The sequence below is a fragment of the Phocoena sinus genome, chromosome 18 (assembly GCF_008692025.1).
Source record: "Phocoena sinus isolate mPhoSin1 chromosome 18, mPhoSin1.pri, whole genome shotgun sequence".
NCBI lineage: Eukaryota > Metazoa > Chordata > Mammalia > Artiodactyla > Phocoenidae > Phocoena > Phocoena sinus.
The window spans coordinates 31461629-31533717 of record NC_045780.1 but is presented as its reverse complement, the minus strand read 5'-3'; positions in this window follow the sequence as shown (position 1 = coordinate 31533717).

Here is a 72089-nt window from a genome sequence, read left to right as displayed (position 1 = left end):
TACATGGCAGCAACTTGGTCAAACAAGAAATACAGGAGGCAGAGGGAAAATTAACAAGAAATATGACGCTTTAATAAATCTCTCTAATTTCAAAATAAATTATGTGAGACAAAATAAACCAGAATATATAAAACCTTAGTACTATAATTTATAAAGGTATCTGGTTAATCTTTATTTAACTTCAGTATCCTATAAATCAGGAACACACTTTTTTTGAATTCCATGGGATATGTATATAAAATAGATAATATATTGTGTGTGTGCGTGTGCGTGTGTGTGTGTGGAGAGAGATAGAGAGATTTTAAAGAATTTTCTCATGTGATTGTGGAGGCTGACATGAGCAAAATCTGCAGTAAATACAGGCAGGCTGCAGACCCAAGATGAGCAGATCTTGCAGCTTGAGTCCAAAGGCATCGAAGGCAGAATTATCTCTCCCTCAGGGGATTCAGTCTGTTTTCACTTAAAGTCTTCAACTGATTGGATGAAGCACACACATATTATGAAGGGAGATCTCAAAGTCTAGTTATTTAAATGCTAATCTCATCTAAAAAAAAAACCTCACAGCAAAACCTAGACTAGCGTTTGACCAAATATCTGAGGACTGTGGCCTAGCCAAGTTGACACATAAAATTAACCATTAAATTTAGATGTGTGTGTGTGTGTGTGTGTGTGTGTGTGTGTGTGTGTGTGTGTGTATGTGAAGTATGACATAAATGTTTTTTAATGCTACAAATTTTTTGGTAAAATCATTTGCTGATGTTACACCATTCCATAAAAATAGGTACTTCAAAATATATTGACAGGTTTCTCTGTTGTTAGACTTGGTGGCATCTGTTCCTATCATCCCAGTATATTTTCCCTTCTTCTTCCTTTCAATATTAGAACCATTGTACCACCAAGTTTAAATGGGTACATGGCTACTTACTTTAAAAACTAAATTTTACAGTAACCCTTGTAGCTAGTTATCTCGAGGACATTTAGTTTTGCCAATTAGATACAAATGGAAAGAGTGTATGCACCTTCCAATCTGCATCTTTAAAAATGCAGTTACTCACTGTTCCTGCTTTTTCTTCCCACTTTCCTCAGGCTGGATTCCAGAAGTGGGAGTGACTCAACTAGAAACAGAAATTCCATGTGGAGATGGAAGCAAAATAAAATGGAAAGAACCAATGTCTCAGAATAACTTCATGGTACAGAGCTATCCCACTCACTCCTAGATCAGCCAGATGCTTATGCAGAATATGAGTAAACTTTCTTGTCTAAACTATATCTGGAGTTTCTTTACTATTGTAGCGTAGTCTTTATTCCAGTAATAAACAGTACACTTTTTACCAAAATTTCCATTTTACAAGTAACACTGTGATGCATATGTCATAATTTTTTTCTGTATTTTTGATATTTAAGAACTTCTATTTATAAATTGCTTTATGAAAAGATTGGATCCACTTGTACTGCCACCTTCTGTTTCTAATAATAGTGATATCATTGAAACCTAATTCCATGAGACTCCTTTATGACCTGAGAGAGATCAAAGCTATCTTCTCTTTGTGTTTAATCAGACTTTTTACATATTCTGTTCACTCTGCTTCTTTCCCTTAACTCTTAGAATTATTTAAGTATAGAAAATACCACTGAAGTTGAAAGGGCTGGGAAAGAAAAACTGCATTTGCTTTTCCTGCAGGGCTTAGAGGAAGAAAATAATCATCTTCATTACATGGTATTTTTCATCTTTAACCTGACTTTCAGTAATTAAAACCTCTAATTACATTAATTAAAAGGCTACTCTAAGATTAATTGTATTTGGAGGGGAAAGTATTAAGGAAAATTTCTTTTGGATTTTCCTTTGACTTCAAATGTTTCTTACTGTCGATTCAGTTCAAATGGCCCTCCATGTGCTTCTCTGATTACTGTTCTTTCCATTTCAGATAAAGGGAAGCTCAAAGCCCACCTGGAGCTTTTATCTTTAAGCCCTCCACCCACCTCCTTCACCCTGTGTTGCTTTGACCTATAGTCAATTGGACAATTCCATTATTGTGAAAATGCCCTGTTGAGAATTTGTAATTTAACCCTATTTTAATTTTGTTTATATGAATATTTTTCATAAGTTTTTAGAGACCAAGATTTCTGACAGCAGCCACGCTCCCACAAATGTAACAGTGACTCAAGTGGTGAAGATGAATCCCCGGCAAGTGCTGATCACAGCATCTCTTAGCTGGCGGCTTGGGGAGATCCAAGCCTGCTTTCCCTTGGCCTGTATTGCTCTCAAGGAGCCAGCAGGTTCCCAGACATTTGTTCAGGCCCAAACTGTCATGACTGAGACAATTAATGTGGTAATGAGTGTCTGGCATCCAAAGTATTATTTCCTGCAGGGTTTGTCACATATTTCAGAGAACATTGGGAGCAAGCAAAATTCTGCTTTGTCCGTTTCCATCCCCAAATTGTTGGCCCTTGAAAATCTCATACATTAACTGCATACCAGGGGAACAGACAGACAAAATAGGGGGAGAAGGGAGCACTTGACATTTCCGAGATGGAAGATGAGCTCGTGAAAGTGGGGTGATACCGAGAAAAGAAGTCAAAGAGAATGTTAAAAATAATTGTTTTCTCTACTGCCAACTTTTACAAACTAACATTTCTTTAATTCAGATTAACTCTAAATTTCAACACATATTTATGGGAGACTAACCTTCCTTCTGAGAATCAGAGGGTCTCACCTTTTCTGTACACATGAAACTGCATCATCACGTTGAAGAAAAGTTCACAAGACTGAGAATAGATCTCTGGCAAATTTCTGACACAAACTTACAGTTTTCTAGGCATCTATGTCTCTGTAACTGAACTCGATTTTAAGATAAGGAAGTGTTTCATTTAAATTGTGAGGTGAGAAAAATTACGGAAGGTTCACTGCTATAAAATTTCCTGAAGCAAATCTGCAGAATGTCTTTTCCTCTGATGGGGTTTCAGTGCCATGTGTAATAACTATTCTCTGAAACAAATACAGCAGACTCATCAATGTGATACATCTTTTAATTACTAAATTAACTAAACATTGATGATGGAAATCAGAAAACAATAGATAATGCTTGGGGAAGTGGCATAGTTTGTTAGGGCCATTTTCATCCCTTTTTAGCATTTGGGATATTTTGTAATGAAGCCGAGAGTGTCCATGTCAGGTTTAATATTCTAAGGCTCTATGACCTGCATGATGTAGCAGATTCTCCAAGAGTGGATAACTGTTCTCGTTCATAGGTATCTTCCCATTATGTATGACCCCATGGGACATCTGGGGTATCCACAGGTAACCCACAATCTTTCACTCTCTACATCCCTTAGCCTCTTACACACAGACCTACAAGGAATACAGTATCACCATTTGAAAATAAATTTTTTATACTATTCGTAAAAATATAATTAACTTACTGAGATGGTGAAAGGGAGAGAGAAAAAGAGCAGAAAGATAGAATGGGGCGACATAGTAATAGTGTTTGAGTAATCTACTGCTGCCTAAAAGCTACCTCCCAACTGTGGCTTGAATAATAGCACCATGCTCAGATCTCTCATCACTGACAGTCAGACTGCTGGGGCGGGAATCATCATGTATCTGGTTATGGACTGGAAACATCGAACAGCTAGAGGATGGAGCACCAGCCCTCCGTGGTCTCTCAAGCTCTATGTTATTTCCACAGCATGGTGGCTCAGGGACTTCTTCCATGACTACTCAGAGCTCAAAATGCATGTGTCCCAAAAGAGAGAGAGTCATATATATATAACTGATTCACTTTGTTATAAAGCAGAAACGAACACACCATTGTAAAGCAATTATACCTCAATAAAGATGTTAAAAAAAAAAAGAAAGCACACCACACAGCAGCTTCCAACACGTCTATTTGTTAGAAGTGAGTTATTAAGGCCAATCCATATTGGGGAGAGGATTAAACTCCACAAAAAGTAGGACGGGTTGTCAAAGAATTATCAGATGTATCTAAAAACCACCACAAATAAAAATGTCATTTATTTTCTATTTCTAACATTAATCCTCACAATAACAATACATTAATGATAATATCTATACTTTTTCAGATGCTTAGTATATGCCAGGCATATTAAGAATATCATCTGCAATATATACTCTAAAGTAGCTACATTAAAAAAAACAGTAGCTACATTATTATCCTCAATTTAAAGATGAAGACTGACATTTAGAGAGGTTCATAATGTGCCCACGGTCCTACTGCTGGTAGAGGTGAGAAATAATTTTTACCAGGACCTTCATACCCCAAAGGACTCTCTCTTCAGCAGTACCCTCTACCCACTACACCAACTTACATATCCTTTAACTTGATATTCTACATAATATTGATGCATGGGGCAGGCATTCTACATGATTTTGCTTGTTCTTTGGTTATATCATTTTACATCTTGCTAATCTATAAATAAAATATTTACATTGAATGAAAATGCTATTATGGATATAAGAGATGTCACTGCTGTTCATGAACTCATGACACATTCTCAGAGAAAGCAGTGGATAGTAAAAGAAATTAACTTGTAAAACCACTAATTTATGTTGATACAGAGTGAAACTGAAAATAAGGAGGTATTTGTAGCTGATAGGTAACATCTGGAAAAACTGCTGAGCGGTTCTCTCTTAATGGGAACATTCTGAAGTATTGTATGACAGATGACAGTATTGTTCACTATTATTACCTCTTCTTCAGCAGGAGTTATTAAAAGACCCTCTAAGCCAAGTTGCTTAAATCATCAATAACATTCATGTAAACACCCACCACAGTATAATCAGATACATCACTCTGGGGAAGCTCGACAACTGACTCGGAGCAAACAGTGTGTTAAAACTAGCCATGAATATATCTTGCATAATAATGTAAGAATCAAATATACTATATACCAGTCTTAGAGGTTTGAAATGATGTGTATGTGTATGATGATGACTACATTTTAATGACTTATGCACTAATAAAGGATAATAAGAAAGATCAGTCATGGCACTTAAGCAATTCTTAAGTATTCTTCATTTTACTGTTTCATGATATTTTACCTTCAAGCTATAGAATGTCAACCAAAGTTTGTAAATCTAGTAATAAAGAACTATTCACAGTCAATTTTATACATACTTAAAGGATCTGAGCAGCTGAATATGAAAAACATACACTGCACATTTTAGTCTAATTTTATATTAACTACTTTACATTTCCCACATGTTCTAATCTTTAAGGATTACCACCTTCACACTTAGATTTGAAAATTACCTGTACTTTCAATTCATAGATATTTAAAGATAGAATGTTAGCTTTTGGTTACTAAAACATGAGTTTTGAAAAATTAGATTGACTCGACATGAATGAGGGATTTTAAGCTAAGAATTCAATGGATAAACTGAGTCTTTGTTACTCAGTGGGTAATACTTAGGGCAAGTCTCTAAATCACTTAGTGGTTCGAGTTCACATTTAAAGATTGTACTATTAGAGATTGTATTTCAAATGTACTTTTCTCTAGAATGCCTTATACATGATATGCAAGATTATCTTTGAATCCTGGAGGAAGAAGGAGCATCATCACTCCGTAAATTGGGAAATGAGACATACTCAGTATATATGACTTATCACAGAGTCAGTTAATGAAACATTTCCTGGATGTCATTCTCCTCCCCCACCCCAACAAAAGTACATCTACTGACCCTCAATCTGGATTTCTGTTTATTACATCATTTCCATTAATGGAAATCAGAAACACAATAGCAGGAATTGTTCCTCAGGGCACCAAGATTGACTCTTTTACTGTACCAAATATCCAAAGAGGAAAATTAAGGATCTGTGTATTTTTGGTACCACTTCTAGCAGGGGTGACATGTAAGCCTTCTTTACATTCATCCTTCTTCCACATAAAAAGAGACGAGACAAAAGGAACTCTTTTTTTAGAGGCATTAGGGTTAGAATTAGACTACCAAGTTCTAATCACATGGGAAAAAAATGCCTAAAATTCTTTTTTATTCTTAGATACTCCACCATAAACATTATAAAACCATTTATTGAACATTATAAAATGAAATTAGATACTCCACAAATTCAGGGTGAATACACTATTTCATCTTTTTCTCCCAGTTACCCCCTATACACTGACATGTCTTACTATCACAAACTTAATTTTTTGCAAGTAATACTTCCCACTCCAAAATTATCCATAGACTCAAAGTTCTTGTTTATTCTAACAGAAGTTAGAATTTTGCATCCAAAGTCCAAATGTCTTTTTCTTCAATTTTGCCACTGTGATCTAAACCAACATGATTTTTCTCTTGAAACAGCATCCCAAATTATTTACCTGAAGTCCCTCTTGTCTGTTCAACACAAAGCACCCGCCATGATAGTTGTTTAATGTAAATCAGATCATATATTTCCACTTCTAAAAAAATTCCATGGCTTTCCATTGCACATGCAAGAAAATTCAAACTCTTTAGCATGGGCATAAGAGTCTCATTATATGACCCTTGCCTACCTCTCCAAGTTCATCCCCTACTACTCTTTGCTGATAGACCATGAGTCAACAACATTAAACTTCTTTCTGTTCCTTCAATACCCCAATATTGTTTGTGCCTTTAGAACTTTTGAACTTAGTGCTTATTCTTGATAGAAACCTAGGTCCAAGAATGCTAATTGTGGCTTCTTTATATCACTCAATATAACGTGCACACCTTCCTTCCCCACAAACCCAGCCATTTTCCACAATATCAGTTAATTTTTATATTGTTTTGACAGTTATCATTAAGATAAATTTTTGCTTCTCATTTATTTATTCCCCTATTACCTTTATCCTTATTACTAGAACCTAAGTTCCTGAGAGTCAGTTTTCTAGGTTGCTAGAATATGGAAAAATATCTGGCACATAGTAGGCTTTTGTTAAATGTTTGATGAGTAAATCTTTAGTAAATTTTTAAATAAATTTGAGGCATAAAGTGCCTGATGAAAATCTGCCTCCTTCACCACTGCTGTTGCTTCATGTTGTCACTAAAGTTAGATGCAGGAGACCAGACAGGTAGACCAAGGACTACTGACTAAAACAAATGGCAAGAAAAGACCAATAAGTCCTCAAGAGTCAAGATGCTGGAGGAACAAAGCATAGCTTGGGCTGCTGATGTTATAGGAAGAATAGTCTCCTCAGGACTCACTGAAGATGCTGGAAATTCAGCTAGGCCTGGGCTGTGAACAGTTTTCACTTTTTATCCTGACTAGATAGAACTTTGCCACTCAGGTCTGTTTCTACCAGCTTTCTTAGGTATTGTATTGCTTCACCTTAATTATTCTTTAAGCACTCACAGTGTTTGAGTGTGTGTATTATTTTAAAGGAGGAATTTGATCTTTCTGCTGAGTTTTTGCACCAGATGAGGCTTACTTCTTCAAAAGGACTCTCCTCCCTTCCTGCATGTCCAGCAAACAACTCCCATCATCTGACTTTCTGGACAAACATCTCTGATTTTTGTGAATACAAATGTAGTTCTAAGCCACCAGAAACAACAAACAGCAGTAATAATAACAGCAGTTAATAAGAAATAACAGTTATGGCGTGTTTAATATGTGCTTGACACTATGTTGAACACTTAAGCATTATGAAGTGATATTACTATTCCAATATTATAAATGGAGAAACTCTTTGTGTATCAGCCAAAGTGATTTTTTTAAATTGGAATTCTTACCATGTAACTTTCTAGCTTAGAACACTTAGATAACTTTTCATTGTTCTTGGAATAAAGGGAAAACTCCCTTAATGCAGCTCCAAAAGCCCTACAGGTCCCATCTTTCCCTCTAGTTTCATCTCACATCCCGGCCCTCTTCACTCTCTGTATTCCAGACACATTGGCATCCTTTATAGTTAGCATGTTTCCTCATAACCAAGGGAACTTTGCGCAGGCTATTCTCTTTCCTTGGAACCTGTTTTCTTCCTCGCTTCTCAACTTTACAATTGCTTCTTTGAATATTTGATTAATGTCTGCTCCTCTCCATTTTTTCATCTTCATATGAAATCATTTTTTAAAATACCTGAGAGTTTGGATATTTATATGATAGAAGAGCATGCCAATCTGTTTCATTCCCATTCCCGACCCCTGCCCCAACAGCTCCCAATGAACCATATCTTTTACTAGTCATTGCTAGTCATGATCTTGTGCAATCACTCCCCTTGGGTTTGTAATCAATAAATTATTTCAGAAGTACTACTGTCAAGTTCTGAGCCTAATATGTAAGAATGCCTGTTAACTTTACATTTGTCTTTTTATCCATGGTGGAAGCCATCCACCATGTAAGAAATGCTAGTATCCTGAGACTACACTTTACATATCCAATCTAGACTAATAGAGACACTGCAGGGAGAAAAATCAAGACTCCTGCTTGAACAGCTCCGGCAGAGCTCTCATCTATCAACCAGTACAAACTTGACGCTTGAATGAGGCCATTTTGAAAATGGATCTTCCAGCTCCATTTGAGCTTCCTTTGCTGATGTCACATGCAGCATAGAAAACCTGTCTCTTCCACGTTGTGCCCAAATCAGAGAACTGTGGGCAAATAAGTATCTGTTGTTGCTTTAAGACTAAATTGTGGAGTGGCTTGTTACATAGTAATAGACAAACAAAGTGAAAAGCAAATGTTATTAGTTGACAGCCCAAAAGGCACATGCTAAAGTTGAAGTGGGTAGTGGAGGAATCAGAAGTCATCTTGGCCTACACGGGGACTCATATTTTAGAAGTTTGTTTTGGAATAGGAAGAGACTTTGGAATATCTGCAAAACTTGTAAGAAAAAATTGAGAGTGAAAAGTCTTAAAACAAGTTTGCTAACATTAAACATATATAACCTTTTGAGAAATTTTCTAAAGAAGATGCAATAAAAATTAAGTATTTGAATTGTATTCTTTGGAAATGATTTCAAGCCAAGAATAGACAATGAAGAAAGAGCTTTAGGTTACTCTTAATAGAAATGCCTGTAGAGATGTTCCATTTCTAAAAAAAAAAATTGTTTCTATAAAAAGGATAGGCAGCGTTATAAAATCACCACTTCATGCTGCTTACACACACACTTTATAGTACTTTTAAAATTAATTTATTCAATTTGAATAAATTACATTCTGAAAATATTGGTTTAAATTGACTAGTGAGGTTCAAATAAATAGTTATGAATAGCTACGGATTTCAGATTATAAGCTCAATTGTGCACAAAACATAACTCCATTTTCTGCATCTGAAATTAACTTTCTTTTATGAGCTCTCTTCCTTGGGATGGGAAAATTTGAACACTTTCAGTTCAGGGTCTATTCTACTCTGTATGCTGAGTTATGTCAGGGTTCCTTAGAAGTTCATATAGTGGCATTTTATGGGAATTTCTGGCAGTTACTCTTGCATTCTTCATTTCTACATTTGCTAAGAATGCTTCAAGATGACTCTCAATATTAGGATATAAAGAATCAATCTAGCAAAATCTACCATCTCTGGAATCAATTGTCTTCAGATTCAGATTCTGCCATTTCACTAGCTGTGTAACTTTGAGCACATCAAGTAAACACTTTGAATTCATTGTCTTAAGTGGAAAAAGGGGAATAATTATACAATCCACTTCTTAGGACTGTTGAAGGGATAAATATAAAATACATCTGAGAAATGTATCATACATATATAACCATAGTAAACTCCTAATGCATATTAGCCATTGTGCTTCATGAAGGCGTCTCCTGAAGAGTTTTCATTTCCACGGTATGAATAGTGTCTTCACAGAGCTCCGTTAGGCAGGATGAAGGGAATTAGTCTCCTCCATATTACAGTGTATTGCAACCACTTATGGGTAGAATCATTGTATGCTTCCTCTTTTTTCTTATCCTTCTGTGAGGCAAGAAAAACACATTTCCAATTAAAGCACACCAGAAATGTTATAAACCAAATGTAATCACCAAAGTTGGAACTTTACCAGGAAACCCAGAAAAAAGAAAGAAAAATGGCAAGCTTCCATTGCAGAGGAACTCTAAAAAGGACACTGATTTAGTTTATTTCAGTTCAATTCAAAATAGTCTTTACCTATTGCATATCAACCACCTTGATAGTCTATAATGTATAATGACAGAATAAAACAAAACACAGAGTCCTTGTTGTCTTTGGGGAAATAATGCATATTCATAAAACAAATAATAATGATCTTAAATAGCTGCATGGAGCACTTACTGTGTACAAAATACTATCAATATTTTTGCTTCTTTTCTTGTATTTGAACTTCACAAAACATCTATGAAATGAGAAAACTGGAGCACCAAGTGCTTAAGTGACTAGTTTAGGTTCGTATACCTAGAAAGTGGCAAAACTGAGATTTGGCTGAGGCATCTTAATCCCAGAGCATTCTCACTTCACCAATACACTGTGCTACTAACTTTATAATTGATCTAAACAAAAACTAAAAGCAAACATATAATACATGATATATATCTCTGTGTTAAAGTACAGAGAAGGAAAATTTCCCATCATATAGGAATTGCAAAAAAGGCGTTGAAGTATATTTCCATTTGATGAGGGCTTTGAAAGATGGCTATAAAGAGAGGTTAAAAACATCAGTAAGAGTGGTTTAGGTAGGATAAAGAATAGATGAGCAAAGTTATGGAAGAGGGAAAGTATAAGGTATGTCAGGAGACAAATAAAGTTGCCACTTTAGGAAGAGTCTAAGTTAAACAGGCAACACAGAAGGAGATGATGTTGCAGATAACAATGGGAACCATAAAAGGTCTATGTCTGAAGACTTGTTTTCTGTATCTAATGGGTGGTGGACTGCAAATTGAAACATAGGATCTGTCAAATATAGAATGAAAATAATTGCCTAAATCCTTACCTCCTTACCTATTATTTTCCCCCTAGACAGAAGGAGTATAAAAAAGTAATAATAAAACATTTTTAAAGGTATCCAAACTTTTCTTCACATGAAATATCTTGTAGAAATATTATGGAACTATATATAAAGGTAGAACTACCTTATTTGAAAGAGGAAGCAGGGGAAGGAGGTATAAATCTGCCCATCTGGCTAATCTTCCTCTTTCTCTTTTTTCTCTGAACACAAGGGCTCTGTGGAATGTATCTGAAAAGTACAATGGTTAACCTGTGACCAGGATGCCATGAAAATCATGTAAAAACATAATAGTTTTACTCACTTTATCTATTATCTATTTTTCTCTCATTCCTTCTATTTCATCTACTTTTACATTATTTTCTTGTCTTTGTTTTTTTTTTTTTGTTTTCCTTTTATTTTTCTACTCTTGAACTGGTCACTATAGGCTATTGTCACTTAATTGCAATCATAGGCAAAACTGTTTGGGAAAATTCCTGATCCACTGGCCCCTCAGTGCTGGCTATTGATGCACCATGTTAAATGCTACTGGTACTAAATTAGAAGAGATATTTTTCCTATAATCTGCTCACTTTTTCAATGTAAAGGTGCTATTTCAGCATAAATATGTACTGGCTTACAGAACATGGTGCCAATGATGTCAGTCAAGTCTAAAAATTCTGAATTTCCCTAGATCAGATTTGTATAGACAGGATGGACGTGTCAGATTAAATCAGAGCTTCTGGAACTGATTTTGTTTGGTCATTCCATGTAAAAATGGTCTTAATAACATTTATTCCTTCATTAAACTTACATTTTCTGGGCGCTTACCTTGGGTATGAATTTTGTGCAAGACACTGGAGCACGATGATATATTTTTGTTGTCCCCTGACCTCTAAAATCCCATCTTGGAAACTCTAGCTATATTATATACATAATGGAGGGGAAAAGATCCTAGTGCTTCAAAATCACTCAGTGTTGCTATAACTGCAGCAGTTTTAAAGATCTTTGATGGATTGCATATGCTTGATATGGCAGCAGCAATTCATCTCCATTTTGAAGCTAGACCATGGTAAACTGCCCTGACAGGCTTCCCTCATTTGGTTTATTTTTTCTGAGATGAATAAAATGTGGACTGAATACTGACTTATCTAAGAGTGATGTTGTACAAAAATGCCTGCAATTTCTGAACACTTCATAGTGACTAAAATTCCACATAATCATTAAACACTGTTAATATTAAGTACTTTATGTAGAATCATTCAAAATTACTGTAAATATTTAGACATCAAAGAAAGAGTATAAAGTTAGTAAATTGACTTTTCACATTTTTCAATCAGAAAATAATTTCCCAACCTCTGTATTCTGTAGAAGAATCCAATTTAAAGAATTACAATAGTGTTTGAACCAAGATGAGTGGGTAATTAGAACATTCACATTTTCTAAGACAGAAAAGAACTAGTTCTGAACAATGAATAACATAATCGTGTTATATTTGAGAAGGATAACAGTTTGTTTTTAAATGGATTGTTGTCATTCCAAATTGCTGTTGGGATTGATTCAAATAAGAGCTTCCTAGTGCTATGAAATCAGAATGCAGATTGGAACATATGCTTATAATTGCACCAAGCAAGGTACATCATTGGTCAGTTCAAATACAAGTGCATATGTTTATTATTATGAATAAAGTAAAAATTATAAAGTACCTGATGTATGTTCATAGTAATAACCTTTTCCCTTTTTCCTTATTGTCTTGTATTTATTGACTTTGAATAAAATAAGAGAACAGAGGTTTCTTATTTCTCCATCTTTCTGTTGAACTAAAATATACTGTCACCAGAACTATTCTACAAAAACATTTACTTTTATTTTATTTATTTTTCCATTCAATTACCAAGCAATAGGCTAAATCTTATATTTTAGGAGTGAAAAAAAAAGCACTAGATATTAGTAATACAATCCACTAAGTTAAGAGATTATATGAAATATTTATGAGTCAGCAGATCACTGTGACAAATGAAATTGTTGGATCAACCCACAAATGGGCCATGCCAGTGAGCAGATAGATCTGACGAACATGTAAGAATACTGTTAGATGGTCCTTTCTCTCAGATGGCAGGCATAAACTATGTATTATATTTTGACTTGAATTAAAGATGCCAGTAGCTTCTTCCAGAGTAATTTCGCATAAAAAATGTGCTTCATAAAACAAAATCAGGTGTTGCCCAGAGGGCCTCTCACATATTGCTATTTCCTTCTTGGCTTCATTACTAGAATTCCATACTGGTATTACCTGTTTATTTTTGAAAGTTCTAAAAAATAGTTAATGTTTCATGTGGTGTTTCCAGGAAAGCTATAATGAAGTCTATGGATTTATTTTGCATAAAATGTGTGGATTTTTAGAATAATTGAATTCAAATTCTGACCCTGACTTTTTAAAATTTTGGGTTCTTGGGCAAATGAGTTACAGAGAGTCTTTGTTTTCTTTCTTTTTTTTTTTTCCTCTCCCCTTTGTTTGTTTGTTTATTTATTTATTTACTTACTTATTTATTTATTTATCATCTTTATTGGAGTATAATTGCTTTAAAATGGTGTGTTAGTTTCTGCTTTATAACCAAGTGAATCAGTTATACACATACATATGTCCCCATATCTCTTCCCTCTTACATCTCCCTCCCTCTCACCCTCCCTATCCCACCCCTCTAGGTGGTCACAAAGCCTGGAGCTGATCTCCCTGTGCTAAGCGGCTGCTTCCCACTAGCTATCTATTTTACGTTTGGTAGTGTAGTGTCCATGCCACTCTCTCACTTTGTCCCAGCTTACCCTTCCCCCTCCCGTATCCTCAAGTCCATTCTCTAGTAGGTATGCATCTTTATTCACGTTTTGCCGCTAGGTTCTTAATGACCACTTTTTTTTTTTTTTTTTTTTAGATTCCATCTATGTGTGTTAGCATACAGTATTTGCTTTTCTCTTTCTGACTTACTTCGCCCTGTATGACAGTCTCTAGGTCCATCCACCTCACTACAAATAACTCAGTTTCATTCCTTTTTATGGCTGAGTAATAATCCATTGTATATATGTGCCACATCTTCTTTATCAATTCATCTGCTGACGGACACTTCAGTTGTTTCCATATCCTGGCTATTGTAAATAGAGCTGCTATGAACATTTTGGTACATGACTCTTTTTGAATTATGGTTTTCTCAGGGTATATGCCCAGTGGTGGAATTGCTGGGTCGTATAGTAGTTCTAGTTTTAGTTATTTAAGGAACATCCATACTGTTCTCCATAGTGGCTTTATCAATTTACATTCCAACCAACACTGCAAGAAGGTTCCCTTTTCTCTAGACCCTCTCTAGAATTTATTGTTTGTAGATTGTTTTATTTATTGTTTGTAGATTTTTTTGATGATGGCCATTCTGACCAGTGTGAGATGATATCTCATGGTAGTTTTGATTTGCATTTCTCTAATGATTAATGATGTTGAGCATTCTTTCATGTGTTTGTTGGCAATCTGTACATCCTCTTTCGAGGAATGTCTATTTAGGTCTTCTGCCCATTTTTGGATTGGGTTGTTTGTTTTTTTTTAATATTGAGCTGCATGAGCTGCTTATAAATTTTGGAGATTAATCCTTTGTCAGTTGCTTCATTTGCAAATATGTTCTCCCATTCTAAGGGTTGTCTTTTCATGTTTTTTATGGTTTCCTTTGCTGTGCAAAAGCTTTTAAGTTTCATTAGGTCCCATTTGTTTATTTTTGTTTTTATTTCCATTTCTCTAGGAGGTGGGTCATAAAGGATCTTGCTGTGATTTACGTCATAGAGTGTTCTGACTATGTTTTCCTCTAAGAGTTTGATTGTGTCTGGCCTTACTTTTAGGTCGTTAATCCATTTTGAGTTTATTTTTGTGTATGGTGTTAGGGAGTGTCCTAATTTCATTCTTTTACATGTAGCTGTAGAGATCTATGAGCAACACTTATTGAAGAGGCTATCTTTTCTCCACTGTATATTCTTGCCTCCTTTATCAAACATAAGGTGACCATATGTGCATGTGTTTGTCTCTGGGCTTTCTATCCTGTTCCATGGTTCTATATTTCTGTTTCTGTGCCAGTACCATACTGTCTTGATTACTGTAGCTTTGTAGTATAGTCTGAAGTCAGGGAGCCTGATTCCTCCAGCTCCATTTTTCTTTCTCAAGATAGCTTTGGCTATTCAGGATCTTTTGTGTTTCCATACAAATTTTGATTATTTTTGCTCTAGTTCTGTGAAAGATGTTAGAGGTAGTTTGATAGGGATTGCATTGCATCTGTAGATTGCTTTGGGTAGTATAGTCATTTTCACAATGTTGATTCTTCCCATCCAAGAACATGGTATATCTCTCCAGTTATTTGTATCATCTTTAATTTCTTTCATCAGTGTCATAATTTTCTGCATACAGGTCTTTTGTCTGCTTAGGTAGGTTTATACCTAGATATTTTTTTTTGTTGCAATGGTTAATGGGAGTGTTTTCTTAATTACACTTTCAGATTTTTCATCACTAGTGTGTAGAAATGCAAGAGATTATTATGCATTAATTTTGTATCCTGCTACTTTGCCAAATTCATTGATTAGCTCTAGTAGTTTTGTGGTAGCATCTTTAGGATTCTCTATGTATAGTATCATGTCATCTGCAAAGATTGACAACTTTACTTCTTCTTTTCCAATTTGGATTCCTTTTATTTCTTTTTCTTCTCTGACTGTTGTGGCTAAAACTTCCAAAACTCTTTTGAATAATAGTGGTAAGAGTGGGCAACCTTGTCCTGTTTCTGATCTTAGTGGAAATGGTTTCAGTTTTTCACCATTGAGGATGATGTTGGCTGTGGGTTTGTCATATATGGCCTTTATTATGTTGAGGCAAGTTCCCTCTATGCCTGCTTTCTGGAGTGTTTTTATTATACATGGGTGTTGAATTTTGTCAAAAGCTTTCTCTGAATCTATCGAGATGATCATATGCTTTTTCTCCTTCAATTTGTTATTATTATGTATCACGTTGATTGATTTGAGTATATTGAAGAAGCCTTGCATTCCTGGGATAAACTCCACTTAATCATAGTGTATGATCCTTTTAATGTGCTGTTGGATTCTGTGTGCTAGGATTTGTTGAGGATTTTTGCATCTATGTTCATCACTGATATTGGCCTGTAGTGTTCTTTCTTTGTGACCTCTTTGTCTGGTTTTGGTATCAGGGTGACGGTGGCCTCGTAGAATGAGTTTGGGAGTGTTCCCCCATCTCCTATATTTTGGAAGATTTTGAGAAGGATAGGTGATAGCTCTTCTCTAAATGTTTGATAGAATGCTCCTTTGAAGCCATCTGGTCCTGGGCTTTTGTTTGTTGGAAGATTTTTACTCACAGCTTCAGTTTAAGTGCTTGTGATTGGTCTATTCATATTTTCTATTTCTTCCTGGTTCAGTGTCAGAAGGTTGTGCATTTCTAAGAATTTTCCCATTTCTTCCAGATTGTCCATTTTCTTCTTGATCCTTTGTACTTCTGCAGTGTCAGTTGTTACTTCTCCTTTTTCATTTCTAATTATATTGATTTCAGTCTTCTCCCTTTTTTTCTTGATAAGTCTGGTTAATGGTTTATCAATTTTGTTTACCTTCTCAAAGAACCAGTTTTTAGTTTTATTTATCTTTGTTGTCGTTTCTTTCATTTATTTTTCATGTATTTCTGATCTGATCTTTATGACTTCTTTCCTTCTGCTAACTTTGGGGGTTTTTTGCTCTTTTTTCTCTAATTGCTTTAGGTGTAAGGTTAGGCTGTTTATTTGATATCTTTCTGGTTTCTTAAGGTAGGATTGTATTGCTTTAAATGTCCCTCTTAGAACTACTTTTGCTGCATCCCATAGGTTTTTGATCATCGTGTTTTCCTTTTCATTGGTTTCTAGGTATTTTTTGATTTCCCCTTTGAGTTTTTCAGTGATCTCTTAGTTATTAAGTAATGTGTTGTTTAGCCTCCATGTGTTTGTATTTCTTACAGATTTTTTCCTGTAATTGATATCTAGTCTCATGGCGTTGTGGTCAGAAAAGATACTTGATACAATTTCATTTTTCTTAAATTTACCAAGGCTTGATTTGTGACCCAAGATATGATCTATCCTGGAGAATGTTCCATGAGCACTTGAGAAGAATGTGTATTCTGTTGTTTTTGGATGGAGTGTCTTATAAATATCAATTAAGTACATCTTGTTTAATGTATCATTTAAAGCTTGTGTTTCCTTATTTATTTTCATTTTGGATGATCTGTCCATGGGTGAAAGTGGAGTGTTAAAGTCCCCTACTAAGATTGTGTTACTGTCGATTTCCCCTTTTTTTTTTTTTTTTTGCAGTATGCGGGCCTCTCACTGTTGTGGCCTCTCCCGTTGCGGAGCACAGGCTCCGGACGCGCAGGCTCAGTGGCCATGGCTCACGGGCCCAGCCGCTCCGCGGCATGTGGGATCTTCCCGGACCAGGGCACGAACCTGTGTCCCCTGCATTGGCAGGCGGACTCTCAACCACTGCGCCACCAGGGAAGCCCCGATTTCCCCTTTTATGGCCCTTAGCATTTGCCTTATGTATTGAGGTTCTCCTATGTGGGCTGCATAAATATTTACAATTGTTTTATCTTCTTCTTTTATTGATCCCTTGATCATTATTTAGTGTCCTTCTTTGTCTCTTATAATAGTCATTGTTTTAAAGTCTATTTTGTCTGATATTAGAAGTGGTACTCCAACTCTCTTTTGATTTCCATTTTCATGGAATATCTTTTTCCATCCCCTCCATTTCAGTCTGTAGGTGTCCCTAGGTCTGAAGTGGGTCTGTTGTAGACAGCATATATATACAGGTCTTGTTTTTGTATCCATTCAGGCAATCTGTGTCTTTTCGCTAGAGCATTTAATCCATTTACATTTAAGGTAATTATTGTTATGTATGTTCCTATTACTATTTTCTTCATTGTTTTGGTTTATTATTGTAGGTGTTTTCCTTCTCTTGTGTTTCCTACCTAGAGAAGTTCCTTTCGCATTTGTTGTAAAGCTGGTTTGCTGGTGCTGAATTCTCTTAGTTTTTGCTTGTCTGTAAAGGTTTTAATTTCTTCTTCAAATCTGAATGGGATCCTTGATAGGTAGAGTAATCTTGGTTGTAGGTTTTTCTCCTTCATCACTTTAATTATTTCCTGCCACTCCCTCTGGCTTGCAGAGTTTCTGCTGAAAGATCAACTCTTAACCTTATGGGGAATCCCTCATGTTATTTGTTGTTTTTCCCTTGCTGCTTTTAATATTTGTTCTTTGTATTTAATTTTTGATAGTTTGATTAATATGTGTCTTGGCCTGTTTCTCCTTGGATTTTTCCTGTATGGGACTCTCTGTGCTTCCTGGACTTGATTAACTATTTCCTTTCCCATATTAAGGAAATTTTCAACTATAAAATCTTCAAATATTTTCTCAGTCCCTTTATTTTTCTCTTCTTATTCTGGGACCCCTATAATTCGAATGTTGGTGCATTTAATGTTGTCCCAGAGGTCTCTGAGACTGTCCTCAGTTCTTTTCACTCTTTTTTCTTTATTCTTTTCTGCAGTATCCTCAGCTCTTTTCACTCTTTTTTCTTTATTCTGCTCTGCAGTATTTATTTCCACTATTTTATCTTCCAGGTGACTCATCCATTCCTCTGCCTCTGTTATTCTGCTACTGATCCCTTCTAGAGAATTTTTAATTTCATTTATTGTGCTGCTCATCACTGTTTGTTTGCTCTCTAGTTCTTCTAGGTCCTTGTTAAACTTTTCTTTATTTTCTCCATGCTATTTCCAAGATTTTTGGATCATCTTTACTATCATTATTCTGCATTCCCTTTCAGGGAGACTGCCTATGTCCCCTTCATTTGTTACGTCTGGTGAGTTTTTGCCTTGCTCCTTCATCTGATGTGTGTTCTTCTGTCTTCTCATTTTGCTTAACTTACTGTGTTTGAGTTCTCCTTTTCACAGGCTGCATGTTTGTTGTTCCTGTTATTTTTTCATGTCTGTCCCCAGTGGCTAAGGTTGGTTTCAGTGGGTTGTGCAGGCTTCCTGATGGAGGGGACTAGTGCCTGTGTTTTGGTGGATGAGGTTGGATCTTGTCTTTCTCGTGGGCAGGTCCACGTTTGGGGTGTCTGTGGCCTTATTATGATTTTAGACAGCCTTTGTGCTAATGGATGGAGTTGTGTTCCTGTCATGCTAGTTGTTTGGCATAGGGTGTCCTGTACTGTAGTTTGCTGGTCGTTGGGTGGAGCTGGGTCTTGGCATTGAGATGGAGATCTCTGGGAGATTTTTGCCATTTGATATTACATGGAGCTGGGAGAGCTCTTGTGGACCAGTGTCCTGAATGTGGCTCTCCTACCTCAGTGGCACAGCCCTGAGGCCTGGCTGGAGCACCAAGTGCCTGTCCTACACATGGCTCTGAATAAAAGGGAGGAAAAAGAAAGAAAGAAAGAAAGAAAGAAGAAGATAAAATAAAATAAAGTAAAATGAAATAAAGTTATTAAAATAAAAAAAATTATAAAGAAAAATATTTTTTAATTAATAGAAAAGAAAAAGGGACTGACAGAACTCTAGGACAAATGATAAAAGCAAAGCTATACAGACAAAATCACACAGAGAAGCATACACATACACACTCACAAAAAGAGCAAAAGGGAAAAAAAAACTATATATATATATATATATATATATATATATATATATATACACATACATATATATATATATATATCGTTGCCCCCAAAGTCCACCTCCTCAATTTGGGATGATTAGTTGTCTATTCAGGTATTCCACAGATGAAGGGTATATCAAGTTTATTGTGGAGATTTAGTCTGCTGCTCCTGAGGCTGCTGGGAGAGATTTCCCTTTCTCTTTGTTTGCAGAGGTCTCGGGCTTCAGCTTTAGATTTGGACCTGCCTCTGTGTGTAGGTCGCCTGAGGGCATCTGTTCTTTGCTCAGACAGGACGGGGTTTAAGAAGCAGCTGATTCGGGGGCTCTGGCTCACTCAGGCCGGGGGGAGGGAGATGTACAGTTGCGGGGTGAGCCTGTGGCAGCAGAGGCCACCATGATGTTGTACCAGCCTGAGGCTCACCGTGCATTCTCTCGGGGAAGTTGTCCCTGGGTCACGGGATCCCGGCAGTGGCGGGCTCCACAGGCTCCTGAGAGGGGAGGTGTGGAGAGTGACCTGTGCTCACACAGGCTTCTTGGTGGCAGCAGCAGCAGCCTTAGCATCTCATGCCCATCTCTGGGGTCTGCTCTGATAGCCGCGACTTGCGCCTGTCTCTGGAGCTCCTTTAAGCAGTGCTCTTAATCCCCTCTCCTCACGCACCAGGAAACAAAGAGGGAAGAAAAAGTCTCTTGCCTCTTAGGCAGCTCCAGACTTCTTCCCGGACTCCCTCCCGGCTAGCCGTGGTGCACTAACCCCTTCATGCTGTGTTCATTTCGCCAGTCCCAGTCCTCTCCCTGTGCTCCGACCAAAGCCCGAGCCTCAGCTTCCTGCCCCCACCCGCCCCGGCCGGTGAGCAGACAAGCCTCTCGGGCTGGTGAGTGCTGCTTGGCACCGATCCTCTGTGTGGGAATCTCTCCACTTTGCTCTCCACACCCCTGTTGCTGTGCTCTCCTCCGTGGCTCTAAAGCTTCCTCCCTCCACCACCTGCGAAGGGCCTTCCTAGTGTGTGGAAACCTTTCCTCCACAGCTCCCTCCCACTGGTGCAGGTCCCATCCCTATTCTTCTGTCTCTGTTTTTCCTTTTTTCTTTTGCCCAGGTTCGTGGGGAGTTTCTTACCTTTTGGGAGTGTCTTCTGCCAGTGTTCAGTAGGTGTTCTGTAGGAGTTCTTCCACATGTAGATGTATTTCTGATGTATTTGTGGGGAGGAAGGTGATCTCTGTGTCTTACTCTTCCACCATCTTGCAGCTCTTCCCTTGTTTTCTTTTTGCTTAAAGATTCTAAACAGCAAAGGAAACCACCAATAAGTGAAAAGGCAACCTGGAAATGGGAGAAAATATTTGCATACATCAGTTAAAGGGTTAATTTCTAAAGTATATAAAGAACTTCTACAACTCAGTAGGAAAAAAGCAAACAAAATAAAAAAAACAAAATCTAATAACACCATTTAAAAATGGGCTAAAGACTTGAATAGATATTTCTCTAACCCTTGTGCACTCTTGGTGGGAATGCAAAATAATCAGCTGCTTTGGAAAAGAATATGGATATCCTGCAAAAAACTAAAAATAGAACTACCATATGATCCAGCAATCTCACTCCTTCATACTTTTGCAAAATAGCTAAAATCAGGATCTCAAATTGATATTCGCGTGCCAATGTTTATTTCAGCACAATTCACAGTAGCCAAGACATGGAAATATCCAGCAATGGATGAAACAATAAAGAAAAATGTGGTAGATATATACAGTGGGATACTATTCAGCCTTAATAAAAAAGAAAAGAATATCCTGAAATATGTGAAAATGTGGAAAATCTTGAGGATATTATGCTAAATGAAACAAACCAGTCATAGAAGAATAAATATTGATAATCCACTTATATGCTGTATTTAAAATAGTCATGTTTATAGGATCAGAGATGAAATGTTTGTTGTCAGGGGTTGAGGGGAGGGAGAAATGAAAAGCTACTCTTCAAAGGGCATAAAGTCTCAATTATGTAAGATAATTAAGTCCTAGAGGTCTATTGTAGGAGATTGTGCCTATAGTTACTATACTGTATTATACACTTAAAAATTTGTTGAGAGGGTAGATCTCATGTTAAGTGTTTCATGACAATAAAATAACATTTAAACAAATAAAAAGATTTTAAGTGTCAATAATGCATATATAATTTATTTATGAGATTGCGAGGTGCATTAATGAGAAAAAGATAAATATTTGGTAAATTGTAAAATACTAGGGAAACTTTTCAGCTTATATTTGGCAATGTAGCTCAGTTATCAGAGACATGAGCTTTGGTCTCACACAAAACTAAGTTGGGGTGCCAGGGTCTGTGTATTAATAGAAATGTGACAACTTACTATCACTGAGATTCAGTTTCTTAATCTATAAAATGGGAAAAGTAATACCTACCTCACTGAGCTATTCTGACGGTTTAGTGATAATGCACACAAAGCTTTTAGCAAAAAGATAACAGAGGGCTTCCCTGGTGGCACAGTGGTTAAGAATCTGCCTGCCAATGCAGGGAACACGGGTTTGAGCCGTGGTCTGAGAAGATCCCATATGCCGTGGAGCAACTAGGCCCGTGAGCCACAACTACTGAGCCTGGGCATCTGGAGCCTGTGCTCTGCAACAAGAAAGGCAGTGACAGTGAGAGACCCACACACCGTGATGAAGACTGGCCCCAACTCGCTGCAACTAGAGAATGCCCTCACACAGAAACAAAGACCCAACACACCCAAAAATAAATAAATAAATTTATTTTTTAAAAAATGTAAGAGATGTAAAAGCCCTCAAAAAATGGTAATTTTTGCTTCTCTAATTATATTAGTCTCATCACTGTTATTTTACCGTTAAGGGCAGAATTAACCAAGATGATAATTTTAAAATGTCAAGTGACAAGTTAAAAAAAAAATCCAATTTTATTGAACTTGTGCTTTTCATTAGAGAAAAAGAACATGCTCTATTGTTTAGGGAGATTTAAACATTTTCTCTTCAACTAAAAATCAGTTGAGCCCTGTCAGGCACCCAGCCTGAGAAGCTCAGGTCAGGATTCTATGAATATCTCAAACACATCTTACCTGCATTTTCTCCTTTTTCTTTTCTTTGAATTATGTTTTATTAGCATCCAATGAACTATTTATAAGATTGGAAGTTAGAATAAATTAGTAAAATCCTCACTTTATGCCTGGGACATTATTAGAAAATAAGAACTGACAAAATAAGTGTTGGTGTTCTCCAGATGCTGAATGTTGAGGATGAAGCATCTGTTCCAAGAAGATGGAACACCTGGATTCAGAGCATGGAGGTGGGGGTAATGGTTGGAAACACTGGTGGGAGGATCCCTATCTGTAGCACCCTATGAAAAGTAAAGATCACTTGGTTATACTCCTTTGAGCACAAGTAATTTGAGAATTCAGATGAGGATAATTGCAGGCTTATATTTCTGGTTGCTTATTGAAGAAGGTAAATGGTTTTGCTTGACTGGGAGAAGAAATGGAGGTATGATCTGATGAAAAAAGCAGCTTAACCTCCCTTTATATGTAAATGCAAGAAGGTAAAACATTTTATTTCCTCCTCTTCACACCTTCTCCTACCTCTCTACTCCCCTAATCCTGCTTCAAATTGAAGTTAGGATTACTAAAGGACATCTTTGAAACTCCTTGAAAGAATGTACATAAATATGCAGAGGAAAGGCAAATGGGAGCTTGACCTTGGGTGTGTCTTTTTAGAAATTCATCTCCATTACCAGGGCGGCGGCACTTCATCATTGCTCCCATCCTCTAAATTCAGCCCTCATTGTGCTTCCCATCTCTACCAAGATCCTGAAAAGATGAGCCTGCCCAGGCCTGTGGCCAATCCAAGAAGATGTAGGAACTTGAGTATAAGCAGTGGACATCTCTCTGCTGTCAAAAAGAGGATCTCCACTCACATTAACTAAGAGTGGAAGACCAATCTTCTACACCACTTTGAGGATCCTGGGAGGGTGAGTTGAATTTTAAAAAGCCACTATTGAATTCTGACTCTGTATTTTGGAATATGTCATTTAAACTAGAAGTGTGACTTGCATGTGTTTTGTGGCTTCCAATGGTTCTTGACAGCATAACAATAATAATAATTGGTCATGATAAATGAACGGAATAGAGTTTGTATTTAGCCTCATAAAACTTTCCCTTTGGGAGCTATATTTCATGAACTATACTGCCTGTATTTATGTTCAAGACAGTGAATATTATCTGATTATAGTGCTCCCTTGAATTCTACAAGTCAGGCTAAGTTCCATCATCAGCATTTTCCCCTGAGATTTCAAGAGGCACAGACACTTGTTGCAATTTAGTCCCTGATCAAAAAGGTTATTAGTGAACTTTTATTTATATTCCAACTTTCCCCACAAGATTTAACTTTTTAAAGGAAGGTGTTCTGTAAAAGGAAAATAATTTATGTTAAACTCTGTAGAAAGTATTTCAACTTATAGACCTGATATGGTGGTTACGAGATGCATATTAGAATGAATAAAAATTATATGAGATAAAAGATATTAAACAACATTAATAAGACATTAAAATAAACATTAATACAGCATTAAAAGAAAATGTAGCATACCTTGGATGTTTAATTTGAGCCAGAATTTCCGATATTTACTTTGTGGATGTTTTATCTTAGTCATTTAAGTCTAAACGGTAGAAAATGTTGGAACCATGTTGTAGATATGGAAACAAAAATATGAAATTAAGAGCATAATGAATTATAAAGCTAGAATTCAAACCCCAAAACTGTATGGCTCCAAGTGCATTGCTCTTTGTACCAATATTACTCACTTTTCTAGAAAGTTAGATATGAGCAAGAATACATCTGACACTAAACTCAGTAAACACATTAAAAATTATATCCTGAGGGGATCTTGAAGATGGCGGAAGACTAAGACGCGGAGATCGCCTTCCTCCCCACGGATACACCACAAATACATCCACACGTGGAACAACTCCTACAGAACTCCTACTGAAGGCTGGCAGAAGACCTCAGACCTCCCAAAAGGCAAGAAACTCCCCACGTACCTGGGTAGGGCAAAAGAAAAAACAGAGACAAAAGAATAAGGACGGCACCTGCACCAGTGGGAGGGAGCTGTGAAGGAGGAAAAGTTTCCACACACTAGGAAGACCCTCCGCGGGCGGAGACTGCGGGAGGCGGAGGGGGGAGTTTCGGGACCGCGGAGTAGTGCACAGCTACAGGTGCGGAGGGCAAAGCGGGGAGATTCCTGAACAGACGATCGGTGCCGACCAGCACTCACCAACCCGAGAGGCTTGTCTGCTCACCCGCCGGGGCGGGCGGGACTGCGAGCTGAGGCTCGGGTTTTGGTTTTGGACGGAGCTCAGGGAGAGGACTGGGGTTGGCGGCTTAAACATAGCCTGAAGGGGTTAGTGCACCACGACTAGCCGGGAGGGAGTTCGGGGAAAAGCCTGCACCTGCCGAAGAGGCAAGAGACTTTTTCTTCCCTCTTTGTTTCCTGGTGCGCGAGGAGAGGGCTTTAAGAGCGCTGCTTAAAGGATCTCCAGAGACGGGCGTGAGCCGCGGCTAAAAGCGCGAACCCCAGAGACGGGTGCGAGACGCGGCTAAAACCGCGGACCCCAGAGACGGGCGGGAGACGCTAAGGCTGCTGCTGCCGCCACCAAGGGGCCTGTGTGCGAGCACAGGTAACTCTCCACACCCCTCTTTCGCGGAGCCTGTGCAGCCCGCCACTGCCAGGTTCCCGGGATCCAGGGACAACTTCCCCGGGACAACGCACGGCGGGCCTCAGGCTGGTGCAACGTCACGCCGGCCTCTGCCACAACGTCACAGTGCCTCTGCCGCCGCAGGCCCGCCCCGCACGCAGTGCCCCTCCTTCCCCCATCCCCCAACCCCCGGCCTGAGTGAGCCGGAGACCCCGAATCAGCGGCTCCTTTAACCCCGTCCTGTCTGAGCGAAAAAACAGACGCCCTCCAGCGACCTACACGCAGAGGCAGGGCCAAATCCAAAGCTGAGCTCCTGTGAGCTGTGAGAACAAAGAAGACAAAGCGAAATCTCTCCCAGCAGCCACAGAAGCAGCGGATTAAAGCTCCACAATCAACTTGATATACCCTGCATCTGTGGAATACCTGAATAGACAAGGAATGATCCCAAATTGAAGAGGGGGAATTTAGGAGCGAGATCTATGATTCTTTTCCCTTTTCCTCTTTATGTGAATGTGTACGTGTATGCTTCTGTGTGAGATCTTGTCTGTATACTCTTGCTTCCACCATTTGTCCTAGGGCTCTATCCGTCCATGATTTTTTTAAAAAAATTCTTTTTCTTAATAATTAAGTTTAATTGTAATAACTTTATTATACTTTACCTTCGTTCTTTCTTTCTTTCCTTCCTTCCTTCCCTCCTTTAGACAACGAATCACCCCAAATTGAGGAGGTGGTCTCTGGGAGCAGGATTTATGATTTTTCCCCCTTTACCTCTTTTTGTGAAGGTGTATGTGTATGCTTCTGTGAAAGATTTTCTCTGTATAACTTTGCTTCCAACATTTGTCCTAAGGTTCTATCCGTCCCTTTTTTTTTTTCTAAATATTTTTTAATTCAATAACTATATTATACTTTATTTTACTTTTACTGTATCATCTTTCTGTCTTTTTTCCTTCTTTCCCTCCTTCCTTCCTTCCTCCCTCCCTCCCTCCCTCCCTCCTTTCTTTCCTTCTTTGCTTCTTTCTTCCTTCCTTCCTTTCCTCCTTTCCTTCTTTCTTTACTCATACTTCTACTAATTCTCTCTACTTTTTCTACCTTTTATTCTGAGCCGTGTGGATGAAAGGCTCTTGGTGCTCCAGCCAGGAGTCAGGGCTCTGCCTCTGAGGTAGGAGAGCCAACTTCAGGACACTGGTCAACAAGAGACCTCCCAGCTCCACATAATATTAAACGGTGTAAATCTCCCAGAGACCTCCATCTTAACACCAGCACCCAGCTTCACTCAACGACCAGCAAGCCACAGTGCTGGACAACCTATGCCAAACAACTAGCAAAACAGGAACACAACCCCACCCATTAGCAGAGAGGCTGCCCAAAATCATAATAAGGCCACAGACACCCCAAAACACACCACCAGACGTGAACCCGCCCACTAGAGAGACAAGATCCAGCCTCATCCAGCACAACCCAGGCACTAGTCCCCTCCACCAGGAAGCCTACACAACCCACTGAAACAACCTTAGCCACTGGAGACAGACATCAAAAACAACGGGAACTACGAAAGTGCAGCCTGCAAAAAGGAGACCCCAAACACAGTAAGATAAGCAAAATGAGAAGACAGAAAAACACACAGCAGATGAAGGAGCAAGATAAAAACCCACCAGACCTAACAAATGAAGAGGAAATAGGCAATCTATCTGAAAAAGAATTCAGAATAATGATAGTAAGGATGATCCGAAATCTTGGAAGTAGAATGGACAAAATGCAAGAAACAGTTAACAAGGACCTACAAGAATTAAGATGAAACAAGCAACAATGAACAATGCAATAAATGAAATTAAAAGTACTCTAGATAGGATCAATAGCAGAATAACTGAGGCAGAAGAACGGATAAGTGACCTGGAAGACAAAGTAGTGGAAGTAACTACTGCAGAGCAGAATAAAGAAAAAAGAATGAAAAGAACTGAGGACAGTCTCAGAGACCTCTGGGACAACATGAAATGCACCAACATTCGAATTATAGGGGTTCCAGAAGAAGAAGAAGAAAGAAAGGGACTGAGAAAATATTTGAAGAGATTATAATTGAAAACTTACCTAATATGGGAAAGGAAATAGTTAATCAAGTCCAGGAAGCACAGAGAGTCCCATACAGGATAAACACAAGGAGAAACACGCCAAGACACATATTAATCAAACTGTCATAAATTAAATACAAAGAAAGCATATTAAAAGCAGCAAGGGAAAAATAACAAATAACACACAAGGGAATCCCCATAAGGTTAACAGCTGATCTCTCAGCAGAAACCCTACAAGCCAGAAGGGAGTGGCAGGACATACTGAAAGTGATGAAGGAGACAAGCCTGCAACCAAGACTACTCTACCCAGCAAGGATCTCATTCACATTTGATGGAGAAATTAAAACCTTTACAGACAAGCAAAAGCTGAGAGAGTTCAGCACCACCAAACCAGCTTTACAACAAATGCTAAAGGAACTTCTCTAGACACGAAACACAAGAGAAGGAAACGACCTATAGTAGCGAACCCAAAACAATATAGAAAATGGAAATAGGAACATACATATCGATAATTACCTTAAATGTAAATGGACTAAATGCTCCCACCAAAAGACACAGATTGGCTGAATGGATACAAAAACAAGACCCTTATATATGCTGTCTACAAGAGACCCAGTTCAGACCTAGAGACACATACAGACTGAAAGTAAGGGGCTGGAAAAAGATATTCCATGCAAATGGAAACCAAAAGAAAGCTGGAGTAGCAATTCTCATATCAGACAAAATAGACTTTAAAATAAGGACTATTAAAAGGGACAAAGAAGGACACTACATAATGATCAAGGGATCGATCCAAGAAGAAGATATAACAATTGTAAATATTTATGCACCCAACATAGGAGCACCTCAATACATAAGGCAAATACTAACAACCATAAAAGGGGAGATCGACAGTAACACATTCATAGTAGGGGACTTTAACACCCCACTTTCACCCATGGACAGATCATCCAAAATGAAAATAAATAAGGAAACACAAGCTTTAAATGATACATTAAACAAGATGGACTTAATTGATATTTATAGGACACTCCATCCAAAAACAACAGAATACACATTTTTCTCAAGTGCTCATGGAACATTCTCCAGGATAGATCATATCTTGGGTCACAAATCAAGCCTTGGTAAATTTAAGAAAACTGAAATTGTATCAAGTATCTTTTCCGACCACAACGCCATGAGACTAGATATCAATTACAGGAAAAGATCTGTAAAAAATACAAACACATGGAGGCTAAACAATACACTACTTAATAATGAAGTGATCACTGAAGAAATCAAAGAGGAAATAAAAAAATACCTAGAAACAAATGACAATGGAGACACAACGACCCAAAACCTGTGGGATGCAGCAAAAGCAGTTCTAAGGGGGAAGTTTATAGCAATACAAGCCCACCTTAAGAAGCAGGAAACATCTCGAATAAACAACCTAACCTTGCACCTCAAGCAATTAGAGAAAGAAGAACAAAAATACCCCAAAGCTAGCAGAAGGAAATAAATCATGAAAATCGGATCAGAAATAAATGAAAAAGAAATGAAGGAGACGATAGCAAAGATCAATAAAACTAAAAGCTGGTTCATTGAGAAGATAAACAAAATAGATAAACCGCTAGCCAAACTCATCAAGAAAAAAAGGGAGAAGACTCAAATCAAAAGAATTAGAAATGAAAAAGGAGAAATAACAACTGACACTGCAGAAATAAAAAAAACATGAGAGATTACTACAAGCAACTCTATGCCAATAAAATGGACAATCTGGAAGAAATGGACAAATTCTTAGAAATGCACAACCTGCCAAGACTGAATCAGGAAGAAATAGAAAATATGAACAGACCAATCACAAGCACTGAAATTGAAACTGTGATTAAAAACCTTCCAACAAACAAAAGCCCAGGACCAGATGGCTTCACAGGTGAATTCTATCAGACGTTTAGAGAAGAGCTAACACCTATCCTTCTCGAACTCTTCCAAAATATAGCAGAGGGAGGAACACTCCCAAATTCCTTCTACGAGGCCACCATCACCTTGATACCAAAACCAGACAAGGATGTCACAAAGAAAGAAAACTACAGGCCAATATCACTGATGAACATAGATGCAAAAATCCTCAACAAAATACTAGCAAACAGAACCCAACAGCACATTAAAAGGATCATACACCATGATCAAGTGGGGTTTATTCCAGGAATGCAAGTATTCTTCAATATACGCAAATCAATCAATGTGATAAACCATATTAACAAATTGAAGGAGAAAAACCATATGATCATCTCAATAGATGCAGAGAAAGCTTTCGACAAAATTCAACACCCATTTATGATAAAAACCCTCCAGAAAGTAGGCATAGAGGGAACTTTCCTCAACATAATAAAGGCCATATATGACAAGCCCACAGCAAACATCATCCTCAATGGTGAAACACTGAAAGCATTTCCACTAAGATCAGGAACAAGACAAGGTTACCCACTCTCACCACTCTTATTCAACATAGTTTTGGAAGTTTTAGCACAGCAATCAGAGAAGAAAAGGAAATAAAAGGAATCCAAATCGGAAAAGAAGAAGTAAAGCTGTCACTGTTTGCAGATGACATGATACTATACATAGAGAATCCTAAAGATGCTACCAGAAAACTACTAGAGCTAATCAATGAATTTGGTAAAGTAGCAGGATACAAAATTAATGCACAGAAATCTCTGGCATTCCTATATACTAATGATGAAAAATCTGAAAGTGAAATCAAGAAAACACTCCCATTTACCATTGCAACAGAAAGAATAAAATATCTAGGAATAAACCTACCTAAGGAGACGAAAGACCTGTATGCAGAAAATTATAAGACACTGATGAAAGAAATTAAAGATGATACAAATAGATGGAGAGATATACCATGTTCTTGGATGGGAAGAATCAACATTGTGAAAATGACTATACTACCCATAGCAATCTACAGATTCAATGCAATCCCTATCAAACTACCACTGGCATTTTTCACAGAACTAGAACAAAAAAAATCGCAATTTGTATGGAAACACAAAAGACCCCGAATAGCCAAAGCAATCTTGAGAACGAAAAAAGGAGCTGGAGGAATCAGGCTCCCTGACTTCAGACTATATTACAAAGCAACAGTAATCAAGACAGTATGGTACTGGCACAAAAACAGAAAGATAGATCAGTGGAACAGGATAAAAGCCCAGAGATAAACCCACGCACATCTGGACACCTTATCTTTGATAAAGGAGGCAGGAATATACAGTGGAGAAAGGACAGCCTCTTCAATAAATGGTGCTGGGAAAACTGGACAGGTACATGTAAAAGTATGAGATTAGATCACTCCCTAACACCATACACAAAAATAAGTTCAAAATGGATTAAAGACCTAAATGTAAGGCCAGAAACTATCAAACTCTTAGAAGAAAACATAGGAAGAACACTCTATGACATAAATCACAGCAAGATCCTTTCTGACCCACCTCCTAGAGTAATGGAAATAAAAACAAAAATAAACAAATGGGACCTAATGAAACTTCAAAGCTTTTGCACAGCAAAGGAAACCATAATCAAGACCAAAACACAACCCTCAGAATGGGAGAAAACATTTGCAAATGAAGCAACTGACAAAGGATTAATCTCCAAAATTTACAAGCAGCTCATGAAGCTCTATAACAAAAAAACAAACAACCCCATCCAAAAATGGGCAGAAGACCTAAATAGACATTTCTCCAAAGAAGATATACAGAATGCCAACAAACACATGAAAGAATGCTCAACATCATTAATCATTAGCGAAATGCAAATCAAAACTACAATGAAATATCATCTCACACCAGTCAGAATGGCCATCATCAAAAAATCTAGAAACAATAAATGCTGGAGAGGGTGTGGAGAAAAGGGGACACTCTTGCACTGCTGGTGGGAATGTGAAATGGTTCAGCCACTATGGAGAACAGTATGGAGGTTCCTTAAAAAACTACAAATAGAATTACCATATGACCCAGCAATCCCACTACTGGGCATATACCCTGAGAAAACCAAAATTCAAAAAGAGTCATGTGCCAAAATATTCATTGCAGCTCTATTTACAATAGCCCGGAGATGGAAACAACCTAAGCGCCCATAATCGGATGAATGGATAAAGAAGATGTGGCACATATACACAATGGAATATTACTCAGCCTTAAAAAGAAATGAAATTGAGCTATTTGTAATGAGATGGATAGACCTAGAGTCTGTCATACAGAGTGAAGTAAGTCAGAAAGAAAAAGACAAATACCGTATGCTAACACATATATATGGAATTTAAGGGAAAAAAATGTCATGAAGAACCTAGGGGTAAGACAGGAATAAAGACGCAGACCTACTGGAGAACGGACTTGAGGATATGGGGAGGGGGAAGGGTGAGTTTTGACAGGGCGAGAGAGAGTCATGGACATATACACACTAACAAACGTAGTAAGGTAGTTAGCTGCGGGGAAGCAGCCGCAAGGCACAGGGATATTAGCTTGGTGCTTTGTGACAGCCTGGAAGGGCGGGATGGGGAGAGTGGGAGGGAGGGAGATGCAAGAGGGAAGACATATGGGAACATATGTATATGTATAGTTGATTCACTTTGTTATAAAGCAGAAACTAATACACCATTGTAAAGCAATTATACCCCAATAAAGATGTTTAAAAAAAAAATTATATCCTAAGCTCAGTAAACACATTAAAAATTATATCCCTTTTTTAAAAAAGATAGGTTACTTTTACTTCTGATATCTTACTGATGACAAACTTTTATTTCTCCTTTACCACACGGGGATGTTATTCTAACAGTTAAAATTTCTTATTGCTAATAGAATCTGTGTGACTCTGGAACAGGTCTATCTAGTTCTGACTTGAAATTTCCTTGGAAATAATTCTAAGATTAGAAAAGTTATTAAGTCAATGTGTTCATAGACATTTTTCACCTTGAGTAATTTTGTAATAGTAGACAACATGTTGGAATGGTAGATTTTAGGGCCTAATGATAAGATATTAAGGCTCAAAAGAGTAGCTATAAATAAAGAAAATATTTTTTATGGGCTAAAGTAATCTATTGAGTATATTTGGGCTGTATGTCAAAGATGATAATTATACCAGAGAATTATTATATACTGAATTGAGAACTTATGATGGTAAATTACTTTTATAATGCATTCATTTATTAAGAGACTATCCATAAAATGTGATGCTATTGAACATGCCTCTCAAAAACAAGTTTTATTTAACTGCATTTCTAATATTTTAATGAGTTTTATCACATTAGTCTCTGATATCAGTACTTATTACAACCATGCTTTTTTATTATCTATTTTTTAGTTTGTTTTCTATGCAGGAGCTTTCAAGTATTTTTAGAAACAGAGAACATGCTCTGTTTTGTGTTTCTCATTTAAAAGTCTTTCTTACACTACTGTGTCTACATTATGTGATTGGACTTTTAATAAATTATTACAAAGAAATACCTCAAGTAAAATTTTAGGTATATTTGCATTTTTAACTCTGGAAAATATTTTCCTATGAGATATGTTTAACTAACTTACAATAACCTATTGAAATTAGACCAATTTAACCCTTATCTGAGTGCTGGCTGAATTTTGGAGATTTCTTCTTCTATATGTCTGATAAATTTTTGTTTATTCAGGATTTAAAGGTATTTATTGAGTGTCTACTGTATGCTTACATGGTAAGCAAACTGGCATATCCCTTCCATTTTTAGAATTTACAGACTAGTGATAAATAAAGACATAAACCAAATTAATCTAATTAATTACAAACCTCGATAAGTGTATAGGAGCTCTGAGAACATTAAAAAATGAAACAGGACAATATAGAATGTCAGAGAAATATTCTTTTAAAAAATAAAAATTTTACTCTATGTTAAATGATAAGTAGAAATTTAGGAATAATTATAGTCTAAGTAGAACTTCTACTTTGGCTATAATGGACCAAGTTTTGGAGAAGAAATTCTCTTTCCAAGAATAACTAGAAACACTGGCTGTAATATCAAACAAAACAAGTAAAACTAAAAAAAAAAAAAAATGCCACCAAAATATCTTTTGAAAGTACCTGGGAGTTAATTAGGCAACCAGACCTTGGGGGACCACAATCTTAGAGAGACAAGACAATTCATCAGATGAAACTGATATTTGCTGATTTATAAATAGATGATGCCTGAGAATCTTGACAAAGTGTTTTGAAGTAGAACTTCCAGTAACACTGCTGAAAGAGTGCTGGGACACAGAATTTGGATTTCAGGGAAAGGACGGACCTTTGTATGCCCCAGGATGCAAGAAAAGATTCCTGACTTGCTAACTCCTAGGAGTGAACTATAATGGGACTAGACAAGATCTGAGTGTCTGAACACCTCCATCTGAGACAGGATTAAGATATAAGGTGATCTACCTTTAATCTAACTCTTTGTCAAAAGTAAAATTAAATTCTCCATAGAGAAGATACCATGATGTAGAGCATCAGCAATTTCCTTACAGAATTTATAGCATTCAGTCAAAAATGATCAAGAAACAAAACCAAGAGGAAACAGGCAATAGAAATAGGACCATGGGGAGAAGCCTTCAAGATGGCAGAGGAGTAAGACGTGGAGATCACCTTCCTCCCCACGAATACATCAAAAATACATCTACACTTGGAAAAACTCCTACAGAACACCTACTGAACACTGGCAGAAGACCTTAGACTTCCAAAAAGGCAAGAAAATCTTCACATAACTGGGTATGGCAAAAGAAAAAAAGAAAAAAAAGAGACAAAGGAATAGGGATGGGACCTGCACATCTGGGAGGGAGCTGTGAAGGAGGAAAACTTTCTGCACTAGGAAGATCCCTCACTGGTGGGGATGGGCGGGGCTTCGGAGCATCAGAGGAGAGTACAGCAACAGGGGTGTGGAGGGCAAAGAAGAGAGAATCTCACACAGAGGATCAGTGCCCACCAGCACTACCCAGCCTGAGATGCTTGTCTGCCCACCTGGGCTGGTGGGGGCTGGGTGCTGAGGCTCAGGCTTTGGAGATCAGACCCCTGGGAGCAGACTGGGGTTGGCTGCATGAAGACAGCCTGAGGGGCCTAGTGTGCCACAGATGAGGGAGCCTTGGGAGAAGGCTAGGCCTGCCAGAGAGGCAAGGAACCATTGTTGTGGGCTACATGAATAGAAAGGCGGGCCCGCCATAGGATCTTCTTGCTCTGTGCACTCACAGACGGCAGGGCACCAACTATATGAGCTCCAGGGATACACGCAAGCTACAGCTGTTATCTCAGACCCCAGAGGTGCGCATGACAGCTAACGCTGCCACTGCTGCCACCAAGGATATTGTAAGCAGGCACAGGTCACTGCCCACACTTTCCTGGGAGCCTGTGCAGCCCAACATTGCCAAGGGTCCCACAGTCCAGGCCCAATATCCCTGGGAGAGCACACGGCACACCTCAGGCTGTTACAACTTTCTGCTGGCCTCTGCCACGACAGGCACTACCCACACAGCCCAATTGTGACTGCCATATCCCTCTCTCTTCCCAGCCCAAAGGAGCAAGTGAGCCCTAATCAGCTGCTGCTTTTGCCGCCTCTTGCCTGGCCGGGAAACAGACACCTGAGGGTGGTGCACATGCAGAGGCGGGGCCAAAACCAAATCTAAACTCCAGGAGCAGTGCAACCAAAGGGAAATCTCTCCATGCAGCCTTGGGAGCAACAGATTACATGTCTGCAATTGTCTTGGTAAACCCTGCATCTGTGGAATACCTGAATAGAAAATGAGTGTTCCCAAAATTGAGGCTGTGGACTTTGGGGACAACTGTGGAATTTGGGGGCAAGTACACATGGGAGTAAGGCCAGATCAGAGTCTGAGCTAGCCCCAGAGTGCCCACAGCAGGTCCAGAGGCCTACCTAGAGGTATTGGAGGATTCCTTGGGTAGGCAGGGATTGGATGTGGCTTGCTATGGGGACAAAGACACTGACAGCTAAGGCCACAGGAAAATACTACTATTATTACTATTTTTTTAATGTTTTGCTCTGTTGTTATTTTTTTATTTACTTTTTTCTTTTCTTCTTTTATGCTTTTATTTTTAATGTTTTTTCTATTTCTACTTTACTTTTTCATTATATTGTGTTTTTTTCATATTTTTGTTTTTTTTCTTTGTTTTCCTTTGTTTTCATCTTCTTTTTAACTATATTTTATACTTCTCTATTTTACTTTATTTTTTTGTTGCTCTGTGTTTTTTCCTTTTGTTTTCTTCTTGCTTTTAGTTTATCTTTTTTTTATCATTTTTGTGTGTTTGTTTTATTTGCCTATTTTAATTTGCTTTCTGCTTTTGATTTGATTTTTTGTTTTTGTTAGTTTAGTTTTTAGTGTTTGTTTTCATTTTTGGTTTTGTTTATTTGTTTAGTTGCTCTTTTCTTTTTGTTTTCTTTTCTTTTGTGTGTGTGCATGTGTGGGGTTTTTTGTGTTTTTGTGTGTGTAGTTTTGCTTCTATCGTTTATCTTGGGGTTTTGTTTGTCTGTTCATTTTCTTTTTTTTTTTCCTTTTCTTCTGTGCTGTGTAGCTTGTGGGGTCTTTGTGCTCCAGCCAGTGGTTGGGTCTTAGCCTCTGTGGTGGGATAGCCAAGTCAATAACGTTGGACCACCAGAGAACTCCTAGCCACATGGAATATTAATTTCTTAGAGCTCTCCCAGAGGTCTCAGTCTTAACACTAAGCCACAGCTCCACCCAATGGCCAGCAAGCTCCAATGCTGGACACCTCATGCCAAACAACTAGGAAGACAGGAACAAAACCCCACAGATTAGCAGACAGGCTGCCTAAAGTCTAAGTTCACAGACACCCCAAAACATAGCACCAGATGCAGTCCTGCCCATCATAGGGACAAGATGCAGCTCCACCCACCAGAACACAGGCAGCAGTCCCCCCTAGCAGGAAGCCTACCCAAGCCACTGTACCAACATCACTCACTGGGGACAGACACCAGAAGAAAGAGGAACAATGACTCTGCAGCCTGCAGAAAGGAGACCCCAAACACAGTAAGTTAAACAAAATAAGAAGACAGAGAAATAAGCTGCAGATGAAGAAGCAAGGTAAAAACCCACAATACCAAATAAATGAAGAAGAAATAGGCAGTCAACCTGAAAAATAATTCAGAGTAATGTTAGTAAAGATGATCCAAAATCTCAGAAATAGAATGGAGAAAATACAAGAAAAGTTTAATAAAGATCTATGGAGAACAGTATGGAGGTTCCTTAAAAAATGAGAAATAGAATTGCCTTATGACCCAGCAATCCCATTACTGGGCATATACCCAGAGAAAACCATAATTCAAAAAGACACATGCACCCCAATGTTCATTGAAGCACTATCTACAATAGCCATGTCATGGAAGCAACCTAAATGTCCAACGACAGATGAATGGATAAAGAAGATATAGTACACATATACAATGGAATATTACTCAGCCATAAAAAGGAATGAAACTGGGTCACTTTTAGAGACATGGATGGACCTAGAGACTGTCATGCAGAGTGAAGTAAGTCAGAAAGAGAAAAACAATACCGTATATTAGCGCATATATGTGGAATCTAGAAAAATGGTACAGATGAACCGGTTTGCAAGGCGGAAATAGAGACAAAGATGCAGAGAACAAACGTATGGACACCAAGGTGGGGAAAGGGGGGTTGGACTGAATTGGGAAATTCGAATTGACATATATACACTACTATACATGAAATAGATAACTAATGACAATCTGCTGTATAGCACAAGGAACTCTATTTCACTTTGCTGTACAGTAGAAACTAACACAACATTGTAAAACAACTATACTCCAATTAAAAAAAAAAAAAAAAGAGCCATGGATGATTTAGCTATCAAAGGAGTCAGACATTGTCATTAAAGTAACTGTAACCAATATCCTCAAGAAAATGCATGAAAAGATAGAGAATTTCACCAAAGATCAGGAATAGAGAAAAATAATAAAATGCATATACTAAAATTAAAAGATATAAAACTTGTCATTAGGATTGCAGTAAATGACTTTAGTAATACATTAGACACTGATTTTTGAAAGGATTAGTAAACCGGAAGATCTCAGCATTAAATATATTAAACCATAGAAACACAAATACATTAAAAACATTGAGAAAAGAGACACAAAACAAAAGGTGACAAAATTGTACTCAAAATATATGAAGAACTTCTGCAAATCCTTATTAATTTTAAAAAGTTCAATAAAAAATTGGACAGAAAACAGCTGGGAAGTAATATGAATATTTTTATGTTTCAGAAAGTTAGAGGTTTTAGGGCAAAAAACCCTGCATCTTGGGTTAATGGACAGATCTTAAAAGTTAAAAAAATACCAATAAGTAGTGAGGATTCCAGAGATATTTAACTGCTCTAGGCATGTTATTTATATTTCAAAATAGGATAAAATCTGAAACTTTGGAAACATTGTTTGTTTTATCTCCCTCTCCCAGTATAAATAGACATTTACTTATGTTCCAGAACATAAAACTCCAGGCACCTCCCCTTTTTGTTCTCAAAGTGGAAGTGTTTACATTAAGGAGATTAGATTCCCTTTTATCTCTCAGAAGACGGTAGAAACTGGACAGCATACATATAAACTAAATGAGTTTCCTAACTTCAGAGTCCCTTTCTTGTGACTTTAGAAACCCTCCTTATATTAAAGAGATAGTAGCATTCACATTTTCACTGCAGCACTGTTCACAGTAGCTTAGATGTGGAAACAACCTAAATTCCTATAGAGGAATGACTAGATAAAGAAAATGTGATATATACATACAATGGAATACTATTCAGCCTTAAAGAAGAAGAAATTCTGCAATATGCAGCAATGCCAATGGACCCTGAGGCCATTAAGTTTAGTTAAATAAGCCAGACACAGAAAGAAAAGTACTGCATGATTCCACTTACATGAGGTATCTAAAATAATAAAATCCAAAAAATCAAAGACTGGAATGGTAGGAACCAGAGTCTGGGAAGGGGGAGGACATTAATGGGAGTTATTAACAGGGATAAAGTTTGGGTTAAGTAAGAAGAATAAGTTCTAGAGATCTGCTGTACAACATTGTACCTATAGTTAAGAATAATGTATTGTACATTTAAAATTTGTGGAGGATAGATCTTATGTAAAGTGGTCTTATTACAATACAGTTAAGAAAATTAAATAGACAAACAAGTAAATAAATAAATAAATCTTTGTTGCAAAGAAAAAAAAAAATAAAACCCCTTTGATGTACAAGCAGACCTGCCTGTCTGGCTCTCATTTGCATTGCTGTAGAAAAGAATAGGGCATTGAGTACTGGTGCAGTTATTGCTGGAAGTAATAATAATCCTTCCTTGCTCCAGAAACCTCATATTTACTTTTAGAATAATATGAATAAATGTAGACATTAAAAACCTACTACAAAAAAGCTATTTATAAAAGAGGATGTGCAAATGGTTAATAAACATATGAAATGTTCTCAGCCTCATTAAGCATAGGGCAGTGCAACTTGAAACTACAATGAGAGCAACCAACCTGGTGAAAATGAAAAAGACTGATGACATCAACTGTCCTGGCGACATTGTAGAATAATTGAAACACTCAAAAACTATAGATAGACGTGTATGTTAGAACGGCCACTTTGAAAAGTTGTTTGGTAGTACCTAATAAAGTTGAACATTGGTGCATCTTAGAATGCTTGGTGTAGTCCTAACAAAAACAAAATAAATGTACATGCACAAATGGTCATTACTATTTGTAATATCCAAAATAGCCCTAGTCTAGAATCAATAACCAGTAGTGCCTTTATGTAACCAACAAAAAGGCATTAAATATTCAAAGGACATAAACAAAAATAATCCTTGCAGCATTATTTATTTATAATCATTCCCAAATCGGAATAACTTAAATATCCAATAAAAATACACTGGATGCATACTGGTGTTGTCATAAAATGGAAAACTACATAGCAATGAAAATCATGAACTAACATACACAATTATGTGGTTGTGTCTAGAAAACATAATGTTCATCAAAAGAAACGAAATGGCACCTTTCACATGATTCTATTTGCATTAATTTCAGAAATAAGCAAAACTAATCTGTGATGAAAGACGTCAGAATGATGCTTACCTTCGGTGAGCGGAGGAATAGTTACTGGGAAAGAGTGAAAAGGTGATTCTAAACTTTTATTTATTAAATTGATTACACTGATGCATTTATTTTGTGACAGTCTATACATATGAGCACTTATAATTTCTTCTTTAATGGATATTAGTTATACTTCACTTTTCAAAGCAGTTTATTTAGAGTAAGCACAATTTGGAATATCAAAATTTTACATTTTAGATAAAAATATTTTATTTCCAGCGGCAAGGATGGACCTAGAGATTATCATAAGTGAAGTAAATCAGACAAAGACAAATATCATATGGTATCACTTATAGGTGGAATCTAAAAAAATGATACAAATGAACTTATTTACAAAACAGGAATAGACTCACAGACATTGAAAACAAACTCATGGTTACCAAAGGGGAAAATGTGGGGAAGAATAAATAAGAAGTTTGGGATTAACGGATGCATATTACTATATATAAAATAGATAATCAACAAGGGCATACCATATAGCACAGGGAACTATATTCAATATCTTGTAATAACCTATAATGGAAAACAATCTGATAAAGAATATATATATATATATATATATATATATATAACTGAATCAATTTGCTGTACACCTGAAACTAACACCACATTGTAAATGAACTATACTTCAATTTAAAAAAATTAATAAGATGTTAGATTTATATTATTTTCCCTCATTTTTATTGGCAGGAAAAGTTTTTCCAGCTTTCTGACCTTTAATGAGTTTAAGCATGTAAAATATAAAATGTTAAAACTATCTTATTCATTCCAAAAATGAAATGCTTCTTTCGAACAATTTTTTAAAACTGTAAAAAGTTGATTCCAATTTAATCTTTAACTTTTGGTATGTGGACAAGATGAAGGGCTCTCCAGTGTTTTCTGGAAGCAGAGAAGGATTCAGGACAGCAAGTAGCTTTTGGATTACAAATCTCATGCTCTATTTTCGCACCTCCTTAGGGTTTTGCTACAGTTAGTTTTCTTGCATATCCTCTTTTTGAGAATGTAAGTGTATAGCAGAAATTATATTTCTTTTTTTTTTTTTTTTCGGACTCTCAACCACTGCGCCACCAGGGAAGCCCCAGAAATTATATTTCTTATATGATGTTAAATTCAAATGTCAAACGATGGAATTTAAGGCTTGTAACAGGACTACTGAAATGAGTTCCATGTATATGAGAGATACTTTTCTTATATTGACTCAATTAATTTGCCTCAAATCTCTCCTCTAGTAAGTAATAGAACGAGAATTCTAACCCAGTTTGTCCAGCTCTGGAGCCCATAAAAATATCACTGTGTTGCATCTAAACTCATTTAATTTTCAGCATGAAACTTGTCAATTCCAAATATGAAAATCTTCATCTATAGACGTTTACAACATTGGGTCTCATTTTAGGATAGACTGCAGCTCTTAGTCTGTATTAAAATGGATAAAAAGGGAATAGCTCCTACTACTACAGCAAGTGATATATTAAAAAGGTGTTACATATTATTTGGGGAAAACATCAATGAAGATCTCCTGAATACCATCCTCCCAGTCATATAAAACTGCCAGCAAAACAAAGAGTTCACCATAACTTTTCTTGAGCAACCTATGCATGCTACTTTTACTCTAAGATATATGCATATCAGGATAAAGGAGAATGAATAACCTAGACATTCCCTGCTTGAGGCATTTTATGTAGCTCTTTTTGTTATGTACTTCTTCCTAAATCCATTAAAGAATAACTCATTTCAACAAGTGCAGGGCTGTGATTGGTTTTCATGAAGATAAGGCAGCATTTGTAATTAAATTTCACCAGAGACCCACCATCTTGCCCTAGGGAAAAAAAATAAAAGAGCTGACAACCCAGCCCTAAGAATATGATAAAAGGGTAGGAACACAAATTCCTTCTTGCTGGAATGGTGAACGGAGTTTCCTTATTGGAGCTTGGCTGAGGACATTTTCTTTTGCAAATATCCAGTCTCTTAGCAATGCCAGCTCCTGTTCCCAGTATCCTTCAAGTCATTGAAGTTTCTGACATTATGGCAAACATCAGAAAACAGAGCCAGTGGTAGTGGCTATTGCTTAGATTTGTTCTTTAAAAGGGAGAAAAAGGGTATGCAAATCCCTTTAACCATATTCTGTCTCCAAATCTGTGGGCCTTATATCTTAGTGTAATTTTAAAAATTGAGGTGCCAACCGGGGATGGCACCTCCAAATTGGACAGACTCTAACTCTCACAGGAAGTGCAATGGCATAGAAAAGATGGAAGGCAGCTGTATTAGTTTATTCCACCTGCTATAACAGACATAGACTGAGTGGCTTATAAACTACAAACATTTACTTCTCATAGTTCTGGGGGTTGGAAATTCAAGATCATGGTGCCAGCAGATTCCTGTCTGGTGAGGACTTCCTGGTTCATGGACAGTCATCTTTTTGCTGTGTTCTCACATGGCAGAAGAGGGCAAGAGATCTTTCTGGAGTCTCTTTTATAAAGACACTAATCCCATTAAAGAGGGCTCTGCTCCCATTATGTATTTACCTTCCAGAGGCCCCACCACCTAATACCATTGCCTTGGGGGTTAAGGGTTTCAACATATGAATTTGGAGGGAGACTCAAACATTCAGATCATAGCACCACATCTTCAGATTGTTCTCAAATCAGGAAATGACTCAGTGAAATGCAAGGCAAAATAAAGATACATAGCGTTCAATGTGGGGTCAGAACCACAGAGCTTAATACAACAAGAGGAGACAAGTGTTGTGAATTGAATCCTGTCCCTCCCAAAAGATATGTTGAAGTCCTAACATCCAATACCTATAAATATGAGCTTATTTGGAAATAGGGTCTTACAAATGTAATGGAGTTAAGGTGAGATTGTATTTGACTAGGGTGGGCCCTAATACAATCTTGTATTGTGTCCTTATAAGAACAGGAGAAAGAGACACAGACACATAGGGGGAAGATGGCCAATGTTCACGAGAGGGACAGAAATAGAAGTGAAGTGGCCAAGGAACACCAAGGAATGAAAGCTGTCACTAAAAGCTAGCAAGAGACAGGAAAGGATTCTAGCCAGTCTCATAGGAAATATAGCCCTGCTGACAATTTCAGACTTCTAGCCTACAGAACCGTAAGACCCATACATTTCTATTGTTTTAATCTACTCAGTTTGGGGTACTTTGTTTGGGCTGTCTTAGGAAACCAATATAGCACATGACCCAGGCCATCAGCATAGATGGGTATCATGCAGGGAGCAACCCATACATAGGTGGTGCAGGAAACACATTTTAAATACTGTCATCAGCTGAGACTGGGAAAATTTTTTCATGTGACAATAGGTCTATGTAACAAATTAAGATTTTTGGCTTAGAGGTTATAGACCCAATAAAACACCTGAAAACTTAGGTAAAAATGAAATCCAGAATGGATACATGGTCCTCCACTGACTAAGGGCTTTCATTTATTTCTTACAGTAGTACAGAAACACTAGAAATTAATATTAAATTCTCATTTTTACATCATTTACAGTTTAGTGTATGTGTAAATGCCTTAGTTACTTGTATGGTAAAGTATGTATTAGTCTCATTTTAGTATATGTGTTTAGTCACTGCCTAGAAAAAACCAATATAGCTATATTACAATATTTTAAGGAATAGGAACTTTCCAAATATTAAAAAATATGATGCCTGCACAGATTGTGTGGCCGATTTATGTGTTGCCAAGATTCTATAGTCCACAATATGGGTTAACTGATGTAAATAGCAGTCTGTAGGGAATATTTCTTGGCAGTGTTAATTTTGTTTGCATTTCAATCCTCCACATTACACCACAGATTAATTCTGAGTCTAGAAAATGTAAAATTCAAATTCACAAATGAAAATGTATAAAGCTAACTCATGGAATTAAATGGACCAAATAGAGTTCTGTGTTACTCTGTATGCACAGTGAAAAATAGGACTCAGTAAATATGGAGAATTTAAAGAAATCTTCATACCTTTAAATTTTCACATTTTTCTACTCAATAATGACATTTACTAATTAAAAATGACACATTACTCATATATTCATCAGCTTAATTAGGTCTATACCATGTAAAAGTAGGTTACGAGCAGATGTGACTACTAATCTACTGCCAAATATCAGTTGCATAGCAGAAAATGAAGAGATATTTACCCTTCTGTCTCACTTATATTTAATGTAAGCAAATTGTGGAATTTTTAAAAACACAATAGTAATGGATGCAAAATGAACATACAGATTGCACAGAACCAAATTTCAAATAAAACATTTACATTAAAACTGAAAATTTTATATAATACATCATGTTAACCTTAATCTATATATACTATTTTTTATTTGAAAATAATGATCATCTTTAATTAGAAATAATCTAAAATATAATACAGGTTTATGTAGTAAATATTGTAGACTCAATACACTGTTGTCAATGTGATAATAGTTATTACTGAGGCTAAGATATAAACTATATGATCTTAGAAGAAATGTAAAACACCTTTTAAAAAGTTTTTATTAGAGAGATCTACCTATCATATATTGTATACATATATAACTATATTAATTAATTCATTACCTTTGAACAGTTTTGTATTATAGTCACAGGTTTAGCAGACAAATGTGTTAATCTCCCTTAAAGTTAACATTGGAGGACTTCTCTGGTGGTCTAGCGGCTAAGACTCCATGCTCCCAATTCCGGGGGCCTGGGTTCCATCTAGTCAGGGAACTCTATCCCACATGCCACAACTAGGAGTTTGCATACCACAACTAAAGAGCCCACGTGCTGCAATGAAGATACCGCATGTTGCAACAATTAAGACCTGGCCCAGCCAAATAAATAAATAAATATTTTTAAAAAGAGAAATATATGGTTAATATATATGGTTAAATGTATGGCTAATATATGTAAGATTTTGCCATTGATTATTTTTCTATTTTCTGTTTTTTCTATTTTCTGTTATTTTCTATTTTTCTGTTTCCCTAATCCATTTGACTCATAAGCAAAATCATCATCAATGAACCAGTGAGTACCCCTAAGGACTTAGCAATATACTAGGTGTTTGATCATTGAACACTATAAAGAATATGCTTAGTTACCATTCAGTTGAGATGCTGAGTGGTCCGTTAGGCAGAAATGAGTAATTCATCCATCAGAGGCATCCATGGTAAATGATCACTCTGACAGTTCATATGTTGAACATGAGAGCACTCATGAGAATATATGCACTGGATGATGTGATTCTAACTTTTCTATTATTCCAAAAGTCTACTCTTCAGTAAAGGGCTGTAAGTCAATCTTATATCACTTGTGCTATACTTAGCATATGCTATAAATAATTCTGACCCACCCATTATATCTATAGAAATGTATCTCAAGTGTTTTGATTTATAACATGAAGCCACTAAAACCGTACATAACATGTGAGTAATCTGGAATTTGAATCATTAAGGGAAGAAGCTATAAGGACATTAGTGACATTTACAGTATTTGAAAAATTATAATTTGCACTCTAATGAATAACAACATAGAAATGATGCCATAATATAACCTTTACTGTACCAAATCTTCTGTAACTCAAAAGCAACTGGATGTTAAATTATATTGAGTGAGATATCACCTGAAAATAAAAGAACTGGACACAATGACAGCCTTTATACATATTCCTGACTAAATTATTCTTGCATTCATAACACTAAATATTAATAATTCTACATACTAAATAAAAATATTTTATAGTTATATTAATTTATACTATAAAAATATTCCAGTTAATACTAAAAGTGAATATTACATACTAAAATATGAGTAAATACTAAGTAAACACTAAAAATGGATAATTTATATTGAGTTTAACACGTTCATTACAATGGAAACTACAGTGGACCCAGTTAACAATAGTGATGATTTTAATGAATATAAATAATAATGGTAACCCATGGATTCTTCTCCTCCATGTTTGAACAATTTGACAATAGAGATTAGTGTGACATAGATTAGGTGGAAAATTTAAAATGTGTTAAAAAAGGGAAGAACAAACAAATGAATGAAAATAAGTATAAAACCAAAAAAAATTAATGTCAGTTTATTAAAGTATATGAGCACTTTGTTGCATGTGATTGGAATTTATTTTAAAAAGTCAGGAATATTTGATTTGTGCTCATTTGGGAGGGATGGGCAATAATTAGTAGTTCTGTTTGTTGCTTCATACCAGATCAAATATTAAAAAGACTTACACTGAATTTATCTATATATCTACATACCACCTCTCTATGTAAGCCTCTAATTTATATGTATTTAATATATATGTTATATATTTAAAATATAAGATCTTAAGTAATCACAATTTTTAATGGCTGCATAAAAAGAGAACAATGTGTTAAGTGAGGGAAACACACACAAAAAAGAAAAAAAATGCAATATAAAATCCTCACAGAGATCTTATACGACTAATTAGAGATTTGTCTTCATAGGTTAAAAAATATGTAGCTATTTTTAAACGGTTTTATAAACAGGATCATTTCTGGAAGAACTAATTCATTTACTTACTCACTCATTCAATAAAGAAACCTAGTGATTATTGAGTATGTCCGTATGTCAGACAGTGGAATGTGAGCTCCTTGAGGGCAAGCATTTTTGTTTTGTAACCTTAGAAATGGGTCAGACACATAGTAGGTGTTTGATAGGTATGTGTTAAGTGAGTGAATGAATGCTAAGTGCTAGCATATAATGATGAATAGATCATGAACAGCCAATGTCTCTCCAGTGTTTCCAGTGACATGAGTGAAGTTCAATGATGTTCAAAATTACTATTATATATTTTTTGCAAAGTTCATAGCCATCACAAAAGCACATCATATTTTGGTTTAACAATATTAAAAATAAGTTAACCCAGATGCAAGATGTTAAACATCAGGGGCAAGAAAATGGAATTGCAAAAAGGGCCAGATTTTAAATGAGTGGTTTCCTTCCAAGAAGTCCCTTAATGTCTATGCAAAATAAAGGGATCTCCAGGCCTCCTGTCCCTCTCTTTATACTCCCTCTTCATTAGCAAGGTGTCTTCATACATGTGGAAAGTACAGGCTATTTAAGAAAAATCTCGACTATAAAAGTCTCAAAATAGTGGATTTAAGCACAGATTGGCTGTTTATTCACCCCCAAAAAGATCCTCTAGGGAAAGATCAGGAATGATTCAATAACCCAGGAGAAAATTCAATGGTAAGCATATCAGCTCTTCATAGGTATTCCAGTAGTCAGATATTAGATCCACATTTTAGTGTGTTTATTGAAAAGTTAGAAAGAATTATGGAGAAATTCAAAATAGTCAATTACATTAACATACAGAACATATAAAAAGTCAAAGAAACAAGAAGGTTTTTTGTTTATTTTTTAATGAAATGTCCACGAAGTGGTGATTACAACCTTCAAACATTTTATAAGGATTATGTTGCAAACTATAGGAACAAGTAATTGTCTATTTCTATCAAAAAAATGAAAGAAAACAGATATAATATGCATTACGGTTAATTTATTAAACCTTATAAATTTCTTCACAGTGAAGATTTTAAAACTTATAAGGTTTTAAAATTTATAAGTGACTTATTTTGAAAAATGACAGTCTCTCACTGAAAGATATTTGTGAATCATATATATTTTCTTCTTCCAGGTATGGATATAATTCTTCCCAAAACAGAGGAGTGGACCTGCTATATCACTGTAGATCAAACCCCAGGCCACAGACCACTACCGGTCTGCAGCCTGTCAGGAACCAGGACGCACAGCAGGAGGTGCGCTGAGGGAGAGAAAGAGAAGCTTCATCTGCCACTCTCCATCTCTCGCATTACAGCCTGAATCATCCCCCACATCGCTCGCATTACCACCATCCCCCTCATAGCTCGCATTAATGCATGAACCATCCCCCACCATCTGTGGAAAAGTTGTCTTCCACGAAACTAGTCCCTGAGGCCAAAAAAGTTGGGGACTGCTGCTGCAGGTCCTTTCTAAAATGAGACTTTATCATCTTAATCCTCTCTCCATTAATTAATTAACTTCAGTTAGCTAACTATGCTCTTTGTTCCTCTTTTACTTACTCAACTATGAATGTTATGTTGCTGAATTATGTATGTTTTTGTAAGTTATCTAAATATTCAAAGGGAACAGTGAGCAGTAGCCAAAATGCAGTAACTCACGTAGGGTACCCAGGAACCGAGTAGTATTAAAATGGATCACTAGAATCCATACATTTTAAATTTCCAATATCAATTCTAAAGTTCTTTATTTCTTAAGTCTGGGTTTTGTGATAATTTACAGGAAAAAAATACTTGTTAATAATTGGCTTTAAAATACTAATCATAAGAATTAAATGTCAATTTAGATTTTAAAATGAACAATTCTTAGTCTCTGATTCCATAGTAATGCTCAGATGACATATTTGGAAGGACCTTTTAGGAAAGTGTGCCAGACAGCATTGTGGGGAAAGAAGGAAACATACCTACACAGAGCTATTTTGGCATTGGCATTATTGATTTCCATGTTAACTGAGCCCTTTGAGAGCTCTCCTTCAAAGCCATAAATCAGAGAAAGGTATACAAATCATCTAGATTCTTTCTAAATGAAAAGAAGATGTGATATGATTTAAAAGAGCAGGGTAGAGACGTATAAGCAGGATCCCTATGATTAATCCTCCAAAGTAAACTTTATTATTTAAGAGCTATTGGATGATAAAGAAGCTGATTTTTTTCCCCAGCAGTGAGGATTAGATTTACATGCTGTCATAAATATTGACAACATTATGTTAGTCAAGCATTCTGATTTTTCTTTCTTCCTGAGAATTCTATAGAAATAAGGATTATATAAGCATTTTTAGTATAGATGCATCCAGGGCTTGGAATGATGGGACCAGTGACTCTATGACTATTAAGTTATTTTCATGCTGTTAAATATTATGCGTAACAGTGGGAGCTGAGGTACAAAAGGCTATTTCAGCATCACTTACTACAACTCTATTTTTCCTACAATTTGTACATAGATTAAACTTAATAGTTTTGATTATTTTCCCATGTTCTTTAAAGGATAAGGCTAATACATGAAAATGTTAAATGCATTTTTTTTTTTAGAGTTCTAGCTAAAATCTAAAGCTAAAGACAATAGCTTTAAATACCCACCCATTCTAAAAAAAAAAAAAAATGGTTTTCCAACAACTCCACGCCAGTATTTATTAACGGGTAGAAAAGCTGGTCAAAACAAAATCCATTCCAAAAGAATTATATGATAGAAGACTAGAAAAGTGAAAAAGATTCTTTCAAGTGAATTTTTAGAGTAGAATGGGGATTTCCTGTAGAATGGTGAGTGTGACCTCTCCCTGCCTGTCAGGATTTTGACTATGCCGTGGCATTGCCAACTATGAGGTTTTGCACCATACAATACTTAGAGCAGACTGATGTGAGATTGATAGGGATTGGCACACACATGAACATAGAAAGTGATGCCTGTTTTCTTTTACCAGAACTTTAAGACAGGAGTCTGGCTGGAGACACCCAGACAAAAATGCTATAAGAGAGTTAACAGAAATTTTCCCATTTGCTGAGGTAAAGATGTGTGAGGTGTTGTGGGGCTACCAGAGCCCAGCAGCTCATCCTGAGGAGACTGTTTTGGACTGCACAGGACAGGTGATCCAGCAAAGAAGAGGATTTGTCCCAGGGTCGGGAGGAGAATGAAACTCAGGAGGTAGCAGGGGAGCACTTCTCCCATGAGGGAAAGAGTTAGTGTGATTACAACCAAGGGTGGATCTCTGCATTCCACAATGGCTCCCATGAAAGAATCAGACTTTGGATGCCTGTCATAATGATGGCATGATGCCAGTCATTATCAGCTAACATAAAATTAGAAACAGTCCTAAATCTGTCAATACTTAAACTGGTACTTTGTTCTATTTCACCAGTTACTTTTATTGTAGTCTACACTCATTTCTAAATGATACATTTGAGACAGAACTATGGAAAACTTTAAGGTGTCTGAAAATCATGCTTCATAATGGTCAATGGAAAAAATATGATGGCGAGGGAAAGAGAATTACAGATAATGGAAGGAGGGACGTGATGAACGTACTCAGATATTTAAAGTATTCTTATGTGGAAGATAGATCATTTTCTAAGTTCAAACTTAAAATCAATGGGTAAAAGATAAATGAGTGAAAGTTTTGGATAAATATAAATAAAATATCTAATAAGAAAAAAAGTCTGTTAAGGAATAACCTGTCAGGGAATTCCCTGGCAGTCCAGTGATGGGGAATCTGTGCTGTCACTGCCGAGGGTTTGGGTTTGATCCCCGATCAGGGAACTAAGATCCCACAAGCAGTGCGGCATGGCAAAAGAAAAAAAAAAAAAAAAAGGAACAACCTGTTACACAAAATATTTTTCTCCCATCACTGGAATTATTCAAGCAAAAACTAAATTATCATAGATGGAATTGGAAGAATGTAATGGACCACATGATTTTTAAAACATATACCTCAGTTTTCCAAGGATGTTCTAGCTTTCCCTTCATTTTTAAAAGGGTCCATATAATGAAATAAAAATATGGTCACAGTACCTAAAAGACCCTTTCCAAATCTAAGAGCTTGTGAATGTATTCTTTGGATAAAGTCATGGACCCTCTTTGAATTTCATTCTTCATATACAAAAAGAGGATAATATATACCTAGTTTCCTTTTTGAGTTATTTTTGAATCAAAACGGATAGCATCTTAAGAAGGAATTTTAAAATATTACATACTTTACAAATTTATATTGTTTTGCATCTATTAGTTTCACGGTTTTAATCATTTCATAAAAAGGGTTTAAAGTCCATATATTTAGCAAAGTCCATATATTTCCTGCAACAGAATGACTTGAAAAATATCAATGCATCATGGGTGAGAATTTTGAGACCCTCTCTCTCATTTAAGAACATATTTATAGTTATTTATATTTATACCTATATTATTCACCTGTGGCCAAGAAGTTTAACAGAGCAAAATTAGTATTAAAAGAGTGATTGAGGTTATGTTAAACTATACAAGCTAGGATGACTCTCTCCAAACTCTCAATTGAAGAACACTGAGTTTACATTTACCAAAGATGCAGAGACCTATGTTTTGTTTCATTTGCTTAGTATTTGTACAATTTTCACTGAGCTTCCTAGAAGAGTGACAAGAGAGCTGTGATACTAGATTAACAGAAGAAACTATTCTGATCTAATTTTACCATTTTATCCATATTCCAATCATTTTTTGAATTAAAAATAAAAACTACCCAGCTCTACATTAACCACACACTCCTGGTTCACTTCTCTTACCTGATAAGAGGAATTAAGTACTCTGTTGTCAATCTGTAGAAACAGTAGTAGGCAGAACAAAGAAGACATTAATATTCTTGGGTCTACTAAAAAATAAAATTAAAAAGGTAACCATATGTCCTATTGGAGACAATCTTGTTTTACAGCATTGTTCCAACATCCTGTCCCCTTACTACTCCTTTTTGACTTACAGATGTATGCTGATTAGAGATTAAGATGTTCAAAGAATATATTTCCTGGTCAATTTATAGGAAAGAAAAAAAAACAAAACAAAACATTTAAACCAGTTGCAAAAGTTTATGTATAAAAATTAGTTTAATTAGTTTTTTTAACTTTGCTTTATGGACACTTTGAAAAGTTTCACCATATAAATCAACTAAACTTTTGGAAGGCAGATACATATTTATTTCTTCTGTACATGATGTATCTTCCCCAAATAGTTTGATAGTTCCCTGAGAATAAGATTCATGTCTAAACCTCTCAACACATTTACATTTTCTAAATACATTTTAAATCAATGAATGAAGATAAATGAAGAGTGAATGCAAATTCTGTTAAAAATTTAGGAGTAAATCTAGAAAAAATTAGTCTCAGCTTCAGAAGAGTTGTCCATGGGTTTAAATTACATTACATTATAATTAAATATAAGAATCAAGACATTATTCTAGAAATACATTCCATCTGAATGAAATACAAAGCCATCTGAAATTATTTATATCTCTAAAAATAGACTAAGTATTGACATAATTTGCTTTTCAGCTTAGCCTTTTATTGTGGAAACATCTTTGTTGTAATAAAACTGAGATGATTGACCTGACCTGAGAGAAATAGCTTCTGTTCAGGTGGATGTAAGGCAATGGCAAATAAGCATGACAAGACAGGGGCAGTTTACAGACTGTCCTTCCTCTGAAAATATGAGATTTAAAAAAGAGTTGAAAAAAGAACATTTCAGGAGAAGCAAATGCCACTATTACAGTGTCTATTAAACACTGGAATTGTTTAACGGGGGGAAATACTAATTAAGATTTCACTGCCACCAAGCAATATTTACTGTAGTTGAACAGGACTCTCAATCTCATTTCCTTGTTAAGATCTTCATACAGAAACCCAGCGTTCTCAGATTTAATCAGACTCAGCTCCCTCGCTTTCCCCTCCCCTCAGGAGAGAAGAAGCACATTGGGTACTCCACGACCTCAAGAGATTATTAATCTATAAAAATGTTTTTGCCCTCCCACAACCTCCCAGCCTATGACAATAATTATGATGGCTGCTGCAGAGTTGTATTGCTGTTAAAAATGGCAATAATAATGATGGAATTAAATCTTCTTTCCTATGTATAAACGCAACACTTATTTCCATTCGTTTTGGAGAGAATCCATTATTTTCTAGCAGACATGTCTATGTATCATTCGTAAATACACCGTAAATCTTCTAATAATTGATAACTACTAGGCTCAGTTCCTTAAAAAATGAATTTATATAAATTATGAATCACCTGTAACTGAATTCATTTTTTCCTTTCCTCAGCTGCGAAGCCAAAAGGAAAGGGAGAAGTTGTCAAATATGCATGTAATTTAAAAATGTGTTTCTCTTTCAAATGTTTTGGTTGTTTAGGTTGGCTTTATTTTTTATTGGACTAGTTCCTTAGTACCATCACTTGACTCTCATTTTCAAGGGATATATTTCAAGGGGGGATATTTAGTTATGTTTGGTTTTTCAGGCACAGTTTTTTGTTTTAAATGTGAATTTCCTTTTATTATGAAATGGATACAGTTTATGTAGGAAAAATTTAAAAGAATCAAAATAAATAAATATAATATTATACATAGCTACCATGTAGTTTTTGCAGTATATCCATCTAGAGTATTCTTTGCATGCATATCTACATATCTATACATCTGTATCACTATCAATATCAACAAAGAGGTAGATATGTTGGTGGGATTATACATTGGTGGGATTATACCATACATTGTATTTTTAATTGAGTTTTGTTTTAATTAAAACACATCCTTCACATTATTGCAAGTTGAAAGGTGTACACATTGTATTGTATACTTCATTGTTACTTAAAGATTTTAGGCTAGGTCTTCCCTGCTGGCACAGTGGTTGAGAGTCCGCTTGCCGATGCAGGGGACACGGGTTCGTGCCCCAGTCAGGGAAAATCCCACATGCCGCAGAGCGGCTGGGCCTGTGAGCCATGGCCGCTGAGCCTGCACGTCCGGAGCCTGTGCTCTGCAGCGAGAGAGGCCACAACAGTGAGAGGTCCACGTACCGCAAAAAAAAAAAGACTAGGTTATTTTATTGAATAGGTAATTTAGGTAACCAAAGTTATAATTCATTCCATAGCTTGTTTCTTTCTTTTTTTTTAATCACTAAAAAGGGGGCCAGTAATATACCAAATAATGCATTTTTTACACTTTCCAATTTACATATTCTTAAATTTTCATTGATAATTTCTTCCTTCTTTTGTTCCTATGCTGCTCTATATATTAGCTACAATTTTCATCTTTTAGAGGAAACTGGGTTTCAAAATGGTTCAGCAGCTTGTCCAAAGTCACACAGCTAGTAACTGATTACAAGACTTGTTATCTGCTTTCAAAATTAAGAGGTAGTTTCTGGCATTTGGCATAGAGTTTACAAATGGACAAAATTATGTGTGAGTAGTAAGTGTATGAGCTCTAGAGGATCCTGGCTGAAAAGTAGAAGCGTTGGTAAAGTTATTCTACATTTGCCAAGAAACTGTAACTTGGTTTCTTTTTGGCTCAACTTTTAATTAATTAATTAATTAATTTAAAAACATTTTTTTTTAATGGGGTATAGTTGTTTTACAATATTGTGTTAGTTTCTACTGTACACAGGAGTTCCCTGTGCTATACAGCAGGTTCTTATTAGTTATCTGTTTTATACATATTAGTGTATATATGTCAATCCCAATCTCCCAGTTCATCCCACACACACACACCCACTTTCCCTCCTTGGTGTCCATACATTTGCTCTCTATATCCATGTCTCTCTTGCAAACCAGTTCATCTGTACCATTTTTCTAGATTCCACATATATGTGTTAATATACAATGTGTGTTTTTCTCTTTCTGACTTACTTCCCTCTGTATGACAGTCTCTAGACCCATCCATGTCTCTACAAATGACCCAATTTCACTCCTTTTTATGGCTGAGTAATATTCCATTGTATATATGTACCATATCTTCTTTATCCATTAATCTGTCAGTGAACATTTAGGTTGCTTCCATGACCTGGCTATTGTAGATAGTGCTGCAATGAACATTAGGGTGCATGTGTCTTTTTTGAAATGGTTTTCTCTGGGTATATGCCCAGTAGCGGGAATGCTGGATCATATGGTAATTCTATTTTTAATTTTTTAAGGAACCTCCATACTGTTCTCCATAGAGCTGTATCAATTTACATTCCCACCAACAGTGCAAGAGAGTTCCCTTTCTCCACACCCTCTCCAGCATTTGGTGTTTGTAGATTTTCTGATGATGCCCATTCTAACTGGTGTGAGGTGATAGCTCATTGTAGTTTTGATTTGCATTTCTCTAATGATTAATGATGTTGAGCAGCTTTTCATGTGCCTCTTGGCCATCTGTATGTCTTCTTTGGAGAAATGTCTATTTAGATCTTCTGCCCATTTTAGGATTGGGTTGTTTGTTTTTTTAATATTGAGCTGCATGAGCTGTTCATATATTTTGGAGATTAATCCTTTGTCCGTTCATTAGTTTGCAAATATTTTCTCCCATTCCGAGGGCTGTCTTTTCATCTTCTTTATGGTTTCCTTTGCTGTGCAAAAGCTTTTAAATTTCATTAGATCTCATTTGTTTATTTTTGTTTTTATTTCCATGACTCTAGGAGGTGGGTCAAAAAAGATCTTACTGTGATTTATGTCAAAGAGTGTTGTCCCTATCTGACTCAACTTTAGAGTGGAGAAAATTTTCTGTGAGTAATAACTATAAAGCTTAATTCTCAAGTGAATTTAAATGCATAATATACTATTTTAAAAAACTGTACAATTCATTTGTTATTTATCTTTAACTTTACTTTGACAAATTAGGAAACTAAGACCAAAAATTTTAAGTGACAGTGTTCCCAACATTTCCCTGATAATATGTGTGCATTCCCAACGTTATCCAGATAATATGTGTGCAAGTATGGAATCTCCATTACAATATTTGAAATATGTAATATTGATATATGAAAAAAGCACAAAAAAATTAAAAGGAAGGAAGAACACCATTAGTTCACTCCATCTCCTGTGTTTGGCTCAGCCATTTGAAGATATATGCTGTATAGTGGTCATTTAAACATGAAAATATGTCTCAGTTGTATTTTCATTTTCTTCACAATCAATGGAGTGTCTACACTCCAAATTCTAATTCTGGGAAGAAGCAGAGGGGTAAGGTGTGCTTGTGTGGAGGGGGATGCTGCTTCAAACAGCAGTTACTAGAACACTTAATACATCCATTAGCTTTTTAATACAGAAATGATAGCCCTTTATCCAAAAAATATTTTCACTCTCTACTTGATTATTCCAAAATCTTGAATGTGTTGAATTATTTGGTTTCTTTGTTAAGTGTGTCAGTGTGAGAGCCGACTAAAGTTTAAGCATCACTTAACTTTAGCTGAAATCTCAAACCTTTTTTTACCAGCATGTTGTAGTACAGGGGAGGGGTCAGATAGGAGGAGAATTTGACCCCTACTGCAGAATTTAGCAGAAAGTGGATCAGAGGCTTCTGACCAGAGACAATCATCATACCATGGCAGCAGTTTTCAATTTTTTACCTTTACTGTAATATATATATATATATATATATATATATATATATATATATATATATATATTTAAACCTTTACAGGTACCATATTAACAGCAAAACTCTGAGAATAAAAATACTTAAGTATTTGTATTGGGAGCCAGAAAGAGATGTCAATATGAGGAAACAGCATTCTAGGCTTCAACCAGATGCTGAGGGTAAAGCTCAGAGGCACATTGGGCCACAGCAGCTTTACAGAGGGGAGGACACAGGGCGCATCTCTGTGGCCAGAGGCAAGGCTGAAAGGAGCACACAGGGAGTTGGCCAGGCCTGAAGTGGCATCCACCACTCTCAAGAAAGGCCTGCCTGTTTCCCCAGCAGACCGCCCTGGAGAAAGAACACGACTTTGCTTGGGGGATTGCCTTACTTAACACAATGAATGCAATCCCAGAGGCAGAGAATTTAGCTCAGTTTTGTCAGAGAAAAACTTTTTAGTGATAAGTGGAAGAACACACAGCTTTTAAGCAACTACTTCTGAAACAAGGTCAGGCAGAAGGATCAAGCTTCATCAAACAAGTAAGAAATACCCAGCAAGGAACTTCCTGAAATACTGAATATAACTGAAACTAAAACCCAGAAAGTTCAGGTACAAAAGATCTAACACAGAGAGAGTACCAAGTATTGCTAATGAGTATGTTTACTACAAAATTACTGATTAGAAATATTTTCAGACTCTGGAAGGGAGCCTGAGTTGTTTCTGTGCATCCTTAGGTGTTTATCTGGAACAAAATTCATTGCCCTATTTTTGCTAATTTTGAATACTGACACTAGGTTTTAACCTTAAAAAATCAATCATAAGATTTTAGGTATAGATATTGAAGACAGTATAAGATTAACAGTGAAACCAAGCAGTACTCTGTGGGGCTTTTGGGCACATAAGCCTTTCTGTGTCCCCTTCCCAGAGTTCCAAAGGACAGGTTCAAACAGTTGCTAATCAGGGAAAGGAAGGGATGCAGAGATAAGGGAGGAGCAGTCAATAAATACTGCAGCCTTGGGACAGGGTCCTGGTCCCCCCTCAAGGGATATACATAACAATATCTTTGAGCTCTTTTGCAGCACTAAAACCTGCACCAAATAGAAGATGTTAACTACAGTACTTGAAGCACTGTTCATTCCAGAGAAGGTCGCAGTTTGCCCATTATCGCCTGATGCCAGATGATCTCTGGATTGAGGAATAAGGGTCCTTCATGAACCCTTATCCTTATCAGCAACCCTGCCCCTTTGAGACAAGCGACAGTTGGGCCCCCAGGGCAAATGGTTTGAGTTTGTTCCTTGTGGACCCATACTTCTAAACGGGAATAACAGGACAATTGAGGGAGGAGGCTGGGCCCTGTCCAGATAGAAAATAAGAGACCACATATTCCTTATTCTTGAAGTTAGGAGACCTCCCTGACTACTCATGCACAGAAAGGCTCCTTGGAGGTCAAAAGTGGAGTGATGCTAAGTGATGGCATCTAATGCTCACTACCCATAAGCCTCTTTGGTAGAATCCATCTTGGCTAAAAGCCACGCATGCACACATGGGAAAATCCTGAGATACACCAAATATGGACTCTGAACCAGGCAAATCAAAATGATTGGTCAAAGGAAACTTAGAAGAAATGCCCCATAAAAGTGATTTAAACTGCCACGAGGGTGTGACTCTTTCTCTGAGCCTACCCGTGTGTCTATTTACACGTATTGTACTCTTTTTCTCTCTTAATAAATACTTTACTTGTTTCACTACTTTCCATCTTTGTGAGAATTCTTTTTCTGCAAAGCCGTAGGGCCAGGATCTTGTCACTGACCACTGGTCCAGTGGCTAGGATTCAGTGCTATCACCGCCACAACCCGACCTCAATCACTGGCCAGGAATTGAAACCCTGCTTCAAGCCACTGCAGGCCAACCCTGCTTCAAGCCACTGCAGGCCAAGGCCACTTTGACTATAAAACTCCTCACAACCCTCACCCCCTGGGTTGGGACACAAGTTTTGAGGACATTAGCCTGCTGTGGCCCCCTTTGCTTGACAAAGCAATACATCTATTCTTTTCTACTTCACTCAAATCTTTGTCTGCAAGATTTAATTCAGTGTTGGGATACAGAGGATGGATTTGGCTTTGTTACTTTCACTAAATTGGCATGGAATTTTTGATACATTCATAACTATGTAACTGCCTAAAATAATTAAGTGCATGGTAACGTTATCAAAATTTGGAATAAAGTTAACAATACTACATAAAGGTAGGGGCTAGTGAAAATAATCAGTTAATCTGCTGAAGTATGGTCCAGCTCTGAAGTCATATCTACAAAATTGTTCCAATCTGCATGCTTTTAATTTAGCATAACTTTGTTTGAGCTATAAACAGCCATGCAAAAAACAGTGATAAGTGAGGATAGTACAACATAATTGTCAAACTAATCCCCAGTATCTCAGAATGTGACCTTATTTGGAAGTAGGACCTTGCAGATGTAATCAAGTCAAAATGAGGTCATACTGAAGTAGTGCAAGCCCTAGTTCAATATGATTGGTGTTCTTCTAGAAACAGAAGAGACTCTGAGACACAGTCACGTGAGGGGAGAATGCCTTGTGACAATAGTGGCAGAGATTAAAGTGTTGCAGCTGCAAACCAGGGACAAAGATTTGCAAACAAAGATTACAAGCTAACCAAAACCACCAAGGAAGGAGAAAGACAAGAAAGGATCCTCCCCTACAGGTTTCAGAGGGATCATGACGCTATAGACACCAGGGCTGATTTTGAGCTGCTAGCCTCCAGATCTGTGAGACAATACATTTTGGTTGGTTTAAGCCACACAGCTTGTGGTACTTTTTTATAGCGGCCCTAGGAAATGAATATACCTAACTTCTAAATAACCATCTCATCAAGTTACAGGATAATGGGAAATTTGCAAATAATTTAACAATATTCAATCTTATTAATTATGTACTTTTAGGATATAATTTACACACAAATAGAACAGTAATATTAAAATCTATCAATCCTGAGATTGATGAATGAAATTAATGTGATATTCATCAGAGTTCAACAGACCTTAAGGCTAGTGTCAAGACAATTTAGAAAATAAAAATTCTGAAATGAATCTTTACCTTAAAATATTATGATTTCTTCATTTATAGTGCTGGATCTTCTTCATTTGTGCCACTTACATCCTTATCCACCCTTATTTATGAGTAACTGGATATGAAGAATATGATAAAGTGGCAGAGCTGCATGTGTGGTTGGGAACTGGACAACTGTAGCAAAGTAATTTTACATTACTGTAATTTTAGATTGTATATGTTTTAAGACACTTTTGTGTCCAAAGAACAATACAATTTCTCCAGAAAAATAGGTCTTTTTTTTGTTTATGTAAAAATACTAATAACAACTCACCAGAGCAGTGCTGTTTTCTAGGTTTTGATTTAGACATTATTTGGACCTGGAGAGAAAACACAGATGAAGGGGAGCCTAAAAAGTAAATTGAAAATCCTCTGTTTAGCAAATCTACTGCATTCCATTAGCCCCCGTTCACCTGTTTTCTTCGACTTAAACAAATTCAAGATTTGCAGTTCTTATCCTCCAGAGATCCTGCAGTGTCTGAAGAAAGAATAAGAATGAAATTTAGATTGCTCTAATTCTCAGAGTTGCAAAGAAAATAAAAGATTTAAGACAACATCTTTAAGTCTACGCTACAAAATAAGGGAAAATATAATTGTTTAAAATTGCAGATCCTTAAGACAGCATATGATGTCTGGATCTTAACTTACTTGGAAAGTCATGACATGAGACTTTACAATAATATTCATGGATTAAACCTTGCTCATCTTCTTGCCATTTTAACTCTGAGTATTTTTGATCATATTCATTTTGACCAAAGTTTATACAAAATATACTTTAGAAACCTAAGAATCTTTGATTTATTTTAATTGGTTGAACAAATAAGGCTACCTTGAGTCAATTCAGGAAACATATTTTTTTAAAAAACACTGGGTTATAAATAGAACATAAACGATTTATTTGATAAAGGGAGATCACGTTTCTGGTTGGATTTTTAAATAAGGTTTAAAATAATTTTTCAACAAGGTTTTATAGAAACTAGATGTAAGAACGATGCCTGCCCCCTACCTTCAGCTTTAGTTCTGGAGGTGCACAACACAGGGTTTAAGGGCAGGGACTTTAGCATCAGGCAGATTGGCTCTGTCACTCATTAACTGACCTCGAGCAAACCCAATCAGCCTCAGTTTGCTCATCTGTATATTTAATCTTCCTTATAGATTTTGTGTGGAACAAATGAGATAATACATATAAAGTGTATCTCATAGTAAGCTCTTGACATTGTTGTTATTATATTATTATGAAAGACACAGCTGTATACACAGAGCGCAAAATCATTAAGCTCTCTAACATTGGGGGAATGATACTGACCCACTCTAATGATTCTCCTATTCCCTTTATAAAAATATCAATAGTAATAATCATTGTATAGCATACAGTACTTGTAGCAGCAAGCATTTTCTAAATATTTGACATACATTAACTCATTGAATCCTTATAGCTGTCCCATGTGGTAGCCATTAGTATTACCTCTGTTTTATAAATGGAAAACTGAGGCACAGAGAGGCTTAGAAACCTGCCTATGAATACACAGCAGAGATGAATGTCATTGCTGAGGAAGTCTGGCTTCATAATCTGTGGTCATAACCTTAAGCCACAATCCTGTCATTAAAATGTCCATCACTCTGTGGATTGCTATGAGATGTGCTTTTTTGTTCATTCATTTGATGTGAAGATTTCTATAAAGTTTAATTTCATACTTACATTCTTCTCTCTTACTAGCTAATGTACTTGTGTCTTGATGGTACTTAGCCAATGTAGATCAGAGAGTTTGACCTTCAGCCAACTCAAAGAAAAATATTTGTCCACAAATCTGACTTTTAACCTTACTCTAAAAGTCTTTTTATTCACAGGAAAAGAGCTGAAAGAAGACATGGGAGTGTGGCAGGTATGCTTATACAAGGGAGCCCTTATAGTTTAAACATTTATGCCTCTAACAATGAGAGAAGCCAGTAATTATAATTCACAAAAGAAAGTTGTTGGCAACTGGGATTCATAATAAAACTCAGGGTCAGACCACAAGCTCACAGAGGGAAAAATTATATAGAAAGGAGGAAGAATTTTTTTTTCACCATATCATTTCCTGCATAGAGAGCTTTCCTATGAGATTTATGCAGAGTCATATCTGTAGTAAGAAGAAAAGGGTGTTCTGTCCTTAGAATCAAAGCCAAAAGAAGAATGAAGAATAGAATGGCAACAATAAGCTGTATCTTCTTATAGTCTTGTATGAAAAGGAAGTGAAAGTGTTTCTGATGCTCCCATCAAATGCAGTAAACTGTTTTAGGAAAAGGATTATATTGAAACCATTTCAACAGGCTTAAAGAAATAATACTATTCTCAATTTCATTAAAACTTCAGGAGGTTAAAATGCGTTCACATTTTTCAACTTTATATTTGAAATTTTTTAAACAAGCATGGCATGGATAGGAGTAGTTTAACCAGTGTGTTTTGCTGCAGTCATCCAAAATCAATTCAATTTTCTTAAAAAAAACAATAACAACAACAACAAAAAAAAAACCTTGAACTTGTTCAGAGTATTTACTTTGAATAGACAATTTTCTCATAGTTCTTTACTCTCAAAATGTTATAATAACACTATATTTTCCTTTTTAGTGTATGTATATCCATTGTAAAAATTCAAACAGCTTTTAACAATATGAAAAAATAATATTAACTGAATTCCTGTAACTCTATTAAATAACCCTATTAACATATTTACACACTATACATCACCCTTATTCGTCATTATAAAATCACATTTTCCTTATATATATAATCGCATCTTAACAACAATGATGTTAGCAACGTAATTTTTAAGCAATTATATATTAAAGGAAATTGAAGTTGCTTTTTAGATTTCTCATTATAAACAAGGCTATACATAATATACTTATAAATATATCTTTCCACATGTTTCCAATTACTGCTTTTACATACATGCTTGTAAATTAAAATAGTGTATTAGAGACCATTCATGTTTTAAGCTTTTTAATACATATTTCAAAATTATACTTCAAAACTGTATTAACATATGTTTCCCCCAATAATATATGAGAATGCCACTTTTCAAATATCCTCATGAATACTGGAAATAGCCAAGGGGAAGCTCTCTTACCCATTCTTTATGTTTATTAAAAAGAAGTATCCATAAATGTTCCAGACTTGTTAACCAACCCCTTACTCCATCCTGGAGAGAAGCGAGTTTAGTTTGAAGCTAACAGTCATTGGTTCATCTTTCTTGATGGGAGAAGCTAATGTTGGGGCCGGAGGTCCCTTGATGGTTTGTACTGTCTATTAGTTAAACTAGAATTACATTTCTCAGAATCCCCTTGCCTGTTGATTCCAGGTTATGGTTGTCCAACAAAGAATTCATGTGAGATTTTAAAACTAAAATCAGAATCCATTTCTTTAAGATCATGCAGTTGGAGGCAATGCCAGTGAACACAGAGTCACCTCTTATTTTCCTTTACCCCATGACCAGCTCTTCTTCCAAATTACTGGCCTTTCTGACTGAGAGAGTCATCACACCCTTCACAAAATATTTAGCTTCAGAACTACAAAAGAAACACCTTCTTTGCCAGTATCTCTTAATGATCACACATTATTGGCTAGACATACTTGGTTTCTCAGATCAACTGGTTGGTGACTTCTCTGACAATTCAACCTTCCCTTTTGGATATTCATCTTCTCAGCTCTTTCCACAGTTGAGTAAGGTTTAATTTTTATAATAAATCCCTTGTCTGATAACTCATCTGATAACTCTCTTCCCTGTGTAAACCCTGCCCGGTTCTTTCTTCTCCACCTGGATCAGTGAGAGACAGTAACCTGGGTAAGTGTTGGTGCTCTACAAAATCAAACTTACTTTCCCAAGGCCTGGACTGGGGGAAAGGATTGACAATAGAGTTAGCAAGCTCGTTTCTGTTCTCACACAAAGGTATGTTCACCAGCCAGTTCCTTATCAGTAATAAAGGAGATGTTTGTTCTCCATCTGTGGACTTTTAAATTATCTCAATTGCTAAAAAATGAGGGTGAGAAAATAGGTGTTATCAACTGGTCCCTTGTTAATTACTTCAAGAGGTATCATGATTATTTTTTTTTCATTTTATTGGTTTAATAAGCAAAATACACTATCATGAATTTAGAGTTTACATTTATTTGAATAGTAATGAGATTGGATATTGTTTTCATTAGTTGACTCAGTATTTGCAGTGTGATTTATCCCAAATGTTGGTTCAGACGTTGTAGCTAGTGTTTAAACTATTTATTAATTTTCTTATTAATTTGACAATAATATTTGTTAATATTTCGCAAGTTGTTTTATAAATTTCTTTATTGTTTTATGCCAAATAAATAGAAAACAAATACTAAAATAACAGACATAAAAGCCCTCTGCACCATTAAGAAAATCAAAATACATGTCACAGATTGGGAGAAAATATTTGCAAATCATATACCTTATAATAAGTCCTTGATAAAGAACTTACAGCCAGAAGATTAAAAAATGTTATTACTCAGTAATAAAGAGACAAATATCCAGTTTTATCAATGAAAATATTTCAACAGAAAAAATATATGAATGATCAATCAACACACCATATGATGCTTGACATCATTAGACATTAGGGAAAGGTAAATTTAAACCAAAATGAGATACCACTTCAAACCTACTAGAAAGTCCATACTCAAAAATACAGACAGTAACAAGTGTTGGTGAGAATGTGGAGAAATTAGAATCTCATACACTATTGGTGGAAATGCAAAATAATGCAGTCACTTTGAAAAAAACTTGACAGCTTCTTAAAAAGTTAATATACATTTATCATGCAATCCAGCAATTCAGGGTATCTACCTAAGATAAATGAAAACATATGGCCACACGAGACATGTATATGATGTTCATAGCAACATTATTCAAAATAGCCAAAAAAGTGTAAACAACTTAATTTCCATCACCAGATGAATGGCTAAACAAAACAGGGTATACTGATACAATGGAATACTATTAACCAATACAAAAGTATGAAGTATTAATACATACTAAAACATGAAAAAAGTTTTAAGCAGTATGCCAAGTGAAAGAAATCAGGTGTAAGAAACCAAATATTATACAATTCCATTTATATGAAATATCCACAAAAGACAATCTGTAAAAACAGAAAGTAAATTAGTGATTGACTGCGGCTAGAAGTGAGAATTGTAACTGCAAATAGGCATAATGGATCTTTTTTTGAGGTCATGTAAATGTTCCAAATTGCATTGTGTAGGTGGGTGCACAACTGTAAATTTACACAAAACCATCACTAGTACACCTAAAATGAGTGAATTGTATGGTATAAAAATTATACCTCAATAAAGCTGTTAAAAATAGATAGACCAAAAAATTTAGTTAGTGTCATCTTTTTTGGGTTGATTGCTATAAACATGATTGATTTTTACCCATGAAATATAGATTTATGAAATGGTTAGCTGATTTGTCTAAGAACACTAAAAAGGAAGGTCCAGCAAATCAATCTTGCTAACACATTGAGTACTTAATCTCCAGAGAACATCATATCAAAATAGTAAATCATTATCAAATACTAAAATATTTAACTTTGTTTTTCATGTATTTTAAAATAAATTATAAAGCATTAAATGATTTTAGTAAAAACTCATGTATTGAAACAAAGAGAGCTTTATTAAAATAAATTCCAACACTTAAAAAGCTGAATCCACAATTCTTCTTGTACACCACTGTGAAATGAGAACTCATGATTATTTTAGATAAAGGCCACTTGATGCACTGTAAATAAAGTATCAAATTTAAACTTTCTTTGACTGAAACTTCCTTTATAAATGGCAAAGTTCTGTAGTGCACAGTCTAAGTCTTGGTCAGAAACTCTGAAAACATGCGTCTTTGGGGATAAAAGCATCATTTATGGATCTTGCTTCAGATCCAGGTTTCTTGATAGAGATCCAGGGGGAAAATAAGCAAGTCAAAGGAAGGAATAGAAGATGCAGAAGCCAGAGAGAGAGGATCAAAGTCCTTTATTTATATATTTATTTTTAATCAATGATTGTCTTTGAGAAACAGCAGAGGAACCTGAATAACAGGAGCTAGAGGAATAAATTGGAAACAATACAAAATAAATGCAGTTATAATAGACGCTCAGTGTTTCAGTATCTGGTTATACAGTTTTCTGTTGTCTTCTCAGATTTTCTTTTTCTTTGTGTAGTTTCTGTATAGAGTTATTTATAGACATGTTCCTCTGTTTCCTTATTCAAATTCATTCTTATCTTTCTCTCTCATTCAAAAGATAACAATACAATTTCCACTGTGATTTCCTAAAGCATTTTTATGGGCATCAGTGTGGCCTGATCTTCACAACAAGATGTGATATAAGTGGGCAGATATAATTATTCTCATTTTCTACACAAGAAAGATAAGAGAGGTAATTTACCAGGTAATGTCACACAGCTGATAACTTATGAAGTTGAAACTTAAAACCAGGTCTTAAGAACCCAGGACTTAAAATGCAGTAATTTTTGTTTCATTTTGTTTTACTGTTTGAACATTACTTCCACAAACAGTACACCTTTATCTTCGTTTCAAAATTTTGTGACCGGGGCTTACCTGGTGGCACAGTGGTTGAGAGTCCGCCTGCCGTTGCAGGGGACGTGGGTTCGTGCCCCGGTCCAGGAGGATCCCACATGACGTGGAGCGGCTACCGTGAGCCATGACCGCTGAGCCTGCGCGTCCGGAGCCTGTGCTCCACAGTAGGAGAGGCCACAACAGTGAGAGGTCCGCGTACCGCAAAAAAAAGAAAAAAAAAAAAAATTTGTGACCGGTTGTGGACACAACCGGTCACAAAATGGTCTCAGAACAAATTCTACCATGATTTTCACTGAAACTAATTGAGGATTATTTTAGAAAATGAAACATTTGTTTTACACAGCCTAAACTTGAAACAAGGAAAGACATTGCCACTCTGTGTTGCTGTTACTAAACTCAAACCCAGTGGGTCATATTGAGGAGCATAGCTGATTTATTTAAATAGAAAACATATTATGCACTTAGAAAGCACCATAAATATCATTAGAAACTTTAAGAGAATTTTTTTTTTTCTTATTGGGATGAGTTTCAGCCATCAGACTAAAATTACTGTCAAGGTTAAATCTTTTATTTTCAAAGATTCCAATTATTTTGAATACTAAATGCTTTAATTATCTGAAGAAGGCTATTAATAAGCTCCATTCAACAAATCAAAAATCCCCATCAGTTTCTGCAGCATGCAAATCTTCTTTCTTTATGTTGTAAATGAGCACTCTCCATAGACTACTTTTTCACTTCTTTTCATTTTTAACCTTAAGTGTCAAGAGGATGGACATTGTACCCTAAGTCAATGGATTTTCCAATCTAGGTTTGCTTTTTCATTTGAGCTGCATTTGCCTGAGCTCACAAAGAATGTGGGAAATGAATTCATGGTTTATCTTACTGCACAAGGAAAATAATATTTTATTCTTTTGAAAAGGAATTTTATTTTCTAAACATTCTTCTTAATCATCATAGGAACTGATTTCTAGGATAAGCTTTGTCACTCACTAGTTCTGAGATGAAGTGCCTTTCAATCATTTATAAAATGGGAATTTTCAAATTAAATTCTCTTCTACCTCAAAAGTGTTTAATAATATATAATTATTCTAAAGCAAATATATTCTGGATAAATAGAGAGTGATTCCTATGACATACTAAAAGGTCCTGACAACTCCCCTAAAGAACTGTCCTATGAATAAAGCCTCAGAAATTCCTGAAATCCCTTTTAACCTGATTTTCTTATAAATGGAGTTTGTCCTATAATAAAATTTAAAAATGTATCAAATTATTTGTATCTGAGTTTCATTTATATCTAGCATGAGTTTCTTTTTTCATTATTTTGCTAGATAAGATGTTTTCAGCCTTAGAGAGAACCTTGCTAGGTGAAAAAAAGAAGAAGTAAAAAAAGATTAGACTATGGATATCAAAAAGAAGCTTCTCTTGAACAATTTTGTCACAGATTAACACATTTCCCAACTAGCATTTCTTAACTTTTATTTTTCAAAATACAAGAGAGGCATTAGAATATAGTGAAATAGATTATGATACATCATGCTTAGAAAATCAACTAAAAATTAAATCCATGAGTTTTATTTCTCAATTTCTTCCTTCAGCAGTTAGTTGTGGCCTTCAATGTATTGTTTTATTCTTCATGAACCACAAAGAAAAGTAGTATATGCACCAAAGCATAAGTTTCGGTTTCCTCTGTCATTATGCTTTGCATACAACAAATGTTATTAAGAGTCATAAAACTATATAGCCATAGTGTCGGGCTCAGTGACCTCCCATGAAACTGAATTCAACATATTGACTTTATGAAGCATAGAGCAAAATTCTTTTATTTTTTTTTTCAAATTTTCAAGAGTTAGCCTTCTATTTGAACTAATCTACCTTGGTTAAATTCAAATCTGTATATTTGCCACTTAACCCAGTGCATAGAAAAATCAACAGTCATACTGTATAATTCTGAGAACAAATTTTGATTCAGACATAACCAGAGATGATTTGCTGAATGATGCAAAATTATATACTTAATATTTATGAACAATTAGAAATTATGGAGGCAGATATACAAAATTGAATCATTTCTTTCTTATCTAGGCACCTGTATTTCTCACTTACAATATAAAAATAAATGAGTATTCTTTTTCTTTCCATACTACTCTTGTAACTGAATAAGAAAGAATATTCAATGGGGAAACTCCTAGCCAAATACTCATATCTTAATAGGCTGCCTTCCTGTTCCTGAGGCTTTTGGGTACTAACAGATATTTAGTTGGGAAAGGTAGGGGGTAAGTGATGTTTAATAAACTCTTTGCACCTTTGAAAGTTGAGAAAGACCCACAGAAGAACACTAGTTATCCTCTCTAAATTGCAGCTAAAGCAGCAGTGCTCACTACTGTGTCACAGGGACTATATCACAAATTATACACAAGTGAAGTGTGAGAATGCTAATTTAAATAAAATGACAGCAAATTCACTCATGATTGTCGCTATGGTATTGTACTCACTTGCTCTTAGATACTTCAGCTCCTAAGCTAGAGGAAACAGAGAAACTTCATTTCTGTGGCTTTAAAAAAAATTCTTCTATATATTATTCTATGTCATTCCAGAATATTTGCAATTAACTTCTTTTAAACATTTCAAGTGTTGTAGGGTTTGGCTTGCATATGAATTAGAACTGTGCCAAACAATCTTCCAATATTGACTATAGCAGCAAGTGGCCTCACTCTACAGATAACTAAACTTATATGATGGCTGAAACTATCATATTAACCTCTCACTCTCATTTAGTTTCCCCACAATTCTACTCTTTATCTGTGAAACAAACAGTCATTGACTGTGGACCCTTTTATCGAAATTTTTGAAATAGGGTTAAGGAAATCAAATGAGATTGATGTATGAATCACTGTACCAGAGAAAATGAGGATCCCCTGGCAATATTCTTCTGGCCATCCTATCCACTACAGTTAGAGAAAGAAGTTGTGTATAATCCATAGAGCTCCTGGTTGTAACAATATCAATAACATTTAACAGCAATAGGATAACAGGTCCAAGTGTCAGTTATTTTTTTCTGACATTACTCACGGAGACTTAAAAAGATGAATAAAGAATATCAACAATTTCTCTTCTGAAGGGTATTTTTTTGCCAGCTTTGAAGGCATTAGATCAACATTATGTGGGCCATTTGGAAGAAAGTTGCTTAAAATGCAAACATATTGACTCTATAGAAGTAGAAAACTAAAGTGTACATTAATATGATTATAACCATTATCTGTGTTGCTGATAATGATATTTGTTAAAGAGAATCTCAAGTAGCTGTATCACCTCCTTATAAAGTTCCTTGTTGGAATATATTTCCAATGCAACTTAATATGGTTAAACTTACCCATAATAAGAGCATAATTTTGAAATTCAGTTTGGAAATTCTCTATACTGGGTTTTTCTCTGTGATCTTATTTCAAATGAAAACTATTAATTAACCATTAAAAACTCAATTGTGTATTTTATTAAGATGGACTCAAATTCTGCATTTGAGAGTAACAAGTAAAATGTCAGCTTACATCTCTATAAATACAGAAACCAATTCTATAATGTTCACTGACATCACACTTCATATGTATTAGCACATGGAGGTTTTACATCCAGCTAAGGCTGATTAATCATTTTGTATAAGAATCTCCTCCTGACATGGAGGAAGAGAACATTTCTGCAGAAGAGCTTTGGTGGATGCTTTATCAGACTTTCGATACAGCAGACACACGGCTCATTTCTGAATCTGGAAGCCATGATAATAAAGGTAAATAGTAGAAAACAGAAATATTTTAAACTGCATTATATTTTTAGGTTTAAGCTGGTTATGTTGTTTTGTTACCAGTTGCTAGGAGTGAATATAAAATCTGATGCTGAGTTTCCTAGTTGTCAAAGAGAAAAAAGAACAAAGGAAAAAAAGAAAAGGAAGAATAACAATATGTGAGGGAAAGCGATGATCTTCTCTTCTTCTCTCCCAGAAGGGAATGTATTTAGAGGATTTTGAATGCTACAGTTGTCAAAAGCCTTTTCTTTTAACATCCTTAGATAAAGCCAAAGGCATAACATTGCAACCGAACTTAGAGAAAGTGATTCTGTGAGAGGCTAAACTGATATGATCATGTATATACATTGTGACTATTTGGCTTTATACTGTAATAAGATTTAGCTTGTCCTTTAAATTACCTTTTTAAGGTATAATTTCTTTTCAAACAGCATTCAATATGAACCAATAGCAGACTGAGAATGATTCTTTAACCAGACTGGAAAGTTGACTCTATTATTGGTTAAGATCAAATCCATGAGCACTGGATGACAGATAAGAAGAGTAAGGTAGAAAATAAATCAGTGGAGGAAGAAGGCAAACAGAAGTAAGAGGAAAACAGGAGAAAAGATGAAACTATTTTGAATATAGGAAATAGAATAACTAGATAAGAGGGAAAGAATCCAAAAAAACCCACACACTCACAAAAAAAGATGCAGATCTTAGAGAGTTAGGAAAAGAATGTGAAATAGTCTTGTTTTAGGTAAATTACTTTGTACTAATTGCCATTTGTAAAGTTAACAGCAAGAAACTGGACGGGTAGACTAATGTGGCAGCCAAAATTAATGCTGATTAATCATTTTGTATGAAAATCTTCTCCTGATGTGGCAGGAGATAACATCTATTCAAAACAACTAAATTGGATATTTCATCAGACAGCTCTGTTTAGTGATTAGCTCATTCTTCTTAGAACTGCCCATGGATATTGCATTGTCTCAAAATAGTTGCTTATTGTTGGGTCCTTATTGTTAGACATCATAAATGCTATTTTTGATGCTATTATATTATCTTTCCAATTACCAAGAAGAAACAAAAACAAATGAAAAATGATAATTTGTCACTTGTAGACCATTAAACACAGACTATACATGCATTCTTCTGATTAGGACAGCAGCTGAGGCCATTGTGGACTAGTTTTCTTTCATAAAATTGCCTTTTCTTCCTCACAGGCTTTGTGATACAGGTTATCCTACTTTTCTTGATTTTACTTTTCAGTAAAACCGGCCCATTATTTATTAATATGTCTCGTGTTTCTCACTGTCATTTATTTTTCACCTTCCTCAGAATGTAACATTTTTAAAGTTAAAAACATTAGTTATATAGATATTTACTTTGGAAAAAAATTGTTTACATAGCTTTTCAGTTTAAGGCTATTTATTTATTTTTGCCTTTTTCAGTGTGATAGTTCAGTAAATGTGTATTCAAGGCCTATCTTGTGCCAGAAACTGTGGATATAAGAAGTGGGCATGTCACAAGCTCTCCAATTGAGCAATTTGTTTAGCAGGAAATGTGAACAAGTAAAATATAATTTCTGAGACTCAGGGCCAGTCCTTGGATGGGACAGTGGGAGTATGGCACAAACATCAAAATAAGGGCTAGAAGAGGGCCTAAGGATGATCTGGTTCTCTTTTGGTAAATGAGAAATCCAAGGAGTGCACAAGTTAAGTGATTGGCTAGAAACTATATAAGGTGTTTGTAAGTTGCCAATCGTTGAGAGTAGAACAAATAATTTTTTTGTTTCTGTTGTTTTGGCCGCACAACATGAGGGATCTTAGTTCCTCCACCAGGGATTGAACTGGTGCTCCCTGCAGTGGAAGCACAGAATCCTAACCACTGGACTGCCAAGAAATTCTGGAGAGTAGAACAAATAACTTTTGACCACAAAGCCAGTATGTTCTTTACAACAACACACAATTTGATTAAAAAGTTGGAGAATTAATTCAACCCTTTAGGGTTCTAGTTCACACTTGGTTTCTTCACTTTTCTGTCCTGTTTCCCCCACCCCCATCTCTCTTGCTTCCCTCTCTTTAAATATTTTCCTATTTGTTCATTTACTTACCTAGTTAGTTAGTCATAACTATTATGACTATTATGACTATTCCAAAAATAGTCAAACTATTGGGGGGGGGACTTCAAAAATCTGTAAAACACCAAAGAGTTATCTTGAAAAATTAACTGATCCTTAAGAGTAACATCTTGATGATTTAAGTTTAAATGTATCAGAAAAGTAAAGGTAAAGGGACAGATTGGCATTCCCCTCTGTAACTGGTTCATTTCATCAGTGTGCAGAGCTCCAACTACTTGCAGCAAGAACACCACGTACAGAAGCAATGAATAGGGTGCCAGGTGCATATTAATTTTGCACATTTCCCCCAGTTACATTTGTTTTTTTTAAATTGAAGTGGGAAGTGCTTGGTTAGATAGTTCAAGACATCCAAAGAACACCAAACATAGCTGGGATCCCTAATTAATATATGTTTTACAGAGAAGTATGCTTGTAAGTTTGAAAGCATTGGGGAGTTTGATGGTATTTTTAAAATAAAATTTTAATTAAATTATTCTTAATTGAGCATACTGAAACTCCAGTAAAGGACGCCTATAATGTACTCCTTGGGGTGTGTAGGAGATCCACAGAGGTGTGAAGAAATATGTGAACTGAGCTGAGCATCTTATTAATTCTCAAAACATCCTGTGAAGAAGATGGAAAGCACAATGTGTAAGGCATAACTCACTGCACTAAAATGATTGGAGGGAATGTGAAAGACTTTGATGTCTGGGGACTAAAATAAGCTTAGCATGATTTCTTCCCACCAACCCACTTCCTCTCCCCATGTTCCGCTGCGTGAATTAAGCAGAATTCTAAGTATGGTGAGTTCCTACCCCTTTGGTTGATATGGCAGAAGCAGATTTTTTTAATAAAGACAGGTGAGATA